General features: G+C 54.5%; 2 protein-coding genes across 2 annotated transcripts; both read right to left on the bottom strand.

Moving 5' to 3' along the window:
• Positions 1 to 190: 190 nt before the first annotated feature.
• On the bottom strand, positions 191 to 1,451 carry LOC119108242 (glycerophosphocholine cholinephosphodiesterase ENPP6). Its single transcript, XM_037231822.1, has one exon. It carries the CDS (start codon positions 1,412 to 1,414, stop codon positions 191 to 193), a length of 1,224 nt encoding a protein of 407 aa, XP_037087717.1. The 5' UTR covers positions 1,415 to 1,451.
• Positions 1,452 to 22,929: 21,478 nt separating this feature from the next.
• Positions 22,930 to 58,750, bottom strand: LOC119108536 (G1/S-specific cyclin-D2). Its single transcript, XM_037232124.1, has 5 exons — positions 58,435 to 58,750; positions 57,355 to 57,570; positions 41,981 to 42,152; positions 29,324 to 29,473; positions 22,930 to 24,651 (listed from the first exon to the last, which is right to left on the bottom strand). Exons 1-4 carry the CDS (start codon positions 58,660 to 58,662, stop codon positions 29,364 to 29,366), a joined length of 726 nt encoding a protein of 241 aa, XP_037088019.1. The 5' UTR covers positions 58,663 to 58,750; the 3' UTR covers positions 22,930 to 24,651; positions 29,324 to 29,363.
• Positions 58,751 to 71,938: the final 13,188 nt, after the last annotated feature.

Below are 71,938 nucleotides of genomic sequence, written 5' to 3'. Positions count from 1 at the left end.
CGAACCACGAAAATATTTCCTCTTCTGCAGCGGCGCTTATAAAGCACGGAATTACCTCTTAGTCGGTATTCCCTGTGGCCGCGAGACAAGCGGCCGAAAGACCCACATTCCGCAACACGCCACATCCGGTTCAACGGTCACGCAGCCGCGGCAGCAGGCCGCCGCGCGCCGGTGACACGACCACGCGGCCTCACCAGTTGATCATGTCGGAGACGTTGTCCAGGTGGCCGTTGTGCACCTCGGGCGTCACCTGGATGAGCGCGACGAGCATGGCATACACGTCGACGGCGTTCACCTGCTGGACGGTGACCCCGGCGCGGAAACTGGGGCCGCGACCGAGCAGCACGCCGCGCATGTCCGGCACGCCGCCGGCCGTGTCGTCGTATCCGCCTGCCGCTTCCACGGCCAGTGGCCGCTCGTGCTCCAGGTAGTAGCCTGGCTCGGCCACCAGGAGGAGGTCGGGCTCGCGCTGCCCGTGCGCCAGCCGCATGCGCGCGGGAATGGCGCCGCGCAGGTACGCGCGCACGCCCGGCACGGCCTGCGCCTGCGCGTGCGCAGCCGTCGCGTGCTCCCCGGCCATGTAGACGAGGCAGGCGGCACCGTCGCCGGCGACGGTGACGGGAGCTTCGGACGGCAGCAGGCTGTCCACCGAGATCACCTCCATGTCAGCCGTGTCCGTCAGGCCGCCGTCCGACACGATGACGACGTTGACCTCTCCGCGGGCCTGGCGGTCCAGCAGCGCGCGGTCGAGCGTCTGCAGCTGGCCGTCGAGTGCGCGCAGCGCATCCAGCACGGCCTCGGACGTAGCGCCGTGCTTCTCGGCGGTCCGCCGCAGCTCGTCCGTGTGCACGATGGCCATATTGCACGGGTAGGCCTCGGCGAACAGGCGGTCCAGCGCCAGCGTCAGACTCTCCTCGAACTCGCCGGCCTGCCCCGGCGCCTGACAAAAGCTGATATTGCTGCCATCAATGGGCACACAGGCGCCTTGGACGTTGAACACAGCTGTGCGACGCCACTGCTTGACGGCCGAGGTCCAGAGGGGCACGACGCCGTCCCACCATGCCGGGTCGGTGGCCGAGTGGCCGGCCGGGCCGTCCACTCGCAGCTCGCCGCGTTGCCGGTCGAGGAAGTGCTCGCCCAGGATGCCGTGCTTCTCCGGGTAGCGGCCGGTGAAGAAGGATGCCCGCGTGGCGATGCCCTCGGACGGGAAGGTCGGGTTGAGCCACTCGGAGCGTGCGCCATACCGCACGAAGTGTGTGAAGAAGGGCAGCTGCGCCGGGGGCACCAAGCTCAGGTAGTCGTGGCGCAGACCGCCCACCGACAGCACGAGTAGCTTGGGCGGCTGCCTGCCGACCTGGAACCACACGAACCAGGCCATGGACACGAGCACGTACGAGAGGATGACGAGCACCATGTTGCGGCCGCGCCGCGCCAGCCAGTCGTTGGCCGGCGCCGGCTCCTGACGCGCCGGCTCGGCCGCCGGCCCCGGCTCCGCGCCGGGCTCGTGCGGAGCCGGCTCCGCCTCACCTCGCCGCTGACGCACCTGCCCCATCGTCGGTCGCGTGTCGACTGCGACCGCGGCCGAGCGCGAGCTCCGCTACCGCCGCCGCTCGCCAAACTGGTCAGACCGGCCGTGGTTGGCTGCTACCCCCTTCCCCCTTTTTTTTGCTGCTGTCGGCAACGAGTTCAGGCCACATCTTCCCGGCTACAGCAGGGTGAACGAATGAAAATTGATCACCGGGAGAAAGCGCTCTCCCAAAGGTAGTGGGCCTGCCAACCGAAAACAAAGCATGAACATGCGTAACTGTGTTCCGAAGCTTCTCCTCTCTCTTGCGCAACCAGCGCGACGTAATCCCCTGAGACATGTTTTGAAGGTCTGCGAGTCGGCTGTGGGGATCAGCAGAGGTGTAGCCACGGCCGGGGATGTTGGGGGACGGTACTGCAGGGATCAGCAGAGGTGTAACCACGCCCGAGAGCGCTTGGGGCCGGGGCTGCAGGGATCAGCAGAGGCGCAACCACAGCCGGGGCTGCAGGGGGCCGGGGCCGTGAGGATCAGCAGAGGCGAAACCACGGCCAGGGCTGCTGGGGACCGGGGCCGTAAGGATCAGCAGAGGCGTAACCACGGCCGGGGCTGCTAGGGGCCGGGACCGTGAGGATCAACAGAGGCGTGACCACGGCCGGGAGCGCTTGGGGCCGGGGCCGTGAGGATCAGCAGAAGCGTAACCACGGCCGGGGCTGCTGGGGGCCAAGGCCGTGAGGATCAGCAGAGGCGTAACCACGGCCGGGAGCGCTTGGGGCCGGGGCCGTGAGGATCAGCAAGGGCGTAACCACGGCCGGGGCTGCTGGGGGCCAGGGCCGTGAGGATCAGCAAAGGCGTGGCCACGGCCGGGAACGCTTGGGCCGGGGCCGTGAGGATCAGCAGAGGCGTGACCACGGCTGGGGCTGCTGGGGGCCGGCGCCGTGAGGATCAGCAGAGGCGTGACCACGGCTGGGGCTGCTGGGGGCCAGGGCCGTGAGGATCAGCAAAGGCGTGGCCACGGCCGGGAGCGCTTGGGGCCGGGGCCGTGAGGATCAGCAAGGGCGTAACCACGGCTGGGGCTGCTGGGGGCCAGGGCCGTGAGGATCAGCAAAGGCGTGGCCACGGCCGGGAACGCTTGGGGCCGGGGCCGTGAGGATCAGCAAAGGCGTGGCCACGGCCGGGAACGCTTGGGGCCGGGGCCGTGAGGATCAGCAGAGGCGTGACCACGGCTGGGGCTGCTGGGGGCCGGCGCCGTGAGAATCAGCAGAGGCGTAACCACGGCCGGGGATGCCATTTTTTTCTGCTTGAGGTAAAATGTCATCAAAGTAGATCAGAAACCGTCAAAGCCGAATATGTTGTCACACGCCGGGTAGTTGGCGTATGTCAAGGTTGTGGTGTTGACTAGTCTTATTCGCCTTCAGCCTCTAGAGTGTTTTTCCTCGGTACAAAACAATGCTGCCTGCTAAATCCCGACCGATGTGCTGTTTTTCGTGATAACTGCCATTCTCAAAGTGTTATTTAGGTCGGGCGAGATGGTACCAGTGTTTTCCGTGTAATATCAGGGTGATCACTTGAAGCGCAACTGCCTACAGTCTGTCACAGAGCGTGTCTATGCACCTGTTGTTTCAAGCCGCACTTGTATCTTACACTGGTAGTGTTCCTTATGTTAGCAGCACGCGCGTATGCCCACGCAGCCCGCACCTCGCACCGTCTGTAGTCGGACTGAAGAAGGAATGGGCGCAACCATCACGGGGTTGATGCGGCTCAGACCCCGGTAACCTTCTGGCACATTCAAGAATTATTATGTTTTGACCATTGATAAAATGTCATCATCGAAATAGGCATGAGCTCCAGCAACATTTGAGGCGTGCTCCGCCATAGACTCTGAAGACTTGATATCTCATGGCCGCAAAGGCTTACAGCAGAGGCTTATCTCGGGTGCAACACGCGGCGGCCGAGAGTTGCCTTTTTTGGTCATGACTGAAATAAAACCTGCGGGCGGAATTTGCAGGGATGATTGCATGCGATGTTTTTACGATCTGTACACTGCCTTGGTTCAGCATACGGTGCCCGTTCTGAAACATTTTGTATAAAGGCCTGTGTGCGTAGAGCGCCGGGCAGGTGTAGCCTGACCGAGCAGTGACGCCAGGTGAGCGCAGTGAAGCCTCTGATGATATACGTTGTATAGAAATGATATGTCGGACTGAGTAAAGCGTGTTTTGATAGATACTGTATCAAAATAAACGAGGAGATGCTCGTAATCCAGTGGAGAACACCGGCACTGGGTTCTGGAGCCCAACCACATGATACACGAGCGTTGAAGACACACGGCAATGCCTTATGGCTGAACCACGCTTGACAATGACACAGCGATATTTGCACACTTCGCATAAAAAGGCCAAACGTCCTGCATGCTTTTGAGGCAGTCGAATACATGTGACTGACAAAGGTGAGTTTGGTATCCAGGAGAACGGCGAGGGTCGCGAATTTGTTGGCAGCCATCCAGGCGGTGGGCGTCAGTGCGAATGAGTGGTGGGCAGGCGATGTGCGGAGGGTAAATGAGGTGGCATTTCACTTAGCTGGATTCAGTTTCAGTTCTAGTTTTTGGGCCATTCGCAGGGGCGATCCTAATCCGCCTGAAGTGAGAGATAATCTGCTGCGTTGTCGATTTGGTGATACATTTTCACATCATCAGCGCACATTTGCTCGCAATCTGGTCAGGAACATCAGTCAGAAAGCAGGCAAACAGCAACGGTCCTAGGATGCTGCTTTTCAGGACACCAGATCGCAGCCCGCTCAAAACTACGCAAATCGCAAACAGGTGTCGGCATCCCACAAATGCATGGTGAGCTTCTTCCTAGGGCCACGTTCCTTATGCCCATGCCCGCTTCCAGCAGCCACCAGCTGGCTCGCAAACAGACGGGCTCAGAAGACCTGGCTCGGCCTGTGGTAAAAAGCTGGGTCAGGTGTTCTGAAAAGATGCTTCCAAACGCCGTGCGTGTCTCATATTGTGCCACCTTCAGTGCATAGCGCGAGCTGAGCACCTGTCACCGGAGAACTAACGGTGGCTCGTGTGCTTCGACTAAAAGGGTGACGAATGGAGCGCTTGTTCGGAGTACTAAAATGGCGATGCGTACGCCGTCGTGCTGAACTGTGCCGGGGGTGCGTTTTACGGAGTCTCGCCCAGACTCAAACGCCTGACACCTGTGTTCTAGCTTAGAGCGTATCGGCGCTCAGTACAGGCGGAGAAGGGTTGTCCGGTCTGCGCCGCAAGACATCCTCGAGACTGCCTTGAGGATGTCCAACCCCTTTGAGCAACAATCAGTAAGGTTTCTGAAATGGGCGTGGTACAACAACCTTCTGTCGAGAACAATGCCCAGGAACCTCACCGCGTCCGGAAGTGGCAAAACATAGCTTCAGTATATTTGATTAAATATAGAGTTAGTATAGTACGCCCTTCCCCAGGGTTCAACACCAGGGTCTGCACAATCACGTTGCCTGTTGCAGATGTGCATGCATGTGGTCTTCGGAGCTGAAAAGGTAAAGCGATTCATAAAATTCCGGTGCGTCAGTTTGTCATGGCAGATCTGGATCTGTCGTTCAGCCGAAGCTGACGAGGAAATGGAAACCCAAATGGCGAAGTCGTCAGCGAAGAGCCAGCGACGCACATTTGCGGGCAATACGTCACCGATGTCGTTCACTGCAACAGCGAACAACGGCACCCTTGGGATGCCCCCTTGTGACACTTCATTAACCGCAGGGAGGTGGTCTGAGAAGGTGTTTCCTGTTGTGCCCTCGAGAGACAACAGTCGAGCAGAGGTGTGTTCCCACGGAGTCGATGAGGGCGACTCTGCCCTTACAGCTACGCACACGCGCAACATAACCTCGCTCACCACTCGCCAGCCAATAGCAGAGTTTTACGGGGCCCTGGTACCCCTGGCGCCGTCGGTTTGCCGGCGCCCCAGGCAACGGGCCGCGTGGCACCGGGCGGCGGCCCGGTGGCTGCCGGCGCGTCCCGGCGAGCCAGTCCGGTGGCAACACATCACCTCCCCTCCACAGCGACCGAAGTGACGGCGTCGTCACAGCTGGAGGCGATCTGTTCGCCGCTTGCTGCGTTGACTGCACCTGACTCCGCCCTTAAGGGCTAGGTCGGCAAGATGGATGAGTTGGTCCTTCCTGAGCTTTATCCAGGCTCTGCGGGCGGGCGGAGAAAACAACGATTTCTAAAGAGACCCCCCCCCGCTGGGCGTCTTAATGTGGTAGTCACATCTGCGGCCAACACCCAAGACGGTTTTCACGCGATTCCACCGCTTGCTGTGGGGATCTTGTATGAGAACCTCTGAACCGACCTTTAGATGCAGCAGACACTTCGCGGTCCGGTTGCCGTGGTCATCAACTGTGGTCTTCATTGCTGTTGCTTTGGAATCACAGCCATCTGACGCAGTCTGCCATTCACGGGAGGATGAGCGATGACCGACAGGGACGTGGGAGCAAAGAGGATGCCCGTGAACGACCTGAGCTGGGGAGCGGCCATCAGCCCGGGGCGTGCTCTGAAGATTCAAAAGACCTTCAAAGAAAGCATCAGCGTTGAGCTCTCTACCATGGCACGTTGTCTGAATGGGCGCCTTGACGGTCTGACTGCTGCTTCAGCGTGTCCAGTTGACTGTGGACAGCGTGGCGTCGATTGTTCCAGCCTCACTACCCAACGTTTGAGGAATTTCCTGAAGTGGCGGCTGGGGAACTGATGGCCTCCATCGGCGCGGAAACGGACCGAAACACCGAAATCGACGATCAGGCTGCTAAAGGTGCATACACATGACATCCTGCTAAGAACGTAGTTTTTGTCAGATGTGAATTCGATGCGTTACTTACGGTGTAATATGTGACCACTTTACTGACCCTTGATTGCCTGGAGACCTGGGGGTGACCTTTAGAGGTCAGGCTGTTACAGGTACATACACCTGACGACATGGTGAGTGCTTTCGTTGAGCGCCTGGCTGTTTTCAGACTGGAACTCAGTGTATTACTGACGTGCGTAATCGTGCGTGACCGCGTTTTCGACAGATACGAATATGAATCCCAATATGCATGGGCTGCTAGCTATACGGTGAGCATGTGACTTTGTTTCATGGCCCGCTTTACCCGCACAAATTCACCGACATCGGAGAGTAAGCAACACACTCGATTAATGCGCCATGGAATGACCAGCTGGAGACAATGTCAGAGCGACGTGTGCACCCTTGCATCCACCCGCCTCTGCGTCAGGCGTACGAAAACGTCGCCGATCCGGCGTCCGTCGCTCACTCACATCGCGATGTTCTCGCCAACTGCCCATCGCGTCCTGCTGTTTTGACAGTTGGGTTCAGAGGTGGACGGGTCAGCAGCTGAGGTGGGTGGCCTGGCGCTATCCTGACAGTCGGTTTCAGAGGTGAACAGGTCAGCAGCTGAAATGGTTGGCCTGGCGCTATCCTGACAGTCGGTTTCAGAGGTGAACGGCTCAGCAGCTGAGGTGGCTGGCCTGGCTGTGTTGCGCCGAGGCAAGCGCACCAGCCGTCGGCGTGTCCTGGAGGCGGCATCTCCGCCAGCTGGGGTGCCCGACGGCGTGTCCTGGAGGCGGTATCTCCGCCAGCTGGGGTGCCCGGCGGCGTGTCTTCGAGGCGGCATCTCCGCCGGCTGGGGTGCCCGGCGGCGTGTCCTCGAGGCGGCATCTCCGCCAGCTGGGGTGCCCGACGGCGTGTCCTGGAGGCGGCATCTCCGCCAGCTGGGGTGCCCGACGGCGTGTCCTGGAGGCGGCATCTCCGCCAGCTGGGGTGCCCGGCGGCGTGTCCTCGAGGCGGCATCTCCGCCAGCTGGGGTGCCCGACGGCGTGTCCTCGAGGCGGCATCTCCGCCAGCTGGGGTGCCCGACGGCGTGTCCTGGAAGCGGTATCTCCGCCAGCTGGGGTGCCCGACGGCGTGTCTTCGAGGCGGCATCTCCGCCAGCTGGGGTGCCCGACGGCGCGTCCTGGAAGCGGTATCTCCGCCAGCTGGGGTGCCCGACGGCGTGTCCTGGAAGCGGCATCTCCGCCAGCTGGGGTGCCCGGCGGCGTGTCCTCCAGGCGGCATCTCCGCCGGCTGGGGCGCCCGGACCGCCGCCGGTCACTGACCGCGCGGATGACCGCCCCGTTAGCACCGCCGGCCGGGACTAGTTTTTGCCCGCCGCTGCTTCTGGGTCGCCGAAGTGGAATCAGCCAGCTGGGTACACCGGAGCCGATTATTGGACTCCCTGCGCCAGTGAAGGATTCACCTGCGTCAGTGACGTCGGCGTACTGCGTCGATCCTGTGCGAAATGCCCAAGTAAAAGGGCCTGCCTCATCAGGAATGGAACCGGTGTATGTGTCCCTCTGAGAGCCCCGGCTCACGGCTAAATGCGGCGGCTCAGTCTTGGGTGATTTTGGCGGGATTAGATTCCCTGCCGCCTTTCCACCAACATAAACCTTTTGTTAAACGAGGAGCCCCTTTCTTGCCAGGACCGGCTGCGCCTCTGACCACAGTTTGTTTTATGAGCATAATGCCTAGCGTAATCTTTGTCGCGTATTAAAATGCAAAACTCAGAGCAGTCTTATGTGATTTTGGTCACCATGACCTTCAAAAGATCAAACAAGGTCATTGACCTCAAATGGGCTTTTTACCTTTTGCTTAGAAACAGTTTCCTAGGTTCTTGGAGCACTTTGGTGGCTAACCTAGAATTTGACCTTGTTTGACCTTATTTGACCAGAAGGCCATGACTTAGGAAGCTCAAACTTTGACCTATTTGAGTTCACGTACAGATCAAAACACCCTGCAAATCTGGTGTCTCTAACTTTCTTAGTTCCCGAGATCTCATGGGGGGGGGGGCAAATTGACCCCTCACCCGAGCGGAGGGTATCTAGTCGACCACCCGGGCACGTGTTAAAGACTTCCGAATAAGGAAGGGGGATAGCAGTAAAATGCGTGCCCATAACAAGGCTGGGTGTGCCCTTGACATCTCAGGTTGAGAACTGACGCGACCGAACAAATACGGTTGCGAAAGTTCCAGGTATGTGGAATGACGATCCCTTCTTGCCGGGGGCGTAATGACCGAGTGGTTAGCGCCTTTGGCTCCCACGTGAGGGCCGACATTAGAAACCCGACTGCGCCATGACCGCCGAGCGCTATCAAGGCTGCTGTTACCGCTGACGCTCCATAAAAGCGTGTGCAACGACGTGTGCCGTGTTTCCTTTTTCTGACAGATTCGCCTCAGGCATACAGTAACCACGCTTTCCGATGATAATTTTGCTCCGATTGCAAGCTAATTTGACGTGCCGCGGGTGCAGTGTATCTATTATCCCTTGGCTTTCGAATCTGTGAAGCTCATAACGTTTCTGCTTCACTCGAGTCATATTCCGCAACAAGTATTTGGACAATTTTCTTACTTCTTCAATGTGCTCAAACGTGCAGCAAAAATCGATAGTTTCCATGCCAGCGTCGCAAAACGATCCACACATTTCGGGGATCTGAGTGGGAAAATATATCGTGTCAAAAACCTTTTTATTTCAATGGCTTCCTCGCTTTCTGCCATTGTCATCAGCATTGCAATATTTGTGTCGTGACTTGCCATTTGTGTGGTATTACGATTTAGACACCGCGTATATGTCATTTTTTTCTGGATCCGCCCTTAGTGGTACGCCTAAAAATTGTGAAACGTCTTTTGTAGGTTCCATTGCGGCAATGGAGCATCCATGGCTCGATCAGTACAAGGCCTCGGCAGCACAAGGCAGATTGCAAAGAGACGCTCGATCTTTGCATTCATTCACAGTTGTCTGAGTGCAGTGTTTGCGCATCATTTCACATAGTTCATAGTTACTGTATTCAGCGGGCTTCCGCGTGGTAGCTTTTCTGCATCCAGTCGGTTTTTATACAAGAACGTTAGAACATAAAAGTATGCGAGAAAATATTTCTAAGGTCAGCATAAACACACACGCACACACACAGTCACGCTTCTCAGTCACTAAGTCAGGATCCTAAAACAGACCGGAAGGTACGCTGTGATGGAGCATCGGTGGCCGCCGGGGACGAGCAGCTCCGTGCGGCAGCCGCCCGGTACGGAAACTGACGCTGAGTGGCGGCCAGTCTGACGCGTTCTAGGCACAGTGAACCGTTACCACGGGCCGCGGCTCGGGTATGGCGTTGGGAGGCCTCCGCGCGCGTGCAGAAAAACGAACACACGGAGCGGCTGGCGTCCCACTGACATACAATGCACGGTGCACATTGACACAGCCATGTCGGCGCACCATCTCTGCCACGCCACACCATCTTAGCGTGCTGTGACGGCGACAGCAAGTAGTGGTTGACCAGATGTGAGGTGAGCTGAACGCAGACGACTTTTCCGGAACTTTTGATAGCACAAAGAGGACGGCGATTGGTCGAAAGCTGGTAAGATCTGCTGTGTCACCTGACTCGAACGCGGAAGTGACAGGAGCGAATTCCCAGGCATCGGGAAAGTACACGAGATGATAGTTGACCAGGTGAAGTAGGTGTGTAACGGTGGCCGGAAGATACCTCCTGACAGCCGGCGGAGGGACACCATCGACGCCGACAGCTCTGGACGCGCTCAGCCGGCCGATGGCTGCACACAGCTCGAGCGAGGTTGCCAGGCGCAGATCGAAGAAAGAGGCGCAGACGCGGTACGGTCGCGGGTCGGCCGGGGGCTGGGCGGCATCGTCACGCGTCACCGCTGCGGCCTCCGCTGCTATCCGGGGACCCACGGCGGCCAAGTGGGTGTTGAAGGCGTCGGTGCGGCCACTCTGGTCGTCAGCAGACCCGTCTCCTCCCTCCGCTGGTCGTAGGCTGAATCGCTTTATGCGGCTCCGAGAGTCTCGCCTGCCAGTCAGCAGACTGGCGAGACAACCCTAGACACTGTTTGGTAAATATGCTCTGTAAATATGCACAACTCTGTTTGGTAAATATGCTCCCCAATAAGCCATCGTTTTATTACGTCATCGTACCTTGCACTACATTGATTGAGAGCCAATTGATGGCGTTATATCTGGGAATCGTGCTCGCGAACGCCAGATATGAACGACTCGACGATTCTTCTTTTCTTGGCTTTGTTCGCCACATGGCTAACAGAATGCGAAGATTTGGATGACTTTATTATGGCGTCATGAATGCCTTCTTGACCTTGAAATAGTTTTCCCGAAATAGTTCGCGCATCTTTGCGGGTGTGTCGCTCAGAAGCTCAAAGAGTTTATTTAAGCGCTATCTCGCGCCCGGGTGGGGTCAATTTGACCTCCAGAAGGTTTTCACGTAATGGTCCCCGAAAGGCGCGATGCGTAGCCACGCAAATTTTGCATAGCTGTAGACAATTAAGTAGCGGATCGTTTGGTACAAAAAAGTCTTCTAAGGTCGCTGATCTACGGCAGGTCAGAGTCAGGCCATGGAGTCAGCGATTTTAATTTATAGAGGATTGCTTAATATGGTGCAACAACAGAGGGTTAGACCAAGACATACATCCCTGATATATATTTTAGGCAACACAACAGTTGAAGGAACAAACACCATTGACCTAGGTTCGGGTATGAAGGTCAGACCAAGGTCAAAACCAACCTGCTTATTACTCTAGGGCTTGCTGTGTTGAGCAGTTTATGGTGCTCATTTCAAATTTATTGATGACAGGAACCATGTTTTACATCTTCTATGGAGTCTTCAAAGATCAGAATACGTCACTGACCTAAAGTGACCCACGCCGATATTTTGTTTTTAGGAACATACTGCCTGGCGTAATCTTAGTCGCTTATTCAAAAGCAAAACTAAGGCAGTATTATATTATTTTGGTCACCATAACCTTTAAAATGTCAACCAAAATCACTGAACCTAAATGAGCATGTGAACTTTTGCTTAAACAATTAGCTAGGTTCTAGGGGCCCTTTGGAAACCACCATGGAATTTGACATTGTTTGGCCTTATTTGACTCAAAAGTCATGACCTAGGAGCCTTTAGCTTTGACCTGAGTGAGTTCACGTATAAACCAACACACCCTGCGAATTTGTTTTCTCTGGCTCTCTTAGTTCCTGAGATCTCAGGGGGAGGATTCAAAGTGAACCCCACCCGAGCAAAGGATATCCAACCGGCCGCCCGGGCGCGTATTAAGAGGGGCAGGACTATGAACTGCAACGAATGATCTTCATTATGGCTATTTCACCTTCAAACCCCAACACTCCCTTTAATTACAACGGCCATGTAATCACAAGAAGATCCAAATCATTTCAAAATTAAGTGAGCAACTCACTATACGATACAACACTTACACTAACAGTGAAATTTCAAGCGTGACCGAATTCATTAAACGTAATATTCAACCCAAGCTTGATAATGCACACCAGTGCTAGAAGAACCCATCTCAATACATGAATTAAGAACAACCCTAATGTCTATGAAAAGCAGGAAATCGCCAGGATCAAATGGTTTCATAGAAAGTTTCTTCAAATGCTTTTGAGATCACCTTTTCCGTTCCCTTCTGCGAAGTAAAATGGAGGGCTTCATTCGAAGCCATTGTAAATTTAATCCCTAAACCCGGTAAGTCACCATCTGCAGTCAGGCGATGGCGACCCATTTACCTATCTAACGTAAAAATCTACCTAACGTGGAAATCTACCTAACATAGAAATCTACCCAATATAGATTTCAGAATAACTTCTGCTGCTAAAGAAGATAGATTTAAAGATGTAACCAACGGCATTATGTCACCGGCATAATCAACACATATGAAAGGCCGTTACAAAGTAGACAACAGGCCAGTGTAAGACAAATTTCAAAAAGCAAATGATTCAAAAGTCCAATTCATAGAAGCGGGCGACTTTGAAGCGGCATTTGAAATTATTAGATATTGTACCATCATGCATCATATACCATATCAGATACATCAAATCACGTCATATTATTTGAAATCATGGAACTTATTGCTAAAAACTCAACACTGTTGCAGCTTTAGGGAAAACTTAACATAATTGCTTCAGCTTGCTTGCTTCAACAACGGTAATTTCTCGCAGACACTTTTCGTAGGAAATCTAGGTAAAAGAAATGTCATGGACCACGGAATAAAACAAGAGGCTCCTGTTTCAGAGTGCCTCTTTTATATATGCGATAGAACCTTTAGAAAATCGCATACCGGTAATGCGCCATCACAATAAACAATGAAATGGCATGATGACAACTTAACTTTGTTCCAGACGATTAAACTCCGTCCTTCACCGATGCCATATCGGGAAAAATATTTTAATCGTTATAAGTTCTGCGATGAAATGTGGACGGGGCTGAATGTCTCCCAGCTGGGACTCACACTCACGCATTGCATTCACAAGCTAATCCCAACGGGATACAGTACGTCAATGAATTAAAATCCTAGGTATAATATTGAATAGCAATAAGGAATCGATTATAACAGCCTGAAGTATTAACTACCACCACCATCAATCATCGGCAGGATCACTGTGATGAGATCTTTGCTTGCATCCCAATTGTATTATTTTCAGCACTACCCTCACTTTCGAAAGTGACGCAATATAAATTAAAACAAAACTGTTTTGTTTTCTACAGGAAATAAAAATGACGGCGCTGAACTATGAAAATCTTTCAGGGTTCGAGCATGACGCACTGCAAGCAATTGGTGAGTGTAGCTTTGTTAAAAGTATGAAGACAACATGAATAAGAAGACTGTGTTAATCCAAGCACAACTGGTCTGTTGTAGTACGGAAAGAACTTCCTCAATTCAAGAACTGCCAACATATGGAGCGGCAGACCTCTCAAAAGCGAAGAATAAGGTGACAAACTCCTTATGAAAGGAGGCGGTTGCAGCTTGGAGCGAGTTATGTGATTTATCTTCTCCAAACCTTGAACAAATATTAACCGAAGAACTTTGAATTGTTTCGAAATGTGTTAACGGCACCGTAAACTGTTTCAAAATTCGCTTTCGGTGTCGTAAGACATGGGATAACAAAGGATTGAGGTTTGTTGCAGATCTTTTAAATGACACCACGAGGACTCTTTATGCAAAAGAAGAAATAGAAACTGTGCACGAGGTTCTTATGACATTACTTTACTACGTGCCTTATTAAAAATCTTCCAAGCGTCGCCAAAGAAAGGCACTGTAAATCGCGTATAGTATCTCCTCGTATACCTTATAAAATAAGCTTAGTACTTGAAGATGCTAGAATTTCGCGCATTAGATTTTAAGCACTCGCCACTTGTCTCACAAAGTGGTGTGAAATATCACAGAGAAAGGAAAGTGGATAAGCGACGTCAACAATTCCCACACGGGAAGTATGCTAGACACATGTGCTGGTACTAAGAACATATATGATCAAGCCTCTCACTTTCGTTTAAAGTCAATGATTATATCTGCCAACAAACGCTTGCACATGATAGGCAAACTGAAAAAAGTGATGCCCGTTTATGTCTGAGATAACCAGGCAGAGCAATCGCGAGAGAGAGAGAGAGAGCGAGAGGAGAGAGAGAGACGAGAGAGCGAGCGAGAGAGAGAGCGAGAGAGAAGAGAGAGAGGACGAGAGACAGAGAGAGAGCGAGAGAGAGAGAGAGGCGAGGAGGAGCTCTCTGGTCCTCTCGTCTCGTCTCTCGATATATCTATCGCTCGTGATCTCTCTCGCTCTCTCGATACTCTCTCTCTATATCTCTCGACTATTATATATCTCTTCTCTCTCTTCTATTTCTCTCTTGCGCTATTTAACAAGAAGTGGGAGAAATCCTTGTCTGCACCACAATATAGGGTGCAAAATCTGCAGGAATTACCTTCCTTACCCCGAACCGGTGCCGGTTCGATCTGCTCTTCCGATTTTGATAAACAGTTTGGAAATGGTCTCCGGCCTTGCGGCCAAATATTTGTAAACATCCATGCAAAATTAGATCTTACAGTGACCCGGTCAGTTTTGCTGAATTGCTGCCTCTCGGATACATTATTTATCGCACGCATTTTATATTTACTCACATACATGCTCAGGAAAATAAAAGGAAATACGACAGTTGACCTTCCTCCGCCACCCAAGCGCGGTGTGTCCTCTGCCCCCGGGATCCGTCCCCCTTGTTCCCTATCTCGCTTCATCCTGCATCCTCACGACACCCCGCTTGTCCGGGGCAGGCTGCATGCGTCAGCCACGGGTGGGCCGAGAGCCCCGTGGGAAGGGGGACCCCGACCGGGCACCCGCGCATGCGCGGGTTAAAGCTTAGCGGTTGGCCCCCAGGCGCATGCACGTCTGCCCCATCGTTAGCCATTTTCCTTCATCACATAGCCCTGAAATGATCATGTCTGGTCGAAAGGTTCTAATCCAAAAACCAAAAACCAACCAACATCCTCTGACCCGGCCGCGGACGCCACGGGGCGGAGGACCTGCCACCTTTAACAGGGCAGATCCGAGAGACGCGCCACCTGCCGAGAAAGTTTGTCATGTTCCAACCGCATCGGGTCGCGTCCTCCGAGACGGGACGGAACACGCACTGCTCGGCTCGATCCAGGACCAACTTTGTGTCTGTGATCACATATTGAGCTAGCCGAAACACTGCAGAAACATAGGCTCAGAGCAGCAAACAAACGTTACGTGGGTACCCCTTTGCTCGTCACAAAATTGTATTTGACATGTGTTTGGGCCTTGAATACGGAGGTCACGAGTGGAGCAACTCACGGATTGAATTTTCAGGATCCGCTCCGGTCCAGTCCTTCTGGTCCAGATGCAATCTGCTAACCAATCGGCTTTTCTCAGATTTCTGAACCCAATCCGACCCGGTCCACCGCACCGGACAATTTTACGAAATGAATACATGCTAATCCGCTTTCACATTAAGTACTTCTAAACTTTTAACGGCAAATTGGGTTCATGTCATTATCTGAAATTTCAGTTAGTCGTTAATTTGCTTTACAAAAATATGCGGTAAGTCGAAATAAGTCACTCGGTGCTAATATACTTAACACGACTGGCAACCTGTCAGGAATGCAATTTTACATGAGCATCAGAATACGCAAGGTTCATCATATCACTAGTCATGTCACAGTTATCTTGGCCAAGCATTCTCAAGTACCACAACATGACAATAGCCAAACCACTTTTGGTTTCAATAACCTAAGGGTATGATGGCATGATCCAACAGACACCAGGCTAGGTACGACATACCTGTACGTGCCACTCGACAATTTCAGCGATAGCCAGTTCACCAGCGCAGGACAAGGCTCATCCGGCATGCCTTCTGAACAGATAAACGATCATCTCACGTCTCATATAGGTTACGTGGTGTGTCTTCCCATGACATTCGTGTGTGTTCTCGGACATGTATGTATTCGTTCTGCATTCGTTTTCAGAAAGCTCCCACACATACTCTTAATTAGGTGGCGCAGCGTTTTGGTCAAAGCGTGTTACGTCTTCCTTGTGCTGTAAGTGCAGCTGTCACAAACATAGAAGCATAATATATTCAAAAAACATGGGGGAGAGTTAGGTACGTTTCGCCCGCCATCTGTTATAACTGTTGGCGCTTTGACATATCATATACAGGCTATTTTATTATTCACTTGCCAAGGGGTTCTGGTGATCGCAAAAGCTACTAAAAATTTTACCCAATCTTCATTTGAGGTGTAAGTGGATGGTCTTGGGTAGCATCTTTACCCACGTTTACCTGGACATGGACCAGTTGATGCTGCAGACCGAATTGGAAGCTGATGTTGATACCATCAACTTTTTGGTTGACTGACTAGACACACGTGCTGAAATTTCATCAAACAGCAGCTTGGATTTCAAGACTATATGATGTGTTTCCTGCCAACAAGACATGTTTCCGTCTAGTTTTTTCAACCATGCAGTGCAATGCCACCCATTGGGGTTTGATGGGATTACTGGCAAGGTCAGGAGGAATAGTTGCAACTTAATGATAAAACAGTGTAGTAGTGTTTTAGACATTTAAGTCACCTTAGAGAGAACGAGTGTTCCAGTTTTCCATGCCAGCATATATAAGTGCCAGTCATTCGTATCAATTCGCCAATATGATATGTTCATCAGAAAATTTATTTGTGGCATATGTGGCTGAGTTATGTACTGTGTGGCCCGTGTGTGCTTTGTTCAGAATCGAAACTATTGTATTTTATTAGTTTAATTGTATGTTTTTAGGTTGATGTCTTCATTGAGTATTTCAGGGACCTCTAAGGAATAAGTTTAGTTGATTGGTTTTCAATCCGTTCCATCCACGTGAGTTGGTGAATCTGAAAATCCAGTCCGGTCCTAATTCATGCTCTGGAGGAAATTTCTGATCCATTCCAATCCGGCCCGTGGATGGATCCACAATTCGTGAGTTGGTCAAAACCGCGAAGTGCCCCGGTCACGACACTAGTACAACGGCAAAAACCTTTACCACTTAGAATGCTACGACATTAATTATGCTCGACATAACCTCTACTGCAAAAACTTACACAGAATTTACTTATACGGGGCATGGCTCCCGCCGCCAAGACTTATACATGGCGTGAGCTCCGTCTGTCGAAATGTGTGCTTTAAATCTTACACCTGTCATTGCATCTACTGCAACAAACCTAGTCAGTCTTGACTGATGCACGATATTACTTCTACCGTAAAAACTTGCCCGACATGAGTGCTACACGGCAAATCTTATGATGCGAAACATATACCTATCATCACGTCTGCAGCAAAAAAATAGAACTTGACGAAAACACGTCAGAAGGTCAGTTACAAGGTCAAAACACGATTCTGCAAGCCCAGAGCTGAACGACCTATTGATAACGAACCAGGAACAAATGAAAATGCGCGATCACACCACGAGCTTTATGTTTCAACTTGCTCTAAAGAAAAACCGTTTGCGGACTGTAATGAGTGGAAAACGTGCGTCGGAAAGCTAAATGCCTATACTTTTGAAACATTGGTCAATATAGCATTAAAGATCTACCAGAGAAATATAGTGGCCTACTTGAACACTGGAGTCTAATTTCTGACGACGCATGGTGCCTTCGATTTTCTTTAACCTGATATTAATTGAATACCAATTCATGGACGCTCAGACTCAAAAAGAAACGTATGGGATCTGTTCTAGGCTGGCCGCAAGTCGAATATGAACATTGGCGGATCGCGCACGGCGACACGCTCTGCGCCGACGGGCCGGTATCGGGTGACCGTACGCGACCGGCTCAATGCGTCGCGAACTGTGACCATGTGCTGGGAACCATTCATTTTAATCTAAAAATCCGTCATATTGACACTCTCCAAGAACTCTAGAACAATGAATAATAACTACGTGTTAAATGACCCTGCGTTCCTGCCATTCCTCCCGAGTCGTGGAGATGGCAACGTCGTGCCCTCCGCGTCCTCGCAGCACATTGACAACCAAAAGGTGAGCTGGAGGTCAACACGAGAGAAAAAAACAACTGGTTTTAAGTTTTTTTCTTATCTAGCCTGGAGCACGAGCAAAGGTCTGACCCAGCACGCCTGGCACCGCGCACATGAAATTTGATACAACACGCATCTAATTCGACACCGTCTCCGAGCAACCCAGGCCGGACCCATGGCAGGATTCGGTCAATGAGTGTAGAGTCTTATTGCCGGGAGGTCTGGGAAATGAAGTCCTGCAGGTTTGCTGCTTCAGGCACGTGCCTCCAGAGAATGGGTCGTCGAATAAGTCGAAGAAAAGAAAAAGCTGTTAACGTGGCTCAGCGATATTACAGCAAGTGCGGCGCGGTACAGCTGGCCATCTGTCATCACCACGAACAAGACTTGTTAACTTGTTATGTTGCTACAAATATGCAGAGTTCCGTGCCGAACTGAAAACATTTGTAGAGCCGTTTGCGCAAAGCAATAAGTAGGGGTTTGCGCAAAACCACGGAAGTTTTCTAGAGAACTACTCTCCTAAGGATGTGGTAGAAATTGGCGATAAATGGCATATGGCTTGCGGGCAAAACCATAGCCATCCACCGTTTCTAATATTGATGCAATCCCGTCGAAGAGTGGGTATATCGTAGCCACAAAACCTATGGACAGGAGCTTCGGATCAACGGCGGGATCGAGCTCAGCCACCGAAGTGCGAGTCCGGATCGCGAGATCATGATCTCGCGATTCATGACTGATTCCCGATCATGATTCTCGTAATCATGGTCGTAAGGTGCACCGTGGAGAAAATACTCACAATAACGTCTAACGCTGAACAATTTACGTTTGTTCATGCGAGAGCAGTTTTATTTATTTGCGCATGGAAAAGCACAACAGGTGGGATAAGCATCACCACATCTCTGCGTGTGTGTTGGTTGGGAACAGTAATGATGTTGGTGGCATTTGCGTGCGACACTTTGTACAGAAGAATTTAACACAACTCTTTAACATATGTTCAGTTGACTTGTCATGTTGACAACGACAATGTGCTCGAGAATTAATTGCTCGCCATTGCGGGAGGGGACCGTTAAAACACCCAACGGCTCAAGAAAGAACGGTGGAAGCGCGGTGCTATCTCAAAAGGCATGATCAAGTGCTTGTTCATTGGCCACTGGATATTCCAAAATTATTGTTTTATCGCACAAGTCGCAGTTCACGCATACCATTGGGAAAGCGGCACTGAACGAACACCGACTTAAAAATATACTTTTATTCGGGGCATGCCTTGAAACGGCTTATGACCTCGCCAGCAAAATTGTGGCATTGTCAGTGATAGTCTAATTCATTTAACAGCCGCAATTACACTTGCCAGGAAAAGGTGCTACCCATGCTGAAGAGCTTCCACCAAGTACACAACAAGGTTATCGCTTTACCTCTTGTTTCCCGTCCTAATATAAAACAAATCTAAGTTCCTCAACACGTGCCACCATACTGAGGATTTGGTTATTCAATGTGCATTGCATATCCTCGCGACGATTTTTGAGAAGTGTCTACGCATCGAAGTGGGGGCGTTAAACGCCTGACAGAATATTGAAATCTGTAATACCCAGAGCAGGGCCAAACCCTGGCGTCACATGATATGTTTCGCAACTGCATCGACCACATTAATGGTGAGTGAATATGCGAATTGTGGACGCAATTTATTAAATGCTCCACGAGGCACCACACAGAAAGGTAAAAATGCGTGAGATTTAGTATGCCTCGTCTGCCAAGCATATGCGCACACACTATCTTTCTATGAATACTCCTGCAATTTGTTTGGTAATTCACGTACTGTGCCTTACCATTTCATTTCTACTCGTAGACATCCTTCTCATCTATGTGACAACTGATGAAATCCACAAAACGGAACACGGTGCTTCGAATATAGCTTAACACAGCGCTCGGGCGGGAAGTCAAATTGACCCCCTCCGCCCGAAGGTTTTGCCAGAATAGTTTCCAAACGACGTGGCACCGCCGCGCCAAATTTTGCATAGCTGTAGACAATTAAATAGCGGATCGTTTGACATCAAAAATATAAATGTACCTGGTAAGGTCCGCTGACCTATGGCAGGTTGGTCAGGCCATGGTTTCAGCGAAGTCAATTTCTAGGGAATCGTTTGATCTGGTGCAACAACGAAATGTTAGACGGAGCCATACATCTCTGAAATGCTTGCTCAGGCAACACAAATATTGAATAAGCGAACTGTATTGACCTAAGGTCAGGTACAAAGTTCAGGCCAAGGTCAAAACCAACCTGTTTTTTACTTTAGGGCTTGCAGTATGGGATAGTTTCTGGTGCTCATTCCGAATTTATTGATAGCAGGAACCGCATTATACATCTTCCATGGACTTCTTGGAGGTCAGAATAGGCTATTGACCTAAATTGACCCGGGTCAACATTTTGTTTTTAGAAACATACTGCCTGGTGTTATCTTTGTCGCTTATTCAAAGGCAAAACTCAGAGTAGTCTTGTATGATTTTGGTCACCTTGACCTTCAAAAGGTCAAGCAGGGTCACTGACCTTAACTGAGCATGTGAACTTTTGCTTAGAAACAGTTATCTAGGCTCTGGGGCACTTTGGAGACCAACCTGAGAGTTGACCTCATTTGACCCGCAGGTCACGACCTAAAAACCTCAAACTTTGACCTAAATGAGTTCACGTACAGGCCAACACACACGATGAATTTGGTGTCTATAGCTCCCTTAGGTCCCGAGATCTCAGGGGGGTCAAGTGGACCCCCGCCCGAGCGAAGGGTATCTAGCCAGACACCCGGGCACGTGTTAAAAAGAAGCACGAACGCTGAAGGGAACACACAATTAGCCGTTATGAACACTGGGGAGGCACGTCTAAGTTACAATTGGATAAATGAACATAGCTACTCAAACATCTAAGGTAATCATGCGAAGGATGAATGGAACGCGAACACTGATTGTAACGACAAAGTTGCAACACAACTTACACTGCAGAATGAACAACGACGACTTTGGAACTGATAGTATATCACTGCTAACTATGTCGTTGAAAAAGACAAATTATCATTCGCAGTATTGCTCGGCTGGGGTTTACTCCTAAGTGTGAGTATTCTCATATAATTTTGTGCTAGAGGCATTGACGGGTATGAGTATTTCAAGCATGAGTTTTGTTGTGTGATAGTAATGTGCATAAGTCTTTGCAGTAGGAGTAATGTCGCGCATAGCCAAAGACTTTAAGTTTTTGCAGTGGAAGTAATAATGGGTGTAATTTTTGCAGAAGCTTGTCGCTTAGCACTAATGTCGGGTATAAGTTTTGAGACTCGGAGTAATGGAGTACAACTGCTGCACCGTTGCACGACACTCCTGTCGGCAGTGGTTTGTGTCATAGCACTAATATGGTGGAACCCGGAATAGTGGACACAATATCGGACGAGGGCGTTTGCGTGACACATTAGCGTTTGGTTTCTTAGAACATGAAGTTAAGCCTTTCAACACAGACTGGAAAAGGTAGCATCGGTCATAAGTCAATGCATGAGTGACAGTTGCATTTATTACCAAGACTGATTTATTCCTAATGCTACGTGGCTGCGCTGCACGCTACGTGACTGCAAAGTACGGATTACGCGCAACCCTAGCTAACAAACTGCATCCCAACATCCAATTTCCGGTCCGAGTTCGAATTCTGGTTCTTTTGCTCAGCTATTTAATTTTGTTGCGCGTGGCTCTGTCCTTCTAGGATCCATGTTCCGATTATGTGTTGGAAGATTCGTTAAGGCCCAATTCCAGCCGTAAACATTGCCGAGGAATGCTCAAGATCAAGGCACGGATCATTTCAAGGATTCCTTAAGATCGGACGTCGAGTCTCAAGAGGGAATTTTTCTCGTTTGAAGATGCTGAACAAACATCAGGTATGATGAAACAAGATTGTTTATAACCAGAATATAAATAAAAGCATACCGTGGGTATGCTTATAAGTGGAAAAGACTGCTCTGTACAACACCTTTTCTCTGTAGAGTAAACACGCTCGTCGACACATTCTTGTTTGATTACGTCATCGTAACTTGCAACACATTGATTAAGAGCCTTATAGGCGGTCGTTTTATCTGAAAATCACGCCCGCAAACACCAAATGAGAACGGCTCAACCATGATACTTTTGGCTTTCATCGCCGCATGCCTTATAGAACGGCAAGCTTTCAGTTACGATATTATAACATCGTGAATGCCAAGGCGATCATATCCGTGACGCACTGGTGTCATAGCCGTGGCGCACTGATGTCATATGCTTGTCCCACTGGTATCATATCCGTGGCACACTGGTGTGATGTCCGTGGCCCACAGGTGTCATATCCGTGGCGCACTGGTGTTATGTCACTGGTATCATGTCCATGGCCCACTGATGTCATATCCGTGGCTCACTGGTATCATACCCGCGGCACACTGGTGTCATGTACGTGGCTCACGGCTGTCATATCCGTGACCTATCGGTGTCATATCGTTGGTGCACTGGTGTCATATCCGTCGCTCACTGGTATCTCATCCGTGGTACACTGGTGCCTTATCCGTGACACCTGGTATCATATCCGGGGTTCACTAGTATCACATCCGTGACCCACTGGTGCCATATCCGTGGCACACTGGTGCCATATCCGTGGATCTACACGCCAGTGAAGCTTACGGTGCGGCAGGAGCAGGAGTGAGGGTCACGTGTCAGTTTAACACCACCAGGACCGCTCGAAGCGTGGAATCAACAGCAGCCCCACTGCGGCCATTCGGGGACCAGCGCCGAGTCTAGCCCGCTTCGCAAGGCCACCGACCTGTCGGCCCCACGTGATGTACATGTGTGTCAACCAGCAGCCACGTCACAGACACGCTCCTGCCTGATGACACCTGTGTGCCTGAAGCAAAGTGAGCCGTTGCACGACACCCATCACGCTCCGACATTGTCCCCTTGTTTACTGCGGGCGCAAGGCTGGGAGGAATGTCACCTGTGGGTATTCAGCCAAATATCCGTCTTTATGAAATTACGTTTATTCAAAACACAGTTGAGGTACAGGTATTAAGCGTAATATGCCATGCAACCAGCCTACCTATTCAACTGAAACAAACCTCTATGGCACTGTTCTTCGGAACTGAAACAAAGGTGTTGCCGCTCTGTTCATCGACTGGCGTGCCTTTCTCCGCCGAATCCAGTGATTCAACGACTTCGTTCTGCGCACCGACACCCACAAATGACGTGAGTCGATAGCCCGCAGCTGGCAGCAGCAAGCATAGTACACTGGGTGACGCACAGGGGGAGCAACGGGCATATACGACTTCCACCCCTCCCCCCAACCCAACACGCATACACAGCATATAACGCATCGGAACAGAAGTCAGTTTGCCACAAGCAGACACATCGCCGACACGGCGGCCTCTATCCTATATACAGTATTATGTTGCAGGAGGTCCACATTGGCACCTCCTGACGCGTTCTGAACCCGGTACAGTGCCACCCGTTTAGGTCACTCCGTCCACCAGCGGGGCGACCCTACAGCGGCGGAGTGCACCGTCCGTCTCTGTCTCTCTCTACAGCACTGCGGCACCTTTTCCTGAGGCAGAACAGAACAAGCTCGGACGAGCAAGCCCTCAGCGGACACGGGTCAGCGACACGGTCCGAAGTAGGGACCACCCACACCGGGCGGTCTCCGGACCATCCGATGGGCGGTCTGCGGACCACCCGGGTCCGCCGGTGTCTGGTCCGCTGCGCGTCCTTCTTGGCTTTCCCTGCCCGAACCCTGGTTTCGCGGACACACCGCCAGCGTCGCTGAGCGCCAGCGGCACAGCCGCGCTGGCGGCCACCGCGGCCTGCACCGGTGCCGGCCAGCGGCGGGCGCTTCGCTTGCCCTCGCGAGGGTGAGCACAGCCGACTACCACAGAGCGCATCGTGTCGGCCGCCCCGGCCGCGGAGCTCGGCGACTCCTCCATCCCAGCGAGGTCGGCGGGAGGGCCGCGCCAGAGGAGGCCTGGCGGTCGCCGAGCGTCCGCACGTGGAGCCCGGACTGGACCGATTGGACCCCACGGTGGCGGCGCGCAAATATCCCGGGTGAAGTTTCGTTGCCGATGGCGAATTTTGTACTCGGGAGTTCTGCGACTGGTAGCACGCCCCGCCCGTCTATCACACTACAGCTGGGCATGGTTGGGGCCAAAACCTCGCGTATCACATTATGTACAAGCTGCTGGGCGGACCAAGGCGTAACGAAGTAGCAAAGGGTGGCGACCCAACCGACAGCCGCAGCCATGACCAGTTCATTGAGGCATATCGCCAACAGGGCACGCTTTCGGTAAACACGGCGCCCTGGCAGTGGAGTTAAATACATAGAACCCGCTGACATGCTGAACCCGATCCCTGAAGCCTGAAGCCACGGAAAAAGGCTAGGAACGAAACGACCTCCGCCACTGCTCCAACAGCGTGCGTTAAAAGTGGCGGAGGCCACGGAAAACAGAGCTCTTTGAGTCACCTGCAGCAAGATAACGACAACAAGGCCAAGCGGGGCGCCAATCACCAGCGGCGGACACGCGGCGACCCGTGGCATCGCCCCCGTTCAGAAGTGCACCTCGCGCACATCCGTAGGGGTGCCGGCGTCGCTGTAGTCCGCCGCCAGGTCGCCAGGTGGCAGGCCGGTCGGCCGGCTCCGCTCCGGCCGGCCGGCCTGCTCTTCGGCGAAGGAGCGTATGGCCTCCTGAATGTCGTCCAGGCAGCGCTGCAGCTGCTCCTGGAAGGGGGGACGGAGGTCAGACCCCGCGCAGCACAGGTCACGCCGGCGCCACGTGGAGGGGGGCACCGACATCAGATAGACATACAGGTGCGCCGGCTTCACACGGCACGTTGTTTCGGGCGTCGCTAGTTGACATGCTACAGTTACAACGCGAATACGTTCATGGGCTGCCTGTCTGCTCAGGCCGATCGCGGGAAATCTGACATCGATTGATGCCGGGACCGAGGCCGAATTTGTGACCGCAGACGATTCAGAGGAGAATACCACACAGGATGGTAGCCACTACCACTTTTCTTTTTCGGGTCCCGGTGCACATTGCTGAACTGTTTTACATTACGACCTGGGAGTAAGAAAACGTGCCTCAGTGAAGATGGGCTCCATCTGAGATGGCAGCTCTCATAAAAGCTCAGACTGGAACCGTCACAGCTATCCCACATATTTGTGTGTAGTGCAGGCCTGCGCAGCTCGGCCAAAGCGCTCCGTTCCGACGGCACTTCGGTGGGGCCTCTGACCACAGCTTCCGTCACGGACCGGGCTTACGTGAGGCCTCACCCAGCACCACGGAGCGTGTCTGTGGCGAGGCCTCTCTGACAAGAGCGCATCCGACGCCGGGCCAACAGAAGTCGCACGGTATAGTCCAAAGCCAGTGGCATAGACCGATCGGGGCGGCTGCCCACTCGCTGCCTCGCCGTCACGTATTCGCCAAACGGCCGTCAGCCGCATCGCGTGGGTGCAGTGCAGTGGACGCGATCCACTCAGTGTGCTCGGCACGCACGCAACAGGCCTCGTTCGCTGTCGTCAACGCACGCGGCTCGTACATACGTGGTGTGGTGCAGCTAACTTGACAGACGACAAAAGGACAAACGGGAGGTGATATGACGATGATCAACTGAGTGGAAAATGACTGATTTCAATACCACACTAGTTCCATGGCTCGGAGTCCACACCACAGAGTGAGCCCACCCCAAGCCGCTAGTGGCCAGTGCGCGGCGCCGCCGGTCCGGCCGCCCTCCGCCTGCCGGGCGGCCCAGCCAGGGGCCAACGCCGGGTGCCGGCGCGGGCCCAGAGCTTCGGCAGGTCACGTGACCGCCGCCAGGTTCAAGGCCTGCCGCGCCGCGGCGGCCGAGCTACGTCGGGCCAGGACGGGCCGGGCTGGCGGACCGGCGCCCGACACGGCGGACTGACCGGCCGGCTGCTCGCACACATGCCTGGCTGAGCAAGTCTCGCGAAGGCCGAGTGATGGATGCGAACTAAAACTGTGTGTCGCGCCGTCAGTGAGCAAAACACAAAATTTAGGTACCTGACCGTGGATGGTTGCGCTATACCGTTATGGTTTTTCAGGCTTATACATATCGTTGGTTGCGTGATAAACATGGGAAACTCAAGTCGAAGACATCGCCCTAGAAAAAGGCAAGAAACTCGATGTAGCACAGGGTGAACATCACAGCGCATGGCAAGCTGAATCACATCAGAAATCTGTTTTGCCATTTTTGCAGCCTCAATATGCTCCGCTCGCCGAAAATAAATATGCCCGAACACGATAAAAATCGTGCCTTCCCAGCCAACTCTCAGCCAACGAGATTTTTACCAGCACTCATAACACTATTTCTCCGATCGGCGACGGAAAATGCCTGCTTCGCGATAACATTCTCACGAACGCCAGCCTGGAGGACACGACTGACATGGAGACGACAGCGACGCAATCTCGTCGTCGATCTTGTCATGGAAAGTGACTCGCTCGCACTAACGTCAGGCCAACGTCTGCATGTCGGTCGTGTGACAAGTACCGGATACACGGCGCTCCATATTAACCAGTTCTCTCCAGGAAAACTAAATGGCGCCGGTCCGCCGCTGAAGCGGTTTCCCATCGGAGCGGGGATTGAGAGGGCGCCCGAAAGCCGGCCAGGGGACTGTCAATCGCCCATCAGAGCGACACTGGTAACCAACTGCGCCGCAACCGCCTACCCCACTGGGCCCCCAGCCGCCCTGAAAGCAAGGGCACTGAACCCCGGCGGCGACCGACAATCGCTTCCCCGCTATTAGCGATCCCATGTCGACACAACGCCTGCCGGACACGACGCAAGCCAGGCGGACGGACAAGCCAGGCGGACAGACAAGCCAGGCGGACGGAAACCCCCTCCACGCGCGAGCGCGGTGGGAGGCGAGCAGGGCGGACCGGTGTGGCTGCACGGACCGGCAGTGGGAGGCGAGCAGAGCGGGCCGGTGTGGCTGTGGTGGGAGGTGAGCAGAGCGGGCCGGTGAGGCTGCGGTGGGAGGTGAGCAGAGCGGACCGGTGTGGCTGCGGTGGGAGGCGAGCAGAGTGGGCCGGCGTGGCTGTAGTGGGGGGCGAGCAGAGCGGGCCGGTGTGGCTGCGGTGGGAGGCGAGCAGAGCAGGACCGGTGTGGCTGCGGTGGGGGGGGGGGGGGCGAGCAGAGCGGGCCGGTGTGGCTGCGGTGGGCAGCGAGCAGAGCGGGCCGGCATCGCCGCGCCACTGGCTGCGGCAGCGGGCGGCCGCACGCTGGTCCAGCGCCTGGCAGGAGGCCCGGCTCGCCGGCAGCCGGCGGCCGACAAAGGGATGACCCGCCGTCCTTCCCCGCCATTTGTTCCGGTCGATACAGTTTCCAGCGGACGGGCCGCGGAGTAACGGACCCTTCCACTCGACTCAAGCCGCCGGCCCGTGGCGTGGAATGTCGTTGACTAGCGAGCCCGAATCTCAGACCCCGTACAATCGGGATGGAGCGCGACCTATTCAGGCCACTTGATGTCTCAATAGTGTGAGAAATAAGCCTGCGTAAAAAAGAGCAGCATGAATTATAATTTTTGACAAAGCACGTGCAGTTAAGTCATCTTTTCTCCTAACCTGAAGATAAGGAGGCTAATCCCGAAGCAGGCCATTGGAGGACCCTGGGAGATTAGGTGTGATGACAAGCAACTGTAAACAACGCTTCACAGCATCAGGCAAATGGTGATCATTGCCCTTCTCATCCGAATATCACGGCCGTTAAGATGGAAAACATTGCGTGATATTTTGTCGCGCGTTTACGTGCAAGGTCGGAGGTTCTCACGCATAATGTCGCACTGGAGCCAGATCATGGATAGAAGCGGATCTCTTTAATCGAACCTGCGTCGTTTTGGCCAGCAAAATGAAGCAGCAGTTTTGCATTTCATAATACAAGCATGCTTCATTATACGGGATGCAGAGAGAGCCGAAACAACCGTCGGTCAAAGGTAACAGCTTGGTAGGACTGAGTAACAGCATTAACAAGTCAGAGTGTGTACAGGCCACTATTTTGGGGGTTTGGTACCCAACATTCACCTCGGAAAAAATGAATTAAGATATATGATATGCGATAGATCAAGTCTTGTGCACGTGCCTGTATTTCACTCCGCGAGCAGCAGCGGCCGCAAATGTAAAGGGCAGATAACAGAAGTTGGCGGCACAACGTATTACACAACAGTGATACTCAGAAGGCAACTTCCCATTCTCATATTATAAAAGAAGAAGAAATACCATTTTCGACACACTGGAAGCGCAGCGGAAATGAACACCCTCAACTAGCAGGTCAGCTCCTGGGACTGATCGGAAAAGAGGCATTTTGTGCTGAAAACACCATGACCATCGAGTTGGAGCCCGATACAGAGTTGCCAGCGTGCGCGAGCTGCTCAATGCTCCGGCCGGTAGCGCGCGCGTCGTTTGCCGGTGTGTGCAGCCGCGCTGTTCAGGCGACACTGACACCCGCGGTCACGTCGACGGGTTGGTTTGTTGTTTGGATTACAGCCCTTTCGGCCAGTTTCGATCATTTCGGGGTTACGAGATGAAGGCGCATGAATAGCGGCGGAGCAGGACTACAGGCGTCTGGGACTCGACCGCCGGGACTAAGCTCGCGCAGGGACCCCTCTGTGGGGTGTGCGCCTGGCGCTCGGACGAGTGGGCCCTCCGGCCCATTCGTGGCTGGCGCATGTAGTCTGCCCGGACACGCGGGGCGTCGCAAAGATGCAGGATTAAGCAAGACACAGGATGACAGGACGGATGTGCCGACCGCAGGTGACCTCGGCCCGGCCGCGAACAAGGCAGGTTGAGGTTGGTTGAAGGGGGGGGGGGGGTGCTATAGGAGGGCTGGAGTCAGCTGAGGGTCTGGGGTCAGTCAGGGGATACGCCGGCGACATGTCCTGGGTCCAGCCCCACCGCCAGACGACTCCCGTACCTCGTGACCGTACAACGTGCCTCGGCCGGGGACGGGGATTGAGGGGAGGGGGGCGAACCCCGTGACACCGGTACGCCGGTGAACGAAGCGCAGACGCCTACGATAACACCTACGTTGGGTTCAGAGGGCGCGGGTTACAGACAAGGTCGGCGGCGGGAAACGACGCGGCGTGACGGCGGTTTTCACCCGCCCACGAGTTTTTTCTCCGCAAACGTGATGCCCAAACCTGAGAGACATGATCCTCCACAGACATGATCCCCAAGCCTAAGAGAATCCACGTGTCAGAGGGCAGCTCAGCAAGGAATCTCGAGAACATCCTCGGAGGTGAAAGAATATCCGACAACGTCCACCGATGATGCCCAACCAGAAACCACAGATTGAAGCGGGCATACCTGGCCGTCACCCCCTCAAACCTGGTCGGATGTGGGGGGGGGGGGAGGGGCAGATCCACCCGGCACGCTCACCGTCTCCACGTCGGTGGCCTCGTGCAGCCGCTGCAGGCAGTCAGTGATGACGGCGGCGGCGGACAGGTCCTCGCGCGCCGCGCCACGCTACCGCCGCCGCGATGCTAGCAGACGCCACCGCGCTGGCCGTGTACTGGGTGAACTGGTGCTCTGCAACGACCACAGGCGTCAGTGTCGGCCACCGGCCATCTGCTGTCCGCCGGAGGAGGTTCGGATCCGGTCAGGCCCGCATCTGCAGACGGGACTTACAGGCGCCAGACTGAACGACGCTAGCTGCGAGGGTATCCCAGTCATTAGAAAAGACGGGCCGATGTAAAATGGTCTTGCATCAGAGAAGGACACGGGCTGAGTGCAGCGATACAGCGCCATGAGGCACCAACGTCGGGGTTCTTCGGGTCATCGACGAAAAATTCCACTCCGAAAAATAATAGGTTCGAAAAGTTAGGTTGCAAGGTCACCCATGGTCACACAAGGTCAAGGAGACGAATCAGACATATAACTGACGCCGATGCAAGATGAACAACTATAACAACAACTATAACGATAATAGCAGTACAGCAGCTCATCAACCATACAGTAAGCTAATGGACGACCCCACTTCCGGGCGGGAGACGCTGAAGGGCAAGGAGACGCAGCAGTCGCAAGGAGACGCACAAGGTGAAGGAGACGAATCAGACATATAGCAGACACTGATGCAAGATTAACAACCATAACAACAACTACAACGATAATAACAGTACAGCAGCCCATCACCCAAACAGTACGCTAATGGACGACCCCACTTCCGGGGCGGGAGACGCTGATGACCGGCAGCAGGCGGTTCCAAGCGCAGCGATAATGGGCGACAAGTGAAAGCAGTCAGGACTGGTCATTAGAAGGTAAACAAAGAAGTTACGGTTAGCGATTCATACTAGATTCATTCATAGAGATTAGGTGCCCAACAGAGGACTGCCAGGGATGGACAATGGACGTGTCAGGTACTAATGCAGTAATACCATTGGGTGCAAACATAATGATATGATGCGGGGCTAAGCTTTGACAAATCCTGAAACTAAAAACAAAGAGAAACCCAATACAGCCCTACTGCGTCGTGAAAAGCATATGCATGTTCTGCTAGCACAAGGGTAATTTTAAACATACAATTTCATGTTGAACTAAATGGGGTGTTCCGCACATATATGAAGTTTTGAACTGGCATAGCCATCTTGAAGACATTTCGGTGCTGTTCACAATTCTGCCCCTCTGGATACCTAAACCCCTCTAGTTTCTAATCCACAAACCTGCAAATATGGGGAAAGGTATACCGGGGAGAGTATTTCAGTCACCTTGGCATTCATGGCGTCATAATGACATCATTCAAATCCTGTCATTCCATAAGCCATGCATCAATCAAGGTAACAAATGTAATCGTCGACTGACAACCCAGTACAACTGTCCCTAACAGCCCAACACAACTGTCCCTGACAACCCCACACAACTGTCCCTGACAACCCCACACAACTACCCCTGACAAACAGAAACAACTGTTCCCGACAGCCCAGTACAACTGTCCTTGACAACCCAACACAACTGTCCCTGACAACCCCACACAACTGTCCCTGACAACCCCACACAACTACCCCTGACAACCAGAAACAACTGTCCCCGACAGCCCAGTACAACTGCCCTTGACAACCCAACACAACTGTCCCTGACAACCCAGCGCAACTGTCCCCGACAACCCAGCACAAACTGTCCCTGACAACACAACACAACTGTCCCTAAAAACACAACACAACTGTTCCTGACAATCCAGCACAACCGTCCCTGACAACACAACACAACTGTCCCTGATAACCCCACACAACTACCCCTGACAACCAGACACAACTGCCCCTCACAACTCAACACAACTGTCCCTGACAACCCAGCACAACTGTCCCTGACAACACAATACAACTGTCCCTGACAACCCAGCACAGCCACCCCTGACCACCAGACACAACTGTTCCTGACAACTCAACACAACTGTCCTTGACAACACAACAAAACTGTCCCCGACAATACAACACAACTGTCCCTGACAACCCAGCACAACTGTCCTCGACAACCCAGCACAACTGTCCCCGACAACCCAGCACAACTGTTCCTGACAACCCAGCACCACTGTCCACGACAACCCAGCATAACTGTCCCTGACAACACAACACAACTGTCCCTGACAACCCAGCACAACTGTCCCCAACAACCCAGCACAACTGTCCCTGTTAACCCCACACAACTATCCCTGACAACCTAACACAACTGTCCCCGACAACCCAATACATCAGTCCCCGTCACCCGAGCACCCCTCCATCGGCAGCCCGGGGTGACCACGCCTCCTTTTGTAGCAAGCCCAGCCAGTCGGCTGGCGGCCGGGCTCAGCGCTGCTGCCTTTGTCAGCGCACCACCGCATCCGGCGAGCGGGGTGGGGCGGCCGCGCCGCCGCCTGTCTCCCGGCGGGAGCAGGCTCGGGGGCTCCCCGACCGGCCGGCCGCCGCCCACACCCGGAGGCGGAGCTACGCCGCCGCCGCCACCGTGCGCACCGAACGCGCGCCAGTAAGACAAGCCGAAGCACAGCCCCCCGCCGCCCGGGGCGCAGGGGCATCCCCGCCCGGGACACAGCGGCATCACCGCCCGGGTGCAGCGGCATCACTGTCTGAGGCACGGCGACATCACCGCCCGGGGTGCAGCGGCATCATTGTCTGAGGCACAGCGACATCACCGCCCGGGGTGCAGCGGCATCATTGTCTGAGGCACAGCGACATCACCGCCCGGGTGCAGCGGCATCATTGTCTGAGGCACGGCGACATCACCGCCCGGGGTGCAGCGGCATCATTGTCTGAGGCACGGCGACATCACCGCCCGGGGTGCAGCGGCATCATTGTCTGAGGCACAGCGACATCACCGCCCGGGGTGCAGCGGCATCATTGTCTGAGGCACGGCGACATCACCGCCCGGGGTGCAGCGGCATCATTGTCTGAGGCACAGCGACATCACCGCCCGGGGTGCAGCGGCATCATTGTCTGAGGCACAGCGACATCACCGCCCGGGACCCAGGAACATCACCGTCCGGGGCACAGCGATTGGCATCTCGCGATTGTCATAACGAGCGACGGATTACCGATTACCGTGCGCCAGCATTTCCGCCCAGGCGACACCATCTGAAGGCGTAGGCGCCCGCCGCGGGAGAAAAACAATAGGCGTCAGGTGCGCCTGAGCAGTCGCGAAAGCGCTGGAATGGGCCCTCTCTGAAATGGGCCCCAGCCTGCGTTGCGTGGTCACCAATTTCCAGGAACTTGTACAGTCGGTGTCGAAAAATACCGCGCCACGAAAACACGTCGGCGAAGGGAGTGAAGAGACGGAGCGGACCGGGTTCGAAACAAGGCAGGTGGAGATAGAAGGGGCGCCCCCCCCCCCCCTCCCGCCAGCCTCCCAATCCTGCGGGGAATCGCAAAGGAAGGCCGTCGCCGTCCGCAGGTATTGAGCGGGCTGGGTGACGCGTCAGACCGGGACGTCCTCTGGGCAGAAGAGGGCTGTCTGGCGGCTCTGGCACAGCTGCCGACGTGTCAGCTGCTGTACCGAGCACTGATCAGGGCCGTACACAGCGTGAAACAACACGATCATGGGACGGTCAGGACCAAACACGGTCAGGGGATGACACGGTCCCGTCACGACCGGAGCATGACCGATAAAAGGCTCGGCCGGGGCACGGCTAGGACATGGCTAGGGTATGGCTCTGGCACGACTAGGGCACGGCCAGGGCACGTCCGGGACACGGCTAGGGCACGGCACGCCACCGTCGCCTCCGCCCGCACCGGCGCGACCCAGCCCCAGTCCTCCGAAAAGACCAGGCTGTGCGTGCCGCCGTCCCGTCTACCCAGCAGCACGCCCGACCGTCTCGTCTACCCCGCGACGCGCCCCCCCCCCCCCGTCCTATATACCCCGCAGCATGTCCCGCCGTCCTATCTACCCTGCAACACGCCCCACCGTCCCGTCTACTCCGCGGCACGCCCCGCCATTTCGTCTACCCTGCAGCATGCCTGACCGTCCCGTCTACCCTGCGGGACGCCCCGCTGTCCCGTCTACCATGCGGCACGCCGCGGGGAGGTTCGGCCACTGGCATGGCCACAGCGCCGGCGCTGCACAGCCCGCGTATCACCGAGTCCGGGCTGCGCGCAGTCCTCCGAAGAAGGCACACAGGTCCGTGTTTACCGGGCCGGCCAGCGTAGTAATGGGCACGGAAGCGGGCGCGGCCAGCGGACACCATTACCGCCGCGCAATTGTCTGCCGGCTCCGTGTCGAAGTCGAGCGGCGCACCCCATCTGCCGCCGACAATGCTCCTTGCGCCGGCGGCTCGGCCCGGCTGTGACCCACATCAAAGGGAAGCGGCGGCGGCGGGGTAAACAGCGGCCGTCGACGGTGACCGGGTCAGCTGGCCGGCCGTATCGGCGCCGATCGGACCGCGCTGCATGCTCGGCATCTGGGGCGGCCGCCTGGGCGGACGGTCCGCAGGCGGCCTGCAGACGGCCGGCAGGCGGTCTGCAGACGGCTGGCAGGCGGTCTGCAGACGGCTGGCAGACGGTCTGCAGACGACCCGCAGGCGGTCTGCAGACGACCAGCAGGCGGTCTGCAGACGACCAGCAGGCGGTCTGCAGACGACCGGCAGACGGTCCGCAAACGGCTGGCAGACGGTCTGCAGACGACAGAAATCCGTGTCGGGATGTCGTTCCGGCACTCGAATGCCGCTTGATGAGCTATTATATTCTGTAAGGCTAAGCTGTGGGATTTGTTCTTCTTATTCTTTAAACTAAGTTTCTTTCCAAAGGTTTACACAAGTGACTTTAAGCTCAGAAAACCTGCCAAGCGTAGCTTATTGCGTGCACATGAGCCCAGCACCCAAGTTGCGTCGTCCAGTTCGACGAACAATTTCACGCAATAGAAGCCGAGGGTTTTATGTGCCGCAGCAATGCTGCTGCACGGCCACCTCGGGCCTGGATTGACTCTCGTTGGCCGGCTGCCACGTGAACTTGCCATTTCTGTCGGACCAAACAATGAGCCCGCTCTAGGACTTGTACCCAAACCCGCTGTATGACAAGCCCAGCCTTCCTCCCCTTCACCATAGAGGCGGCAAATGATTTGCATACATTCGGAGATGAAGGTGGTAAACTTGCTAGTACAGGATGTAAATCTACCACATAAACCTGTCGCAAGGCCGACCAAATGACCCAGAACGATGGCACCGACGCGAAATGAATGCACTCTCCGTTTATAGAGTGACAAATAGCGTGAAACTATACACAAACAAGAGGGTGTCTGTCGACGAAAAGCTCATAAAACTGCGCGGTGTGATGAACCCAACGGAGCCAGGCTGTGCATCTCCAGCAGCGAGACAGCCGCAGGCAGTTCGCGAGTGTCGAATAGGCAAGCGCAGGCCTACACGAGTGCCAAGGAGGCAAGCGCAGGCTGAAGTGAGACTGGGCGCACGGTGACGTTCACAGAACGCCTGACAATACGCGGCGACCTCGACGCCACAGATCGTCGGCCGCGACAGTGGCAGTGGCGGCGGCCGGTAAGGTGCGACCCGTCACGTCGTCACTCCCCATTTTAATGAGCCGTTCTATGAGACCAGCTGACGGAGCGCCAGCACAGGCCTCGCTGTACTCCAGCCTCGGGACCACAACGTCAGCCGACCGTCCCGTACCGGTCAGCGTTCCGAGCCGTCACCAGGCGCCGGCGAGACACCTCACTGGCCGTCTGGACGGGTTCCGCCGGCGGGCACCGGGTCCAGTCTTCAGCCTCTCCGAAAGCTGACCCCGGACCGCGTGTCCGAGCCGGGGTCGGCTTCAGAGGCGCCCGCCGCCGCCGGGCAGACGGCCGCCGCCCGCCAGACCACGTGACCCGGGAACGGCGCAGCTGGCGGTGGCCGGCCGGCAGCCCTGACACACTTGCCACGGCTGCAGCCCGGCAGCCTCTGCCGACGACCGCCGGCCGCCAGACTGCGGGCGACAGGTGCGGACGAGGCAGCAAGTCCGCAGAAGGGCGGCGGAGATGTGAGGACGGCGGCCGTCTGGACTCCGAGGCACCTAGTTGTACCACGCGCCGCAGCTGGAGGGGGCAGGGGGGGGGGGGGGGGGTAGCCGCCGCTGCCGGTGCAGGTGATCCGACAAGATACGGAGCGGGTCTAGTGAGGCGTAACTGGAATGTCCGATGCACTAAAAATAAGTACGGACCATTGCCATGCATACCGCGCAAATGCGTCCAACAGTCCTCCCTCCTCTAGGGTCTGACTGATACTAACGGCGCCGTGGGTACTATTGAGAGGAGTGGTGTCAGGATCAGCTCTCTTAACCAATGGGGTTTCATGTGATTAAAACCATATTGTGACTTAATACGGCGGTTGGAAAGTGGGCCATCTTCCACATTTCTGTGAAGCTAGGTACTGCAGTCTTCGACTGTTTTCGATTTTGATTCAATATCAACTGATTTCAGACACTCAGTGTTCATTATCAGTGGATGCGAATACAACACTACGGAGTGGTGTCCATCGACAATTTTGTTTTCCTACCGAACTAATTAGCTTTGTCATTACTATCTCCTCGTTACAAGTCACCACGTACGCCTCATGGACTAGGGCGCGTTCGGCCGAGGGAAAATTATTCAACAAATAATTCTCTCCGATTGTGATCCACGGTACTCCCCATTTACGTTCCGCACGTCCGGCAACTATTCCCAGTTTCGTCTCCCATGCGCCACGCATAGTCAACAGTCATTGCTACGCGAAGCCAAAAAGGAGAAGATTGCAGGAGAAGGTTCTGTGTCCTGGATCATGGTCTGCAAATTTTTCGTGGTTCCTCCTCGGTACAGATACTTATATGCAATGGTTCTTCGTGTTGGCAGCGCCGAATGCCGTCCCAAATTTTTTCCAGTCTTCCGGATAATTCTCCGAGATTATCCACCAGCCGAACACGCCCCTAACCTGGAGATTTGCAGGGATTATTACGGTCTAGGCCAGTCTTGGATAGACTCGGAAAGAATCTGGACTGAGCGGACAGGACGATGGACCCGCGGCAGACCCTCAGCCTGCCTGGAAGTGTACCACTTCCACACCCTTGACGTTGAGTACCACTTCCATACCACCATCCTACCAGGGGAGACGCACGCTTGGTGGTATTGCCGCCTGTCTGCGATGCCACGAAATACCGCCATATCCTTGGGACGAGAAAGAAGTAGATAATTTCTCAGTCAACGACGGAAAAGGCACGAAATCTGCCAGCATGCATGCCTGCTTACTTGGGTCCCCTTCTGCAGTGCGCAAGGAACCTGTTACAGAACACGGGATATTCAGATAGCCAGGTCTTTGTCTTTGTCGGGATGGTAATGCCGTCTAAATGCCGTCCAAGTCTAAAAGCCGGGAGGAGCCCATTCACCAACAGTACACAGTCCAGCAGAGAACTAATCTTCACGTCGACAGAGGGCCCCCTCTACACACCGACGGATGTCTCTTGCAGGTAGGCAGTGGTGTCTTTGTTGGCAAGCAGGGGACGCTGAATGAGCGTTTAAGGACACCCCTTAGCCTAAACGAACCGCATTGTTGTCTGTAACGGACCTCCTGGCGGATTATTAAGGCCCCCTGGCCTCTGCTTGTCGGGCTGCTACAATCCAATGGTGCCCTTTTAAAAGTCAACAGAGTTTTTTCTGGCCAACAGGAGCCTTTTTAAGGGATGACTTCTTGCCTGTAAGAATGCCCCTGTCGACCTAATGAACACCCCTTAGAGATCAGCGGAGGCATTTTAGAGGAAAGCCGGGCCCTTGAGGGAACATTCAGGGGGGCCTGCTAGCAGGTTGGAACACTTTCTGCTTGGAAATGGCCAACACCGGTCCATAAAGGGCCTCTATCGGCACCTGGAGGGCAGCAGAGGCCTGGGGCTCCTGTAAAAGACCCCTGCTGGGCAATACAGATACGCACTGTCGGCCTGTGAAAGGGTCCGCTGTAGGTGATAAGGGGCCCGTGTTTGTCTGTACAGATGCTCCTCCTGAACTGACCGATGCCTGTTACAGGCCGGCAGTATCTTTACAAGCAAACAGGGACCCTTGACATCCCAGCGGGCCTTTAAAACCGGCGGTGAGTCTAGTGGTCAGCAGGGCCTTCTTACAGGCCGGAAGGAAGTCCTTCCGAAGGTCAATAAAGGCCTTCATAGGCCGGCAGGGACCCTTTCCAGACGAACAATGAGCCCCTAAAAGCCAGCGGGGGGTCGTGAACGCTCCCTCAAACCCCTGCAAGATGGTCCTCCCTGCTCCCCAGTCCCAGCACCTTAATGCAGCGAAAGGATGTTTTACGGTGACAAGATGTACAACATTGCAACAGACTACGATCCTGTTACCCCTCCGCGCGTAGACAAACGAGATGTGGGGCAAGCCTCCAAGGTTGAAGACGGCAGGTGCAGGGAATTCTGCGTAGTACGCCAGCACCCGCAGCAGCACGTTATCAATGAGCCGCCTGACGGGCACCGTCACAAGCGGTATCAGAACCAGGGATCAGCATTCCAATGCAGGCCAAGTATCTTGACTTGACCGCTACGACAGTCGTTAACACCAGCTGCCAAATTATTGCAAACATTAGCTGGGAATTCACATCTGAGGGCTTATCAACTGTAACAAGCTGCTAATCGCACAGCACAAAACCAATCAGGGCAGAGGGCGTGATTTGGAGCGTCGCCTCCCCTCCTCGGCTGGTGCGTAGCGCAATGAAAAAGTGAAAGTGCCGAACATCAGACCGCATAAGGACGAGTAGGGTTCTCTGGGTGATCGCAATAGCTTAGAATCAGCAGGTGAGCACTCGCAGATAGACAGCGGGGCGGAAGTCAAATCGGCAGCGAATCAGCTACAGCCCCAGCAGGACAGCTCCAGGACGCCAGCACGGCCAGGACCGCTCCGGGGCGCCAGCGCGGCCGGACGGTTCCAGGGTGCCAGCGAGGCCGGACGGCTCTCCGGCTAACCACGCTGTCCAGGCCGCTGGCCAGCGCTTCCCGCAGCACGCTGCCGACAGACCTCAGCCACGAGCGACCGCCGGTTCCCTCCCCGATGCCGCCGGCTCCACGCGAACTGTCGTACCAGACGCGAACCGCCCGCCAGCGAGGGGACTCGAACGGTGGCATGGCCGTCTGCCCCCGCCCATATTGACGCTGAGTGCGGACGAGGGAGCCGCCGGCAGATCCAAGAACAGCGAGCAGAGATGCCGTGGGGATGGTCTCGGTTATAACTGTGCTGTGATGGGACGTTGAGTCAGCATGCTGTGAATGATGCTCAGCCGATCATCGTCTCAAGGATAGCGCCAGGGGAGTGACGTGACTACTGGGCTCAGCCCTGGACCATGTGGAGCAGGTGAGAAGGCGTGGGCATCAATGTGTAGCTCGCGTGTTAACGCTACGCCCCACCGTAGACGCCAGCGCAAACTATATGCCACGTGTAGCACGTTCTCAGAGGGAGGTTAGATCATACACGTGATGCCGCCCGTTTCCCGAGGCGCCTTCCTCCGCCGTTGGTAAGCTCTGGGCGCCAGCGGACCACAGCCGCCGTCGAGCCCTCATGGGCCCCTCGGGTTCGGCGGCTCGGCGCGAACAAAGCTGCTGTGTCTCCGGCTTGGGGCCGCGACCGGCCAGCCAGCGGCGGCCAGGCAGCTGGCCGGAGACCCCTCGTCGAGCCGACAGCACCGGGATGTGCGTGGCGCCCGGCCGACGCCAGAGGGGAGGGGAGGGGGGCGTCTGGCCACCATGATCTGGTGATCCGGTGACCCACACGCCCCTCCGCCGGACACATCTGTCCGGGCCGGCCGGGTCGGCGGCAGGGCCGGGTAACGGGAGCGCCGCGGCCGGGCCGGCCCGTGCCGCCGGCTGAGGTGCCGAGGGATGTGAACCAGAGGCGGCTGCCACGGCGTTGATCGACAGCTGCGAGCTCGCCGCGACGACGGCGTACCGACGCCGTCGCCGATGCGGCGATGGCGGAGGGACCGGCGACGGACCGACGTGCCAGCGGCCTCTGCCCACCGAAACAGATGTGTCACGCGGAAGTACCGTCAGGCAGTGCTCGAGGGCACACACAGGGACAATCACCGACCCAGCCCCGGAGTTGGTCCACCGAGGAGAGCTGCCCTCCACCCGCGGGAGGCCGTCCTACAGCCGGGGGAGGATGCCAGCAGCCAGGGAGGGATGTCCTCCAGCCAGGGAGGGATGTCCTCCAGCCGGGGAGGGATGTCCTACAGCCGGGGAGTGATGTCCAACGGCGGGAGACGTCCAGCCGGGGAGGGATGTCCACCTGCCAGAGAAATGTCCGCCAATCGAAGGAGGCTGCTCGCCAGCCCGCCCACCCACTCAGCCTCGGCTTCCACAGCTCGGCGAGGCCGTCACGTCGCGTTGCTAGGCCGTCGCCATTATGAAACGCCGCGCAATTCATGGGCTGAACCGGTTTGCAGACGGCGAGCGGCGGCGGCCGCGGGGCGGGCCGCCTGTGCAATTGGGCTGGGCCCGCCTCTGTGCGGCGCCTCCAATGTACATCCATAATAATGTGGTTAGTGGGCTATTGCGGGCGCTAAGAGCGGGGCCGGCTTAATTTTCAGCGCCGAACGCCCCGTCGACCGGGATTTATCAGCGGACCCGGCTCGGTTCGTGAGAACACTTAGCATACCTGTCTGGCGCGGAGCTGACGCGGCTGCTTTCAGGTCGCCTGGAGCACTGCGCAGGACCTTTAATGCGGGCGCAGCGGCTGGGAGGAGCCTCGCATCGCCAATTTGGAGGAGTCTGCGCTAGCGTCGGCTCTCTCCATCCCTTGTTCCAGCGGATGGTTCGCTCGGTCGGAGGCGGCGAAGTGGCGCGGGAGGTCACGCGTCTCCGACCTCGCAAGAGTTCCCCGGACACCTCTTCCCCACATCTCCCTGTACCAGTAGTGCGGCCGCAGCACTACCGCTCCTGAAGGGTCCCTGCAGATGCTTAATGTCCCTGGCCTGTCACTTCATGATCCAGACATGTCAACCACTGATCTAGCAGTCTTGAAATACTGCCACGCGTCATGCCAATGGAAGCGGAGTGCTGAATGCTGAACCAGACAAAGATCATGCCAGTTTGCCGGAACTAGGACCAGGCCAGCTCGACTACCAGTGTTTCATCGCCTGACCGGCATGGGAGCAGTCCTCTCTGCTGGTCTCCGATCTCCTGTCGGTCTGGACCGACCACTGGAGGAGCTGAGGCAATCTCCTTATACCCCGCCTCGCTGGTCCCGTCACCTGAGGTTGTCTGGTCCTGTGACCTGGGGGCACCTCTGGTCCGGTGACCTGAGGTTGTTTCTGATACTGTGACCTACGGTTGTGTCTAGCCATATGACCTGTGGTCGTTCCTGGTTCTGTGACCTGCGCTCGTCTCTGCTCCTGTGACCTGAGGTCGGACCACCGCTGCTGAACTGTCCCCTGACCCCTGCCTAACCACTCGCCAATATCAGAACCCCGCTGGCGCTGACAACACCACCATCACCGCCCCCGTCTCGGCGGGGTGCCACACCCACGAGAGCAGCCCGGAACGCCACGCGACGGTCGCGCCGGCACCCAGACGAAAACATCAACACGGACGTAACGGTCCGGTGACGCCGGGGAGGCTCCGGGCGCTGCCTGGTGTCGCCGCCCTCTCCGGCGCCGCCGCTTCCTAGTCCCGGTCGGGTTACGGGTGCCGTCACGCGCGACGCATGTGGCGACGATTTCCGGACGCCGCGGCCTGCGCCGGAATGGCCACCGGCGAGGTGGCACTTACAAAAAAACGGCGCGACGCCGGCGCGGGCCGCGGCGCGGCGTCTAATAGGCGCTCGCCGCTTTTAATTATAGCTAGGGCTGCCCAAATCAGGGGAGCTGGATCGGCACGAAGGTCAGCCCCCCACGGGCGAGCAACAATAATAACGGTGTGGGGAAACAGACGGCCAGATGGCGGGCGACCAAGAAAACAGCCTCCCCTCGTCCCTGGCTGGTCCGAAAATATCCCCAATATCCCATATATCATGTGTCCGGAGTGGATGCCCCGCTACCCCACAAACAGCGCATGATCGGTAACGGTCGCACCCTCCTTAGGAGGAGGAACCAAAACAGGGCCCCTTCCGGGTCGGCGGGGCGGGCCGCAAGCTGCGCAGACCGGACTCCCTCCCCCCCTCTCCCTCCCTCCCTCCAGCCGGCGGCCTGGCCCGGCGTGAGGAACTGCGGTGTGCGCGCGGGAAACGCCGGTGTGTGTCGGTTGACATCCGGGAATGTTCTCCAGACGTCTGCCTCCATGCCTTGCAGTCTTCTGCGTAGTTTTGCAAATGGCGGCAAGTGATCACGGGATGCATCTGTAGGTGACCTACGCCAGGTCCGAGCTCAGCAGTGACATATCAGGTGTCAGGGACTTGTCCTAGGGAGGTGTCAGGGAGGTGACATAGCAGGTGTCAGGGACTTGTCCTTGCCAGCCCGTCTCACCGGCGCTGGCGACAGCCTGCGGGGGAAAGACTGACGAGTCAACAGCGTGGTCAGGCCCTGCACCTGTGTAATAGGTCGGCTAGCCTGCTCAGACACGCATGCACGCACGCACGCAATGCTGGGGAATGGCCCAGTTCAGCAGCCTGACTGACCTGTGGAGCACATGATGACGAAGGTCTGAGCCTGTCGCCTGATATCGAGCTCGGCCGTCGGACTCAGGTACCGTTGCAGGGGCAGCCGCTGCAGCAGAGGCTCCAGGAAGTCGTGTGGCGTGACGACGCTCACCTCCCAGCCCAGGCGGTGCAGGACCAGCAGCTCCCAGTCCTGCAGGTCAGGTCAGGACAAGTCACTGAGCATCTCAAAACCGTACCCAGCAGCGGTGACAGCCAGTCGTGGTCAGAGCTGACAGATCAGAGCTGACGGCTTGAGAATGTGAGCCGGTGGTGACGGATCAGGTACAACATGTCAGGACTAACATGTCAGGGTTGAAGGGTCAAAGTTGTTCGGCCACAGGCGACAGATCCGGGGTGACGGATTAAGGGTGACAGGTCAGCGTTGACGAGTCCCAGGTGACCGGGCAGTGTGACAGGTCAGGGTGGCGCATCAGGGTGCGGTATGCCAGGGCGCGAAGGGCCACTGAAGCATCCCTGGAATGCGCGATGATGTCAGACCACAGCCATGCCAGTTAGAGCGACACACGGTCGGCAGTAATGCACGCTAGCCACACACGCGGAGAATGCTGTGCACATACACTGCACGGTGCACAACACGTTCGCGGCGACGCCTCCCGAGAGAGCGGCAAGCTCATCGATCAGGAATCCCAGCCCCGTGCAACCCTGGAAGACGTTAAGGACACACGACGCCGTCTGCAAGTCAGTGGCCGTGGAAGCGGGATCAATCGTCGCACCAAAAATCCGTCTGCAGCTGAATTTTCTCATCAGGACTGGTTCAATGCTTGCAGTCGTCACCACAACAATTTGTGGCAGCAACAATCGAGACGGGCAACCAAATCCGATCATTCCAGTATCCAATGGCGGATGCCGGAGCGAGTTAAGGGGTCATGACCCTGCGAGACGATGACAGCGGTCCGACGAGCTTCTCCCTTTCTCGACTTTGCTTTCTGGGAATGGTGACTGGTGGTGTACTCAGACCTTATCCGACCGCAGCCTGAATCGAGGCATCACCCTTCGTCATCTCCCACGTCTGTCCGACGCGGGCATGACGTTGGCGTGGGACATCAGCGCAGAGGACGGGCCCGACGGGCCTCATTATTGACGCGACCTGCTGTGACGTTGCGAGCGTATGAGCACTGCTGGAATTCTGGCGCCCGCCGTTCCTGCGCGTCCCTGGTGCCAGCCAGCATCGCCGCAGCCTCCAGTGCGGCCACGCTCATCGGGTCCCGAGCGCACCATGTCTCTCATGACGAGCAAGAGGACCACCCATCTGGAGCCCCGGCTACTGGAGCCGCATGGTCGCCGGATCAGCCCCCTCCTCCCCATGGCCAGAGCTGAGAGTTCGTGCCGCAGCCGCCTTGCACAAGGACCTTCCCTGCTGAGGAAACGAGGGAAGGAAGGCGCCTCAAATAAGATAAAGGAGACGCGGCACTCCTGGACCCACAGAGCCGCCACAAAGTGCCTCCGACCTCCGCACATCCGCCAAAGCAGGCGGGGCCTGGCTGTGCTCGCGCTGCGCCGCCAAGGCTATCCAGCTCCCGCGCGGCCCGTCTGGCGTGACGTCACCGGGCGTGACGTCACGCAGGCCGCCGACCGCGCGCCTGCAAAGTCACGGTCACGGCCGCTAAGTTTAATGCCGAGATCACTGGACATCCGTGCGGATGCGGCCAGGAGCAGCGATGCTCGGAACGCCGCCCGAGCCGATGCCGCGCCCGATAGCTACCAATAAAGCGGGCAGCCGCGCTCCCCCCGCACGGAGACCGGCGACAAAAAAGCTTATCTCTCCGTCGGCTCGAAATATGCGGGCGGCCGCTCCGCCGACGGCCGCTCTTAATTACCAATCAAAGCAATATTCAAATGGGGCATTGACGCGGAGGTGGCAGCGCGACGTCGCCCGGCGACGACGCTGGCGGCGCCAGCGGACCGGACGGAGCTGGCGCTGGCGCCGGTGCCGGTCGGAGCGTCCGGTGGGAGGAGATGGTAGGGACGGCGGCCAAAGACAGGACAGACCAGTCATGACAGGAGCAGTCACAAATGAGGATCAGACGGCAGATATATTTCATAATCTGGGACGCTAACGGGTAACACGTCTGACATCCAGCAAAAGTGAGAGGGCAGTGATGCCGCGGGACGACGGAACCCAACAGAATACGAGACAACGGAAATCTCAGGCGTCGACAATGATGGCACGTTCGCCAAGCCAGCATCAGAAGAGAGACGGTCGGCGCCTGACCCGGACCCCGGCTCAGACTCAGTCGCCGATTGGTATCGGCCGTGCGGCTGATAACTCCAATAGGCCATCAAGGCCGGCCGGAGCTGTGTGAACAGAGCGGGCCGGCCGGGGCGCGGCCGCCAGCGACTGCAGCGCGCCGCAGCAGACGAGCTCAAACCGACGAGCCTCGCACGTCTCCGGTGACTATCCGACGAGCCCACACGCCCCCGGTGACAATCCGACGAGCCTCACACGACCCCGGTGACTATCCGACGAGCCTTGACACGTCCTCGGTGACTATCCGACGAGCCTCACACGACCCCGGCGACTATCCGACGAGCCTCACACGCCCCCGGTGACAATCCGACGAGCCTCACACGACCCCGGTGACTATCCGGCGAGCCTTACACGTCCCCGGTGACTATCCGACGAGCCTCGCACGCCCACGGCGACTATCCGACGAGCCTCACACGACGCCGGTGACTATCCGACGAGCCTCACACGACGCCGGTGACTATCCGACGAGCCCCACACGCCCCCGGTCACTATCCGACGAGCCTCACACGCCCCGGTCACTATCCGACGAGCCTCACACGCCCCCGGTGACAATCCGACGAGCCTCACACGACCCCGGTGACTATTCGACGAGCCTTACACGTCCCCGGTGACTCTCCGACGAGCCTCGCACGCCCACGGCGACTATCCGACGAGCCTCACACGCCCCCGGTCACTATCCGACGAGCCTCACACGACCCGGCGACTATTCGACGAGCCTTACACGTCCCCGGTGACAATCCGACGAGCCTCACACGCCTCCGGTGACTACCCGAAGAGCTCCGCACGTTCTGGTGACTACCCGATAAGACCCGCAAGCGCACAGTGACTGCCCGACAAGGCTCGCACGCCTACGGTGACTACCCGACGTGCAGCACCATACAATCGCCAGTCGTCGGCATTGGAGCGTAAAGGACGAGTCGCTCACACGTGCTGATGAGTTCAGCGATGGAGCCCGCCAGCGTGTGTCCTCTGATGAAGTGAAGAGCTTGCCGAACAGCGCCATCGGTCAGCTAGCACCGATGTCAAGATTGGGCTCCTCCAACCAGGACACAGTGGCGAAGCTCACATTACGCCGCTGCTCTGCCCGGACCAGGCCGTGTCAACACCGGGCGGTGCTAATCAGACATCAGGCAGTAAACTCCGGCAAGGTACGTCACATCGGACCGCACAGCGCGCCGGCCCAAGGTCTCTGTTTGCTTATCTTCTCTCGCAACCGCCGCCGTGCCGACCGTCGGCCATCGGCAGGCACCAGGTGTGCACCAGTCGTGCACCACTGCAGCACCAGTCGTACGCTGGCAATGCATTGCCCGAGCACCATGTCAGGCACCAGTCCGGTGCAGCGACGGGTGTGGTTAGTGGCGGTCGGGCGTGGGTGCCATGGGCTCGCCCCCGGCCCGGCAGCGCGGAGCAGTATGCATGGAAGCCGGGCCCGTCGCGAGCGCGAGGAGGGGCCGTGCCTCGGCGTGGGAATCCGGCACGGCGCTGGACGGGTTACCGGGGTCAGAGAGGAGCAGGCGGGCGGAGGCGGAGGGAGGAACGGTCTGGGGTCAGCCGACGCCGGACGAATGTGGGATCGGCTTCAGGGTGGTGAATAACCTGCAGCACGCTGAGGTGTGGGTGCTGAGGGCGGCATTTACGTGATTGGAAGCAGCTGACACCAGAACTGCATTTAATGAATGTGAGGACGGATTTCCGCGACATTTCAGCTGAAGAACGTTGATAATTTGGTGGTGGAGGTGTGTGTCGCAAAAACACGGTACGGAATAAAAACCGAAAACGGACACAAACAGATGATATAATAGATAATCAGCGGCAGAGAACAAACGCCGCATAGGGCCTAACCCATGCCCAGTGCACCACAGTGCCACCGACGCGGCACCCAAAGTGAGCTCATCGGCCGGTCCCGGCGGACGACGGGAGCCGGTCCCGGCCGGCGACGGGAGCCGCGCGGACTCCCTGCCGCCAGCGGCGACCATGTACGGAGGCGGCGGCGGTCTCCCGCCGGGATAACCCTGCGGTTCGCGCCGCCGCGTGTCCGCCGCCACTATCGCTCATACCGGACAAGGTTAGGTGGCCGACCGGCCATTATATACGGGCTCGATGAAGGCCGGGGTCGTCACCGTCCGCCGGGCGATGGCCGTAATTGGAAGTCAGAGGAGGCGTCAGCCTTTGAGCTGCCGATGATCACAGGTTCAGGCACCAGCTGCGGATGGTCCCGAAAGGCGTGGAGTCGCGCGAGGCACCCTGGCCACGTGTCGCGGTAACAGGTAAATGAGGTCGAAGTGCATCTTTCGTTTATGAAGACCACAATTCAACTTTCCACAATGTTCCTTGCTGCGGATGACTTTCGCAGCGGGAGAGAGGCTTTCGGGGCTGAAGTGACCTCCTGAGGCAATGAGGTGGCCACGCACCACTTCAGTGCCTGTCTATGGAGCCTGTGGCCCTTTTGAAGCACCGAAGCAGTCGACATTCATGAACAATGAATGTGAGCATGTTCAGTGGAAGTACCACGGCCTGGACACTACTATTTTATTTGCATCATAGCACAAAAGCCTCAATGCCTCTTTAAGCCTGTTGGTTCATTTTGAAATAATTGGGTAGATCATCGCATATAATGCACTTAAGATAAAGGATCATTGCATTGAAAGGAATGTTTCAAGTGTGAAGACATGGAAGCAAGCATCAAAGAAGATGAACTAAGCTCACTTAAAACTATTGCTATACTTTTACGTGGAAAACATCGCTCTAGACAGCACCGCTTCTCTGCTTATGAAATATGCTGCTCAAGGCCTCATTGTTTGATTACGTCATCATAACTTGCACACATAAATTGAGAGCCAACTGACAGCCGTTATATCTGGAAATAGTGCTCATATACGCCAGATATGAGCCACTTAACAATGCTATTTTGCTTGGCCTTGATCGCCGCATGGCTGGTGGATTGACAGAATTTGAATGCCGTCATTATGGCGTCATGGATGCCTGAGTGACACCGAAAAAGTCTCCCCGAAATAATTTGCACATCTTCGCTGGCGTGTCCCTCAGAAGCTAGAGTGGTTTAAGTCTTAAGAAGGGCAGGCAGGTCTTAAAGGGACTGTTTCACATTTACGTGAGGTTTTCAGCTGAAAAGGCCATCTTAGCTTCCTTAACACCTAAGCCCCCCTAGTTTCCGAGCTACACGCCCGCAAAAATGGGGAGAGTATTTAGGATAGAGTATTTCAAAGTCACCTTGGCATTGATGACGTCATAATAACGTCATTCATATCCTGTCACTCCATGAGCCATGCGATGATCAGGGCCGTGATAGATATAATTATCCAGGCGTTCATATCTAGCGTTCGTGGGTACGATTTCCTAACGACTGCCAATTGGCTCTAAATCAATGTTGTCGCATGGTGCGATGATGTAACCAAGTCATGACACATTGAGGAGCATATTATCTAAACAGAGAACTGTGCTATCTACAGCAGTCATTTCCACTAAAAGACTATACCAATAGTTATTGGTGAGCCTGTTTCATCACATCTGATGCTTGCTTCAATATCTTCAAATGTGGAACATCCCCGTTAAAAAGATAGCTATTTCAGTTCAAAACGCCACACAAATGTGAAACGTTCCGTTTAATCATCCGTTTGTAAGGCTTTGTTAACGAAGTATGCGATCATCCACTTGATGACTTGGAATACACCAGGGCTTCTGACTAAGCTTGGTGTGTCACCCATTCTCAGGGTGGTTTCAATGCGGCACATGCATTTAAGAGGGATAAAAATATATACCTGCCGGAAATATTTCTAAGATGCACTTTTTCTTACCCCATCCAGTCAGACCGTAAGCCATGGACAGCGCATAAAGATACCTTGAAATTACTAAATTTTTGAGAACCCCGCTTATCACAGGTGTGCCGCAAAGACCATTAAAGTTTCGAAGAACCTTATTACAATGTAAATAGTCGGCCTGTTGAGACGGTCCAAGTGTAGCGAAACTAAAAGTTTCTTTTCTTTGCCTGCAACTCATGAATGTTAATCAAATGAGAAGGTTAAACGACTTTCTCAGATAAGCGCTTCCAGTGAGAGATAATTGGCCCCAAAGACACAGCCCACATATTTCAATATTCCGCGCTATTGATTATCACTGGACTGTCTACCAAGCACCAAACTCGTCATCAGACGAAGTCCCATGTTTGTGAAGAACTGTTTGTACAGTAATGCAGCCTGTCTGCAGGCTGGGGCAGTCTTTGCAAGCTAGCAGACTTGTGCATGTCCATGTCCATATATTTCGTAACTTTCCACAAGATCCAGTGGCTTTTTAGAAGTTACACGTCATCATTGATAAAAACGGGCATAAAGGCGACAATGTGAAACCTAATAAAAATAGCCTAACACATCACACATCGGTCAAGGGATCATCTCGGTGAATCATACTACTGCATTCACATCGTAGCATCACACACAATCGAATTCACACACGCACCCACTCATGTGCCAACATTCGCCTCACTCAGTAGCAACTCCATAAGTTGGCGTTTGAAGCGGCCTAGACTCTGAACATTGCGCAAGTCGGGCGGCAGACAGTTAAACAAGTCCGATGCTCTGTAGCTAAATCGGCGAGTGCCAGAGTTGCTCACCGCTCAGTTGCAGTTGCAAGACTTTGCTTGGTAACCGTGTTTCAGACATCGATAGGGGCTACCTGCTAACCGAATCAGACAAACCGTCAGCGAGTCAGCCGTCAGCGGTCAGTGTCAGCACTTCTCACTCCCGCAGGCGAATATCTCCCGTTGGCAAAAACTCGTACGTCCGCCATCCAAGCCGCTCTCCATCGTCGTTCCTCCGGTCGCCAGAAATATATTCTTGATGGCCTGCACCCCACCCCACCCCCTCTCCAATGACCGTCATGTACAGAATCCGCGTGACTCTTCCAGTCGGCAGAATCTCTGACCGCCAGACGACCCCGCTCCACGGCGACAGCCCCCCCCCCCCCCGCCGACACCCGAGTGTCACTCCATCCGACGCCCCAGAGCCTCGCTCCGTCCGACAGCCGCGTCTCTCGGCCCCGGCAGGCAGTCTGTGCCCCGCGGCGGTCTGAGCGCCCCGCCGGGCGCCGCCGACACGCGTCTGCGACCTTGGTCGGGCGGCCGCCGGCTCCGGCACGTCAGCTGTTTGTTTAGCCGGTCGGCAGGCGTCCCGGGCGGCGGCGGCCGCGACCGGCCGCGACCGGCCGCTGCTCGCTGCGGTCGCGGCCGGACCGGCCCCGCCGCCCCCGTGCCCACACGGTCGCCAGTTTGTCGGGCGCCCGCCCGCGGCGCAGCCCTGACCCGACTGAGGTGAACGTGCGGGGGCGCGGCGGCGAGGACAATCGACTGCAGGCCAGACGGGTTCGGCGCATGCTGAGACCGGGAGGCGCGTGATGCACGCGTGCGACGACACGCGCTGGATGATAGCGCGGTAAGAATTGAGCACGACCGCCATGAGGTGGTTCACAATAACACGCCTTGATACGTTGTGTGACGCTCCGCCGATATGCCGCGGTGAGGCGACTAGTTGCAGTAAAACGAGCCGGGTCTTCTCAAGACGCGCGCTTCGTGTGCCATGCAGAGAAACAATTTATAAAGCTTGTTTATATTAGCTTTGAATCGCAGATTATTTCCTCTGCTCGTGCGCAGACTATGTTGTGTTTATGATTCCCAGTGCGGGCTGCCGGGTGGAAGACTGGTGTTCTGTTGCCAGTGCGGGCTGCTGGGTGGAAGGCTGGTGTTATGCTTCCCAGAGCGGACTACCGGATGGAAGGTTGTTGTTCTGCTTTGCTCATGCATGCTACACGGTACACTCTGGATAAATCAATCATCTCTATCAATACATGCCGTTTAAGAGTTTCTGTCAATCAGTTCGCAAAGCCATGTCAATTTCCGTGACACATTCGGATGTGCACATTCCGTAATGTGTTTCGTGATGTGCATGCTATACTACGTGGGACCGGTAAAATAATTTTGCTTGCACCAGGCATGCCGTTACATTTTTCTCCAGAGACCGGAGGTCGAGGGAGGAAAAATCAGGCACTGATTGAGGTCCTCCCCCAAACAAATTTCAGCCTAACTATGTTGCTATTTGCATCACATGCCGCATAAAAACACAAAAGCGTTTTTTCCAGATTATGCCAATGAAGCCGAAAGTAACAGAAGACGGTTACGACACATGCATTCTGCCAGGGAAAGTTGACAACGCACTCCGCATTTTGTACACGCTTTGAGACATTTGGCCATTGAATGGTGAGGTCGTTGGCCGAAGTGTGCTAGTCCCTCCATAGGTCCGGCAGTGGATGTAACCACGCCTCTGAGTTTGGGTGGACTTAAGATCAAAGGGGTTAAACTGGAATTTTGGGACAATCGCATCTGAAAATGAATTTCAGATTAGGAAAAGATAAAGCACGTGAGTTCTATCGACAAATCGGGAACAAAATCGCGTTGGATGGGATTTATGCGGTAGGTCTCTCAGCCCCTAGTTATTACGTCCAGAGTGCAGGCGCCTCTTTTTTGGAAAATGCAGGAAACAGTAGCCGGTTCAAATATGCATGCCCCGCGGGCCGAAAACTTTGACCAATGCTCGTATATTGGGTCTTTGCGAATCGGAAACCAACTACGCACGCTCACGCATGTTAGAGGCCTGCCATGGTAAAAACAGCATTCACATTGTCCAATGGGTACGGCTGAGGCGCCCTCTCGCAATAGTTCCCTTCGTTCTGCCATCATAACAGTCCAAACGTAGCCGTCATGTCTTACCGCCAGACTCGTGAATGTGTCACTACGCATTCAGTCACACGCAAACGACGCCCTTTGTAGATCCACAAGTTCCACCACAAACAAGGTAGTTCTTGTCAGGGGTTTGAATATAGCGGCCCACAAACGTTCTCGCCGGTGACAAATAAACATTTCGCGTACAACGCGTCCGTTACCTGTCAATCTTATGGTGCGATCTTATTCCGAAGGCGCACGGAAGCGTTTACAGAGCGTGAAAAACACCTTTGATGTACCAGTCAGCTTGCCCGCCCGTTGTCAATTTCACCGCGGGAGGTGGGCGCAGGGTGTGGAACAGAACACCGCATCGTTACACAGGTGCCGGCGCAATGCACAATGTTTTCGTGTTAGACAGCTTAAGTAGTTTGATTGTCTACACCATAGACGTGGGAAAGCTGGAAACTGCACAGTTGGGGGTTGCAGGGGGTAGGAGGGTAAGAAACAGCTCCCGCCTGCTTTGAAAAGACCCCTGGTTATTTCTCAACGTCAAATGCTTATCCTCCAGCATCCCTGATCCGTTACCGCTCCTATCCATACGAATGCCATTTTGCAGCGTCGTTGCAGAACAAACGTCATTCATTTTTGCCCTGCTTTCCCGTTTTCCTCTACTTGAACATCCCCGGTGTTGGCGGCGACTTGACAGTAAAAACGCTGCCGTTGAGTCCGTATCAAATAGTCACCATTAGTAATTACGCCTATAAAGACGCAGCATCTCGCCATTACTTTGTGAGAACAGGTTACCAAGGCAGATAAAAGAGTACAGCTCCACTCCATACATCACGACACGGCAGCAAAAGAGGCCCGACGACCGGCTGGAATTTGAGCGTCTCCAGCCGGTCACGACCGGCTCCAAAAGGGGCTGTGTTTCGAGTGGCCGGGCGTGGGAACCCTGCGTTCCAGCGTGCCGTAGTCAGGCGAGGACAGATGCCCTATCACTGACCAGCATGGACTGAACACGACCGGCCGGCGCGCTCCCGGCGTCAGCAGGGCACCACTGTCGAATGGGACGGCACCACTGCACCGCTGGGTCGGAGCCACACCGGACAGCATGGGACGGTGCCACTGGACCACTGGGTTGGAGCCGCACTGGACGAAATGGTGCCAAGTCAGTCACACCTTCGCCCACCAAAAACGAGTGAAAGATTCAGAGGTAAGACAACGACTGCGCGCAAAGGCATGGACGATGTCTTGGCTGAAGCGCCACATGGTGAGTCCGTTTGTCAAAATAATGTTGACAACACTTTTCTGCGTAAGTACCCATTAACGAAAGGACCGCAAGATTTTTTAGCGTACACATTTGATTGACAGTGGGTTGTTTTCGTGAATGCTCAGACTTGATGACAGGCGAAGGGTGGTTGTCACTAACACAAAAAGTTTGGCTGTTACAAAACTGTGGTTTTCGTTTGCAAGGCTATGCTGTACTCATTCTAAGAAGCTTTGGTCTTATCAAGGACCCAATGGGACGCAATTGCCATATAGTGATACTTTCCTTACGATAGTGTGTTATCCAATCGCATTGATGGCCGAGCACCCACAACAAAAATGACAATATTCCGGGTATTCAGGATTTGCTGGGGCTTAAAGTTATCTCCAAAAGACGTTATGTTCTTTTCATCCTAGTATAAACAAAACAACATAACTCCGTTGGCAAGTCCCTTTGACCTTTGACCCTAGAGCGTGCTGTGTTAGCAACTGACCGGTGCCTAACCCAGGCTTTACGGGTTAGTAATCTTCTTTAAATGATGACATCGTGCTAGTTGAAATGATGATATTGCTGCCAGTCGTCAACATCACCGGCATATCTTATATGCACACTCAGTCTGCACATGCCCCGAATGCGATAAGGTTAGCGACACAACTTTGCAGCTCGCCGAGCCGCCAAAATCTGACCCGCAAGAGCCTGCAGACTTTGACTGAAGCGTGGACTAGACTTGACGGATTTTTACGGGTCGAAAATTGTAACGAAAGAACTTACATATTGTTCACTATCCTGTAAATTTCAAAACCATACAAAACCATAGCGTACTGTAAAAAAATAGTTTGCAAAAAACACATTTTCACTTTCACAGCGATAGCAAAAGTAACAGGAGACCCATGGCAGACATGACACACTAGAAGGCCAGGTTACATATATTGAAAAACTTTAGGCACACATCTTACTGACAAATTCAAGACTAACAGCCCAAATTTTAACACCCTGTCCTGATTTCACTGAGGTGTAGTTAGACGGGCTAGACACAGTTAAACACAGCTAGATGAGTTAGATGGGTTAAGAACACAGCTAGACACTCTACTTAGCTGTTATTGTGAGGGTAAGGTGTATTCAAAATATTTTGTTTCGTACACAAGCCACACCTCGCAATCAATATCATTGATTATTAAAATGAATGGAAAACTGCGTACTTCATTGCGCTAGCCTCACCCACTTGTCAAGACAGCCCACGGTCACTGGTTTATAACATGCGTCACAGTTGTCAAAACTGTGTTAAGTGTTACCGCACAGCATCTATGACTGGAGAATTTACGACCACGATAGCAAGGGCTCTTACATAAAATGCGCTTCAGCTTGCCATAATTGCCATTAGGTTTCAACATGCATATCTCATCAAGGCTTTCCTGCTCATTTTTTTCCACTCTTTCCAAAATGTGTATCTGTATGCAGGTTTGTCAAAAATTTCACTTCCACATACGACGTAAAAAGATCGAAAGTTGCAGGGGAAACTGACAACCAGCTGACAACAGTGGCCGTCCCGGGCTGCGGACTGATGTTTCGGGATCAGTTGCGTCCCTAGTAAGAACACTTAACTCCAGAGACCACTGCTATCATCAACCCTAAGAGTTGAAAGCAGACAAGCGCTGGAGAAGCCGACATGTCAACTTGCCGGAACCCAGCGAACCAGCAGAATGACAGATAGCTGCATCGCATCTTCGGATCGCCGGTCCGGCCACAGCTCGCCCAAACTCGGAATGCAATGTCGCGGAACGAAGGCTTAAAGCCAAAGTAGACGCCGGGATGAATGAAGAAAGGACGCACGTGTCCCACGCGACAAAAACGAAGCTTCGTTTCCTTAGACGCAGACTTGAGAACGACACCCCGTGCGCGGAGCGCGCCTCCCCGGAAACGAGACACGGTGTACAACTGTTTTTGCGTGTCGGGTCGGCAAAACATCCCAAATCCAGAACATGGGGACGAGAAACGTGCGTGTGCGTGTTTCCGGCACCACAGGCCTGCCAGAGACAGCGCGGTCGCAGGCGTCCGTCGTCATGGCGTTGCTCTGAGGCGGCGGCGAGGAAGGCGGCCGCCGGGTGTGACTCACCAGGCCTCGTCCCATTCACTCCAGTCCGAGACTGTTTATTTATGTGTCCACGACGCGGCCTTGGTGCGACACCGCAGCCGGAAGCAGGTTCAGTGATCCCGACACAGCAGTTTGCACACAGATACGAGCCTTCTCGGGCGCGCCGGATGGATAGCCTATCTGGCCCGCTGCACGAGCCGTCGACCGCCGGTCAGATCAGAGCGCAGGCCACGCAAACGCGCTGCGGCGGCGCCGTGGCATGTGGCACATCTGTGACGCGCTGAAACATCGGCGACCATGGCCAGACGACACTGCTCGCCGCGTTCACCAGGCCGGCGTGTCACGGGAGACGCGCTCCGAGTGTTCAGGCTCGAGAGCAGCGCCGTGACCCGAGTCGCCCCGGCCGTGCGAACGTCGTCGGTCACGGATTCTCACGGCGGACGGGCGGGCCGGCGGAGCGTCCGTCTCCCTCCCAGCGTCGGCCGCCCGCCCAGCGACGTCGCCGCCGCCAGCTGGGCCGCCGGCTCCATGGGCCCGAACCGAGCGGTTTTCGCCGCTTCCGGCTGTCGTCCATCAGACGCGGCGCCACCGACCGACTTCCGGCCCGGTCAGATGGCCGCCGGGCATTGGCCTTGCCGGGCGCGGCTGCGGGGTCGCGCGGGTCGCCGATACGACGGGCAAACAACGGCGCGGTGGCGGCAGCCTTCTCATCGTCTGGGCGCCACGATAGGCCGGCCGCCGGCGGAGAGCGCTAGGGCAGCCGGTGGCGCGGCGTCACCGAGCCGGCCGCCGGCGGGAGCGCCTGGGCAGCCGGTGGCGCGGCGTCACCGAGCCGGCCGCCGGCGGAGAGCGCCAGAGCAACCGGCGGCGCGGCGTCACCGAGCCGGCCGCCGGCGGGAGCGCTTGGGCAGCCGGTTGCGCGGCGTCACAGAGCCGGCGGCGCGACGTCACCGAGCCGACCGCGGCCGCCGGACAGGTGATCGGAGAAGGTCTGGGTGCCCCGTCGCCGGCCACAATGGCCATCTGGCGCGGCGGCCGAAGAGGAGGCGAGCAGACGCCAGTCGGACAGGTGCCATCCACGAAAACACGCGCACGACCGCAGCCGGCCCGGCCCAGCCAAAACAGGCGGAGCGCGCGTAACGGCACCGCCCGGCTAAACTGGTAGTCGGGTAATAACAGCGGAGGTGAAGCGGAGATAAAGAACACGGGTTCTGCGCGCCAAAAGGCTGCCCGAACGACGTGAAGGTGAATGCATCGGCGTCTGGCAAACATTCCGTCTTTTCGCTTCCTCATTGGCGCAGGTTGGGAAGTACGAGATATGGTGCTTAGAACCACTTCAGAGTTATCAAGCCATTCAGCGGTGACTTGCTGCCGCCTGTCTTCGTCCCTGTTACTGTAAAACTGCATAGCTCCTTGAAAACTGCGTACAAATTTGAGCCGATGCCCCGCGGATTCGATGCTCCTTGTCAGGCGCCGACACGACTAGACTAATACTAACAAATCCAGCTGACAAACACCTCTCCTAGGACCACTGGCGGGCGGATCCAAGCGGTGGTTGGTTACATGGGCTTAAGCTGAGAAGTCCGGTACTGTCTGCACCGCCCCCCCCCCCCCCCCCACCACCACCACCACGGCTGCGCGCGCTGCATCAACCATACAGCGGGAGGTAAACCGACAACCACCCCGGCTGGTTGCCTCGAATGCGGCAAGCGCGCCGGTGAATCGCCGTTTGTAATGAGTCATGACAACTGATGACGCCTGTGTGTGCGGCGACATTTCCAGTTTGCTGTGAAATCCCGCAGCGTATGCCATTTGGACGGGACTAATTGAGCCCGGATGTCAGCGCTGCCTTCCGCACCAACGCTGGAAGTAAATGGTTCCGCCCAAAAGAGGGCACGGCGTACCACTCGCTCGCTCGCACATCAGACGGTTAAGTTTTCTGTTCCCAAATGAATGCCACTCAGGTACAAATTTCGGTGAATTTACCACCAGACTGACCACGGTATTCATTAAAAGCACCAGTCCCCCGGGTAACATCACGTGCGCAAATTATTATTAGCGGTTTTAAGCGGGGGCAGAGTACCTTGGGTAATTACCGCGATCTACTAATGACATTCTTAGCATATCATCATGAAAACCACTTTCGGGATGCACGCTCAGGTTCCCAAGGGCATATTGCGCCGACGGGCTGGGCAATAAATGCAGCAAGGTCGCATATTAAGCTAAATTCAAAGGAGATGTGATAATTATGGTGCTAACTTCACACCACCTAACACCTCCGGCGTTCAAAGAGCCTGTTGGGGACAGGTGCACCAATTCGTGGTTCTTCGTCACCATATTCGAACTGATTCGTCCGAATTCAGCAAACCCGCTTGCTGGTAGTGCAAACAGACGACCAGCTCATGCCGCGCTAGAGAACGGGCGATACACGCACCGGGAAGAGAAATGTACGCAGCTCCATGAAATGTTGACGTGCTTCGGTTCTGGGGTAGTGGGGTTTGCTGTTCATGAAAACTTGCAGCGCCGGTCAAGTGCTGTCAACCACCTTCCAGTCACAAAATGCTACGTAGCGACATGTAAAGAGGGCGAGATTGTGGCGGAAGAGCCTGATATCCAGATCTTGGTGTGGCCGCAAAACACCGCAGTGCGCGGCGGGCTCATTCACCTGTTCAACTCAACTCTGTATTTTGTACCTCGACTCCGTCTGTGAGCAATCAATAGTCTCGCAAGTGCTGGGCCCAGCAGCAGCGCCGACCCGGGTAAGTGTCATCTCAGCAGTCACTCAGCGTGTGACCCTGGCAGCAACATCAGCACGGGACAAGTGCGATGCCTGCGCCGCCTTGACTCGGCGAAGCGGGACGCTTCCAGCAGCAGCCACTCAGGCCAGGTATGCCCCGGCAGCAGCGCCGCCCGGGACACGTGTCACCCGGCCCGACAGCGGTGTCGGCTCCGCGGGATGTCCCCCAGTCCCGACAGCCGCGCCTCAGCCGGTTGCACTCACCGTGATGTCCTGGACGGCGAAGCTGCAGTCGGCGCACTGCACCAGCAGGCCGGCCGTGAGCGGGCGGGTCTCACGCAGCTTGGAGCTGATGAAGAGGCAGACGGCCCCCAGCAGCTGCAGTTGGTCCTTCTTCACCGGCGTCACACTCAGATAGCGGTCCAACATGTTCATTGCCAGTGGGAAGACGTCGTCATGGCAGCTGTGCTCTTCGCATACCTGCATGACAAGCGGGGGGGGGGGGGGGAGGGTGAAATAGGCGGAGGCGCCGAGTCGTCGCCTTGGACGATAAATGCGTGGTACGGCTGATGTTGCCTCCCTACTTTCAAGTGCGGTGGGCCTATCTTATTAAGTGCCGACAATTACCTCGAATGGTTATCACTTCAGCTGGTCTGTCTCCCTGTCTGCAGTGGTTCAGGGTATCAACCGGCACAACATACGCTCTTATGGAATAGCTCGTGCTAGATTACGCTAATCTAAACGGCGTATGCTGTCAGTGATTACGCATGCCAAAGAACTCCCCAAAACTTTGATTCCAAAAGTCAGTAACTAAATCTTCAAAAATACCGGCAACCCGATTTATTCATTTTTCGCTTCGTATTCGGGCGTAACCTCGTCGAGCAAAACGCTCTCTTAAGGAAGAACCATTACGGCGTGTTCACGAGAGAGCGCGTCTGACAAAGGACATGCCAAATAAATCAGGGAATCATTCAGCGTTCCTCCATGCGTTGAGCTTTTGAAATATTTTCGGCACACCCAGCGCCCCTATGTGTATCCATCTTCTAGCTATCTAACAACTATCTAGAATGTGTAGGTACTCTGACTAAGCTCTTTGAGCGTCGACGTATTGCACCAACCGTGCACGTCGCTCTCTCACGGCCTAGACGGCCGCATGGATGACAACCCTTTCCACGACATAACTGGCATGCTACTTCCTCCCCGGACAGAAATGTCATGCTGATAGCTCTATTCTCCCAGTCAGCTCATCTTGCTAAGCCATTCACCACCGGAAGCCCAGACAGCGTCAACCGAGGACGGCATATTGCCATTCCATGACAGAATCCCCTGGCGGGGCGCGCTCACCTCCACCATCCAGTAGGCGAGCACGCGGCGCATGGGCAGCTTGATCTCGCCCTGCACGCACTTGAAGGCCGAGCAGGCGGGCAGGTAGCGGCCCTCGGCCAGCAGCAGGTTGGCGAGCACCCGGTGGTCGCCGATCAGCGCCCTGTCCCGATAGGCCCTGCACTGCCGCTCGGCGCCCAGCGCGCCGTTCTCGCAGCAGAGCAGGCTGTCACCGGCGGCACGATCCATGCCACCGGGCGTCCACCCGTGTCCACCGTCCACCAAGTCCCGTCCACTGCAGGCGCGCAGGATCTCCCACTGTGCACCCCGCGCCGGCCGCCGCTTGGGCGCGAATGGCGGCGGGGCGGCTGGCGCGCCGTGCACCGCCGATCAGCTGATCGCCGTCAGCTGATCGGAGGCGGCCGCGGCGCCGCGCGCGCGCCAGCCTCGCCGGCGTGAGCCGCCAGGCTCTGCACGAGAGAGGCCACTTTTCCCCCAGGAATGCAATGCGAGAGGCCGTATAGCAGCTATGAGCGGTTACGGGCGCGGACATCAGCGGACAACGTCAAGGATTTTGTGGGATGTTGTGTTGACGCTTATGCTGTTGTCACAACACAAGCGCCAGCACAATGCCCACAAGGTATTTGATCCAGCCCCGCCGTGTTGCATTATAGGCGTCCAGGGGCTTAAGTTAGATTGAACAGATCAGCTTTACTGCGAAGTGCATTGTGCGTGTTGTGGATGGCAAGCAATATATCTTAAAAGGGAGCCTACAGATAATATTTTTTACAGATTTTTTGGGAGCCTACAGATCCAAACATGACACAAAGGTCGGTGCTTCTAAGGAAAACATGCATTATTTTAACCAACTTTCATCTCAGATGTAAAGGTTATCATGCCGTGTATAGCCTGCATCAAGGATAAATGAAATATCTGATGCAGGGATATTGCGCAAATGTTTCGGTTCTTTGTTGGCAGGCTTGCAAGAGAGTACCACAAAGTACTTGCACCCGCTGGAAGAGATCGCGTTTGAGCGGCACGATCAACAGACCATTGCATAAGTCATATAACGCCGCGTCGGTTCTTTTGTGCCCGTTTTGAGCAACTTTCAGCATGCATTAAACTGTACGTCACGAGCAGTCCCAATATTTCCTTCATGATGAAGGGAACTAGTCATCACGTGCACTTTTCTGTACGAGCTCTATTTGGATGGGAGACAGGGCGCCGTTGCGACAAAAAATGACCTTATGCCATTTTGACGACGAAATGCATAAGTCTTGTTCGTGACCACAGGGATGTGAAAAGCTCTTCAGGAGTATGAGCGGAGCGAAATGCCAGTGCTGCAAGATATAAACCCTGACCCCAAATCCAAATGACTTGCAAGGAACCCAGTCACCGTTTCATGGTATAGTAACAACTACCGTAACCTGGGCTCCTCACTCGCGAGTGGCACAGGACGGATGGGGATCCCAATAATTCAGATCCTGGTCGCGAGCTGTTTGTAGGGTGCTAATGCTCGTCTTGAATTCACTGAAATCTGTCCATGCCAAAACCGCGATTAATTCTACACACCAACTGCAACTTAACAGAATTTCTTGGTTTTGTTCAACGCGTGTGTGCTAGAGCATGACTCCCCGTACATTACGAATTGTGACGCTGTATCTTTTCAAATTAGAATATATGCGGAGCCCATCCAAACATCTGCATGGGTTTAGAAGTGCTGTTAATCAGGCCACTTGCCTGTTTGGGCGACCAGAGGATGTATGCGACAGCTCCGACACGCCGAAAGAGCGCTGATGGAACGTTTCATCAACAGCCCTTGATGACAACAGGTCCTTGGTCCATCACAGCCCCTAATGCCTCACATCGGTAACAGAAACGGACGACCCTGAACCCATGACGGAGCTGAAGACCCTGAGCCCATGGTGGGCCTCAAGACCCTGAGCTTATGACAGACCCCAAGACCCTGAGCCATGATGGAGACCAACAGCCTGAGCCCATGGCGAAGCTGAAGACCCTGAACCCATGATGGAAACCAAGACTCTGAGCCCATGATGGAGACCAATACCCTGAACGAATGACGGATCTAAAGACCCTAAGCCCATGATGGAAAATAAAACCCTGAGTCCATGATAGAGACCAAGACCCTGAGCTGCTGGCCGAGTCCAACACCCTAAGCCCAGGACGGAGCTCCAAACCGCGAGCCGATGGCGGAATTAAAAAGCTGAGCCCACGCCAGTATGCAAGACGTTGCACGCGACTGAACACCCTGCAGCCATCACAAAACCCCAGCGCCGCGAGTCCCGCCGCCTCGCGGTCCTACCGTCTGGGGTCGTCTGGCGTTGCCGCTCGCACTACGGCCGTCGGCCATGGCTGAGCAGTACGGCAGCCGACGACTGAAGGTCATGGCGGAGCGGTACGGCAGCTGACGGCTGAAGGCCACGGCTGAACGGTACGGCAGCCAACGGCTGAAGGCCACGGCTGAGCAGTGCGGCAGCTAACAGCTGGAGGTCACGGCTGAGCGGTGCGATAGCTGGCGGCTGAAGGTCACGGCTGAGCGGTACGGCAGCTAACAGTTGGAAGTCACGGCTGAGCGGTACGGCAGCCGACTGCTGAAGGCTACGGCGGAGCGCTGCGGCAGCTAACGACTGAGGGCCACGGCTGAGCGGTACGGCAGCCGACGGCTGAAGGTCACGGCTGTGCGGTACGGCAGCTAACGACTGAGGGCCACGGCTGAGCGGTACGGCAGCCGCCGGCTGAAGGTCACGGCTGTGCGGTACGGCAGCCGACGGCTGAAGGTCATGGCTGAGCGGTACGGCAGCTGACGACTGGAGGTCACGACTGAGCGGTACGGCAGCCGACGACTGAAGGTCATGGCTGAGCGGTACGGCAGCTGACGGCTGAAGGCCACGGCTGAGCGCTACGGCAGCTAACGACTGAGGGCCACGGCTGAGCGGTACGGCAGCTGACGGCCGGAGGTCACGGCTGTGCGGTACGGCAGCAGACGGCTGAAGGTCATGGCTGAGCGGTACGGCGGCCGACGACTGGAGGTCACGACTGAGAGGTAAGGCGGCATGGCTGGAGGTCCTGCGAGGCGACGCGCCCGTTGGCGGCAGCGGGCCTCGGTGTTCCTGCACCGGTCAGGCAGCCGCGCCCGGCGTCCCGCCACGTCACACCGGGCAGGTCCCGGCGGCGCGCCGGGGGTCATAGATGGCGCTGGGCCGGTAAGAACACGGTCAAGTTTTTCTTTCTTTTCAGCTGTGCGTATAAAAACGTGTGCTAATTGACTAGGGGCCTGACATATGTCACCTGGCTTCATTTCATACGACAGCTGAGTTTCATCTGTGCTGGTCAGTGCACTGTTGAGAGTAAGCTCACTCTTTCGTGCGTGAGGATAGGGCATGCGCTCAGCGCCGTTCTCATGCATGACCAAACACCGGCTGGGTTCAGTTTCCTCGAATGCTTGCTGTTTGACCTCATGTCTGCGACAAGTCCATGATAAATAACAGAGCATCGATGAACCAACAGATAAGCGACAAGCGTACTTCAAGCGGGTGTCCCACCGCTGGAACATGTTTCAAAAACATGATCTGGTGAACTCTCAGGACCTGTCTTTCATATTGATTGCGCTGGGGAGCTGAGCTGCATCAGCTAACAGTGATAATATTCATCATGGGATGTTATTTGCAAATAAATTTTGGTTATTTTCGAGTCCGAATTATCTAGTCAGCGTTTCTGGCCCGCGCTAGACTTCCTATCTCATTTAGTCTACCCATATGTGATGCTGTGCATGAACGATGCGTTGGCCAAGGTCGATTCTGTAGCATACTTTGAACTCTTTGGTAAATGTTTACACAACTACCAGTCGACAAATGGCTCAATTCCAGAAAAGCGTCCAGCACAATTGTTTATGCGATGAGCCATGTTGACGTTTAGTCTTGCACAGCAAAATTAAAAATAGCAAAATAAACATCCACTCAATTCAGCAAATCCTTTTTAGCTTTATAATGGTGACCAAAGCGGCTTAATAATGTGATGACAGCGGCTGTTAGTGCGTAATGAGTGGGTTAATCCAACGTAAAACTAGTATTCTCAGAAAAACAAAATGTTTTGGCAAAGTGGAGCCAAATATCTTCATTTGAATTGCGTGGTACTCCCATCCACCTTAATTGCAGTGCTGGACATATCTCACATTTGCGTGTTAGTTAGGTACGCATAATGTTAGTAGAACTGAGAGTTTGTAGTTATCACATCGCCGCGTAAGCATTTGGTGAGTGGTCCGTTGATGCGTCCAGCTGATCTGTCGCTGGTACATACCTGCACTGCATGCGCAACTTTAGACGAAATACGCATCAAGTAAACAATGCATTCCAAAGCCAAAGCGCCCTCGAACGGGGTCACTTTGCCAAACGCCATAGAGAAATCAACGTCGTAGTGCAACGCATCGTTGAATTTGCGTGAGAATGGCCTCACATTTGCACATTTTTCCAGAGGGTTTTAAGCTCTCATACTAGTTATAGCGCAAAAATTGTGGCGAATTGGTGTATTGAGAATATCATGTCACACACACACACGCACACATTGCGAAAGACCAAACAAATGTAAGTAATTACTTTTATGGCGAGAAGGAATCCAATGACGCCCCGTCAAAGAGACTGCTTCAAAGAAAATTTATAAGCCTTTCAGAAGGATTTCGAGAAAACTGGTGTTACCTATCAGATGGGATCCGTGTGGTCTAACTACGCTTCAGAAGTGCAAAAAGTCAAAAAGGTAGAATACTCTAATGTGCATGAGTCAAGTACCCACTTCCAGGCCTCGGACACGCACGGGCAAACTGACCAGACCGTTCCCTCACCACCACTGAGGTGACACTGGACGCCTCGGTGGTAATGTCTACGTATTTTACCGGTCCCCGACAGCCCCCCACCCCCCTACCCGGTCTCCCACGTGGTCGGCCGTGGCCGTGAGGCGCGCGCCAGCTGTGCACAGCGCGCCTCCAACGCGGGGCGGGTCGCTAATCCGTCCGGCGGCGGTCCCAGAGATGCTGTAATCCCGTCCGACGCTCCCCCCCCCCCCCCCCCACCACAACCCGTCGCCCCCTCCCCGTCCGCTGCATTCCGAAACATGCTGGCGGCGATTGGCCGCTGGAGGGGGCGTCAAAGGCGCCGGCCGAGCGACAGCCGCGTGCCCGGTCACCTCGGCGCTGACCTCTGACCCCTATCTCGTCCACGTGTGGCACCGCGGTATGTGCGCTCGTCAGGCACAGTTCCCGACGCTTGTGGCTTGGGACTGCCTGCTATACTCAGAACGCACTGCTCCGATCGTGCAGCGGGGAGTGCTCCGCTCTGGGGTGGAAGTGAGCGGTGGCGCGAGTGGACGTTCCGTGGCACTCATGCAAGGGACAGAACTGTGTATTTTTACCATTTCTGCATACACGTGTCTTGGCCTTTAAATCTCATCCTTTGCGTACTTGTGCTTACTTGTGGCCATGATTACAGCTTGAGACGTCGAGCGCTATCAATAGAGCAATTATTCTTTGGTCGCGTCGTTTAACCAGTACCTCTTGGTGCGGGTATATTCAACGTCGGTTATTACCCGAATAGCTTCCACGTCACAACACTTCGCGGTGTATTGAAGGTCAGTTATTTTCAGAGTAAGAATCCCAACTCGCAAGAAGTGCGTCCTTTCTAGCAACAATCACGGTCATGAATTCTTACACGGTAAAGTTTCTGATGATTTATTCACCAACCACAATGACCAGTGACTTATAGCGAAACATAAAATACCTTCGCGAACACCAGTTCCCTGACATCGACCTCAAACACCATTATGCATTTAATTGAAGCTGTAAATGCTGCTCACACAGATCAAGCAGTGGGGGAGCCTCTAAATCGCCAGAATGGGAATTGGGTTAAAGGGAACCCCTCCAGCCACGGAGGCCTGTGACACCAACTCTTCGTCGCTTAGAAGCCATGCTTTTGGTTCCGGATTATGTTTTTGGATTCGGCATCCTACTGGGATGCCTCGGACACCCTAAGGCAATTAGACAGGAACGTAGTAAAAAGTTATGTATTGCTCGTCGGATGCTGTACGCCGCGTTGAGATCTTAGAAATGGACAGCGCTGTGGTACCTGATTTAGCCAAAAGTACGCAGTGGCATAACCATTTTTAACATTTTTTTCCTGCGGAGGAAGGTATTTCCAGGAAAATATACCGCTATCGCTACATCCTACTGCCTTGATCTGCCTGCTGCTAAAACAAACTCCATTTTTTGACGAAAAAACGAACAATTCATTTAAAAGAGCTCAACCCAACATAGTCCTTAAGCTACCGCATACCGAGGATGATGATTCCTTCCAAGACAAATCGTCGCACGACAGCGCGCGGGGGGGAGGGGGTTATACGAGAATGGCCAAACATGCATGCTCCTCGGAATTTTTGATGTGAGGAGCCATCAATGGAATGTAAGCCTGGGCAGTCGCTGCCAGCCTAGCCCAAAGTACGACCAGTCGTCCGTCGTTCCTTGAGGGGAACTTTCCAATCTATGCTTCGTTACTTGGCCAAAACGGCCTACGGGAAGCGACTTTCGCACGAGATCAGGTAAAAGGCTTCGGCAATTAGGGCCCACACACCCGCCACCAGCCCTCGATGGGGGAAGACGGGGCAAGGGCGCAGCCAGCCTCTGACCTCGGGTGGGCAGGTAAGCACAAGAGCAGTGAAGACAAAGCACAGGGCACGAACGGAAGCATGCACAAAAGCAGCCATCTGTAGCGGGGAAGGGGAGTGAGGCTAGCATGCCGAAGCGAGATTTCGAGGCTCACATCTACCGCTGCTGCCACACGGGCGTGGCGCGCCTCGTGCCGGCGCCCCTGCGGCACCCGCCTCGCCGCCGGACCCCCACCCCCCTCACGGCGGGGAGCAGCGGCACAACAAGCCCGCCCGCACCACCCGATTTCTGGAGTCGCCGCTCCCCTGGCCTGCCGCGCGAGGTGGGCCGTAAGTCCTGCCTCGCCCCGCACAGTGCCATTGCCCAGCCACGGGCACGGGAACTCTCATTAGCAGGTGACGTGGCCACAGCGGGTGAAAAGGTCAGCACATCGTCCTGGTGCGGCAGGATGCCACGGCGGTGGTGGAGGCGGCTTAACTTTTTCGCACTTGTTCTGCTCCGTGTGTTTACTATACTTGATCTCTAGCTGGAAGAGCCGCTGCGTGCAGAGGCCTTGCTAAATAAATGATGATGATACACTGGCGGCGATGAAAGGGCTCGAAGTCAACGCGCGTTTTGGATTACCTTTCTACTACGTAGTGCGTTAAGGTTATGTTAAGCTTTCTGCAGACCTACAGGGGCAAAGGCTAAGTTTCACCAAAGTTCACAGGGGAAAATTTCCCCCCTCCCCTCCCGACCTCCCCAGTTCTCCCCGTGCCTTATCGCTCAGCGGCAGAAGGGGTGCTGCGTGGGAGCGGGTGAAGGACCGGACACCCGAGGCCGTCCCTGGGGAGCGTCCCCGGGGAGCGGTCGGTGCGATTGTCCCGTATTAGCGGTGCCAGCCACAGGGATAGGCAGGGCAAACCTGCGACTTGAACCGCCGGCCCGAACTGACTGCTTGAGCGGAGGTCAGGGATCATGGATCGAGACTTAATTGTCATGGGAGCGGAATTGGCACCCCAGTGTCTGTGTCAGCCCGCGTAGTAATTAGCCTCGATGCCTGTGTCAGCCTCCGTAGTAAATAGCGCCGGGCCGTGTCAGCCCCCGCAGCTATAAACCCCAGTCTGTGTCAGCCCCCGCAGTAATTAGCTCCAGTCTGTGTCAACCCCCGCAGTCATTAGCCCCGGCTTGTGTCAGCTCCCGCAGAAATTAGCCCCAGCGTCTGTGTCAGCCCATGCAGTAACCAGCCCCATTTCCCAAAAAGTTCACACAAAAACCTTTCAGAACAAGTGTTGTGAGCCGGAAAATCTGACTTTTGGCCTCCCACAACACGTATTTCATAAAGCTTCTCTCTTAAACTTCTTCATTCTTCTTCACGAACTCAACGCCCATATGAGCTTCATCATGTCCGTGTGCGGATGCTGCACGTACATTTACGCTGGAAATGGTCATCGCCTGACGTTTGGCTCGCGTGCTCCGTGCAGCTTATGAGTTCACGTCACCACAATAATCGGCCTAAGCCACAGGCACGCGGCAGAGCCAAACCATGCATGTAATGCGATTCGTCCTGCGGAACGAAAAGCTCCGAGCGTTCGCAAACACTAATCACAGGTGTCCGCCAGCGATCCGCGACCACCGTGCGCATGGGGACGACGACGATGACGTCAGCAGTCAGCGGGCATCAGAGCTGGTGTTAAAGCTTGGACCAGCCCCTTTCAAATATTGTTACAGAATACGTTGTAGTTAATGGGTGGAGAGAGTTGTCACTGAGCACCATAATACAAAGCGCACCATGCGTCACCCAAAACCATAAATGGCTGTTCCCGAAGTAGTCATAGCCATAGCCATGCCCGAAAAGATGGGGAACAAAAATGTAAATTTGGCGAGCAACACCTCTGCCATAATATTTTTCCATCGACTAACGTCTTTTTCAATGTTGGGCCATTTATATCACCTGAAAGTAGTCAAATTATATATATATATATATATATATATATATATATATATATATATATATATATATACTCGAAGCATGCAATCTGTTATCCATGTTAACTCATTAACAAGCACAAAATCAGGTCGTCAAAGCCGTCAACGACATTTTTTTTGTTCAAGCCTGTCAACGACAGACTTTGTAACATTTTTGTTAAACCAATCATACTATTTCCGTCCAAGTCTGTCATCGACGGACACTCTAACACTTTCGTTAAACCGATAAGTTTGGACGGCCCAACGAAATCGTCCCATGCATGCAGTCAAGGCTTGCCAGGTTTGTTTCAGCCCGGAATATGTTAAATACAAACAATGCATTGCCTTTGATATACGATATATTGAGCTATCACACGATTAGTGGCCACAGCAATATCTTACAACTTCTAAAAATACATACTTTGGCCGCATGCGCTCAGAATAATGTAATGATTACCGGAGACAATATGTTCTTGGTAACGGTGAGCGAAGCATCTTACGGAATAATGCCGTAAGAGGTTAATGTAGCCACAACATATACGTCATTATATGTCAAGATGTCATTACATGCCAAGACGTCATTATAACCATCACATTGCAAATGTAGCCATTCTGAAGAGAATGTCCAAGCTCTTGGCATGAAGTTTGGCACTACTGTCGCTGCGATTCAGTTTGAATATGTTTACGCATTTTCCAGCCAAACGCGCCTTCTTTATTTACCGACGTATAGTCAGTTTTCGACCTGAAAGGTACACTCACTCTTTTATACCTTTTTGTCAGGCATCTTGAGGCAAATGGGTTTGCACGTGAAACTTTTTGACTTGAGTTTCTGCAGACTCCATGAAGACGTAGTCGTTAAGATATACCAGCAAAACATAAATACAATAAAAAACATGATGATAAGTCGTTAATAAATACCAGTAAAACAGCTTCGGAGTTTTATAGTCTCACACTTGTCATTGCCTAAATACCACTTCGTGCTTTGGCGACAGTATATCTTATCTGTAGGGTCGAACTTTAAACTGGCACATGGGGGGGGGGGGGGGGTGCAGGAACCGGCCCACACGGCCTTATTCATGTATGGGAAACTTATCACCGGATTTAGAACAAAACTGGTAACCCAGGAAACTCCGCTTTTACGCTCCGCGTGAAAAACCCGAACCTTAACCTTCTCCTTGGATGTGCGTTTGGCTAAAGACTACTTGCACTGCGTGATAGCGACACTGCTCCCTTACATTGTCACTTTTGCATGGTAGACCCATAACCATCCAACGCAAAATCTGCTGTGGAAATTATGACAGAAGTTCAGTGGCCAGAAAAGGCTCTGGCAGATCTAAGTGAGGGGTGCTCCATTCATATTCTCTCCAAACGATTATATGGGGGTCATCATGTCATGCGTAGTCCCAGACTTCCAAAATGCCACATGTGAATTAGTCTGGTGGAAACTGAAATCAGCAAAAGCAAAAGTAAACACATATCGGAACGGAGAAACATCCGTTGTAATTCACTGATTAGTTCTACGCACAAATGGAAGCACTTCAATCGTTCCTGTAATCCTGGACTGAAGCTGCAGTGAAGGGAATGGCGCCCCTTATACGACCTGATGAGCGCAGCGTAGTGAGCTTATGGGCGTCGCTGTCCACGAACGCTGCCAGAGCTTTGCCACGGTCCAAGTCTATGTTGATTTGATTTCATTCGGATTTCAAGAGCATAGCACGCTGCTTGACACCTACGGGAGGAACATGCTTTCGATTTCATTTCAGGGCGCAAGTTTCAACGGCTGTGGAAGCCTAGTTTTAACACACACCAATCGAAGGACTGAACGGAACACCACAGCCTAAGCTGCAGCTGTAGTGCAAGTCCTACCAAGTGGCGATCGCCTGCCGTTTGATTGAGCAATGTGGCTGAGACTTTGCATAACTATTTTGCCGTGGCAGGAAACTCCCGACGAGAGAGTGCCGGGCCAGGTGAGCGTCACGCAAACATTCGCATCTTTACTTCAAAAACGATTCTAAGCATAACCAATAATCTCGAGCTGTGGAAGTGCACGTAGCACTCTTTTCCTCTTTCCTGGGCAGTAGTAAATTGGCACTGCCTCCCCGGTTCGGGCCTAGCCCCACCCGTCACGCTAATTACTTATTCCTCGAACGTAACATGCTGATTCTGGGATTCGTGCTGATTCCGTTCACTGGTCTGTGAATCGTCCTTCCGTCCCTCCGTTCTCCGGGTTATGAATGCTTTAGGAATGCCTTATGAATGCTAAAGGCTACGTCTCTGCTTTGAGGTTAAAGTGAAAAGGCCTGAAATATGGGCATGACCTAAGATCTTCGTGGCTAACCCCGTCCCCGTCTCCCACAGCCCTCAACCCTATTAATTCACTGGGAAATGCAACTACACACCACACTAATCACTGTAACGTAATTATACGACTAACTGTAACCCCTTCTCATCGCTACTCTTAGCATTCAGATTCCCCTTATCTATCTTACGTCGAATTTCTCCCAAAATTAGAGGCATGTGCCCACCCCACCTAAGGTACCTGCCAACGCAAGAATTGTCAAATCAGACCCCTGCTTTGTCAGAGTGATTTTTATCTAATAGCGCTTTCTTTCCATGCTGACGAGCTGACAAAAGATCCTGGCATTATCGTCAGCCGACGCGTGACGTCACAGGCCACGTGAATTTGTGGTCACGTGACGTGACGTAGGGCGAATGCTAGACTGTGATTGGTGCTGGTAAACATGCTGATGACATCTAACGCGGCCCTAGCTGACTTTTGAAATTAAACGACAAACATGCTCTTGCTGCGTAGATAAATGATCGCTTTTCTTGTGGAGACCTTTGCCAGGAAAGTGTTATCAAATTTGTGCTATCCAGAAGCATTTCAAATCAGGTACATCCTTGGACTAGAGGAGGCTTACCTAACACGATTTAAAGCAGGTTATTGTGTCTGAGCTTCATGCGGACATGATGAGGTGCAAACGACCCCTTTAGATCCCCGTGTTCGTCCGACTGGTCTTGAAGAGGACTTGAAATGCAAACTCATGGCTCCAGCTAACGTTTTGACGTGTGAAGTTCGTTTAAGTGCGTCGGCAGCTTTCTCGGGAGGAGAAATAGTTGTGAATTGGAGCACTTTGTTGGAACCAAACAAAATATCGAGATCTCCATGGTGTCATTATATTTCAATGGCGCAGGTGTGCCGAACCTCCGACACGCAACGGTTCAGGGATTAGTGGCGGACGTACGATCCTGAAAATGAGGGAAAATGAAAAAGATGTGCGGCAATGATAAAATATTGGCATCTTCTCGAAACGTTTCGCTGGGAACAGTGTCAGCCATTTTTTTCTCACTGTGATATCGAGGTCCGGCTCTTTAAGTGCCGTACATCATCGATGGACATCGTATGACCGAAGTAAGTGGTGCAAAATTTTATTTCTTACAGCGCTAAAATGCGAACCACCAAAGTTCTCGTTGTTTCCCATATATTGGTCACTGGCACCATCCTGCGGCTTGATATATCTGCCCTGCCCGTATGGCGTCTTAACTCTGCTGGGATGTTAAATGCATCTTGTTGTCACGAAAATCAATTTCGAAATAGTTCAGATAAAAACATGGGTCGCTGCAGTGCCTGCTACATTGCTTGGCATCCGCCACTGCCATCTGTATCTGCCTCTGCAATATCAGTGCGTTATCATCGAAGCGGTGGCCTACTTGGGTTAACAGCTATCATATAAGCAAACATGAACAGAGCTCAGCACTGAAACTGGTTCCCCATGGCATAACCCCCCCCCCCCCCACTGCATATTGCCTGCATACGCCCATGACAACCCCAAATCTTGAAGAGCTGTAAGAAGGAAACATTTGAAGCTCCCTTCAGTCCTTTGTGCCCTTTCACTAGAAATAACTGGTATTTCGTTTATCAGGAGGCATTGGCTGAAAGGGGATATCGATCTGTCATTGAAATGTGTGGTAAAAATATTTCCGCGATTACATCATATCTCTTTTCAAGGTAGTAAATCCTGATGGATTGAAGAGAGACCGCGAAAAAATTGTCTTTATTCCTTTCAGCATGCTGCTTATTTATGATGCACCTGTTGAGATAGGCACATATTTTAGTAACATAAGCTGTCAGCAGTAAATAAGAATCTGCTAATACATTTTTTTTTCAAAAAAGACAGTCCGAACATGCCATTCCCAAATGTGGTCTGCAGCAGACGCTGGGCAGCGTAGAGTACGTCAGTATGGCCTGGATAACGCATATTTATGAGAGAAGTCTTCATTGATCAAAGGTCGTCGCCCCACCTAGAACAGCCTGGCGATGTGACCAGAAATCTAGCCTGCACCGCACATCTAGCGTATTTTTTGTTTTATACTGCAGATTCATGCACATAACTTGGTTCTACCCGATATCTATTACCATGGATTTGACGCATATCCAGCCTTTCAGAGCGTTTTTTTCAGAACACCTGACCCAGCTATTTAAGACAGGAAGATTGAGTACCTCTGAACCCATCTGTGCATGAATCAACATCTGTACACCTGTGCATGACTGCAGGAAGCAGACATGAGTGTGGGAGGGGGGCGCGATCCGAGCGAGGAAGCCGTCATGCCCACATTGGCAGCTCCCTAGACCGGTATGTGATCTTCCCCTTTTCGCGGCTTGTTTCCTGACCCGCACCGAATACCAAACGCATGCACGTGTATGTACGGGCGGATCAAAGTCCGAAAGAGGCACGGGATGTAGTGTTGTTTGTCATAGCTGAACAAAATACTTTACATTGTCTCCCGCTGTTCGGCTTTGCTGCGGAACGATAGGCGATCAGTGAGCCGCTGGCTTACGCAGAGGGACACTGGGCGAAGCGAATTCAAATACTGTTGCACTCACTGGGCGGCATTCTAGCCATCAACTAT

This window comes from Pollicipes pollicipes, unplaced genomic scaffold (assembly GCF_011947565.3).
Source record: "Pollicipes pollicipes isolate AB1234 unplaced genomic scaffold, Ppol_2.1 Scaffold_6686;HRSCAF=7923_pilon_pilon_pilon, whole genome shotgun sequence".
Lineage (NCBI taxonomy): Eukaryota > Metazoa > Arthropoda > Thecostraca > Pollicipedomorpha > Pollicipedidae > Pollicipes > Pollicipes pollicipes.
This window is presented reverse-complemented; position numbering and strand designations above follow the sequence as displayed.

Bases quoted from the DNA above. Each gene is read 5' to 3' on its own strand.
- LOC119108536 (XM_037232124.1), bottom strand. From the start codon at position 58,662: ATGGATCGTGCCGCCGGTGACAGCCTGCTCTGCTGCGAGAACGGCGCG. The intron at 57,571-58,434 runs GTGAGCGCGCCC...CTTGTCATGCAG, and splicing joins TCGCCTACTGGATGGTGGAG to GTATGCGAAGAGCACAGCTG. The intron at 29,474-41,980 runs GTCAGTCAGGCT...TGGTCGTTGCAG, and splicing joins CGTCATCATGTGCTCCACAG to AGCACCAGTTCACCCAGTAC.
- LOC119108242 (XM_037231822.1), bottom strand. From the start codon at position 1,414: ATGGTGCTCGTCATCCTCTCGTACGTGCTCGTGTCCATGGCCTGGTTC.